This window comes from Furipterus horrens, unplaced genomic scaffold (assembly GCF_987537825.1).
Source record: "Furipterus horrens unplaced genomic scaffold, mFurHor1.1.pri manual_scaffold_1, whole genome shotgun sequence".
In the NCBI taxonomy this organism is placed as follows: Eukaryota; Metazoa; Chordata; class Mammalia; order Chiroptera; family Furipteridae; genus Furipterus; species Furipterus horrens.
The window spans coordinates 60,237,257-60,309,345 of record NW_028327171.1 but is presented as its reverse complement, the minus strand read 5'-3'; the positions used below and the strand labels follow the sequence as shown (position 1 = coordinate 60,309,345).

The following is a 72,089-nucleotide window of genomic DNA, read 5'->3' as shown; positions in this document are numbered from 1 at the left end:
TTGGAGCTGTTTGGAGGAAACTGGGACTCAGGCTAAGCAACTTCCTCTAGGTTCCACACTCACTATGTTGTGGGCTCATTGTACTTCTGGACCATTTCCATGTACTACAAGTGTTACTTCTGTGAAGAAGGGCTTTTCCAGGCCTCATATCTTGGATTAGATGGAGTCCCTTTCCTGGTTTTATTTTATTTTTGGATGTCCACCTTTGCTTTCAGTGCCATCTTGTTTTATTTCCTCTGGTGGCAGCTGGGTCTTTGCAAGTGTCTTGCTGGTTGGGCTTGGGGATTCTGACAGACCAAACCAGAAGTTTTACATTTTCAAGCTCTAATAAAAGTAAATTAGAACTTACCAAAATTTATACTAGGAAGTTCATTCACAAAATTGATGGAAAATCTAAGTCTGAACATACAAGTCTTCTCATGTGTTTCACAATGTATTCTTTTGAGCCTGCATTGCCGATTAAATTTTTATAGGCAATTTTTATTCAAGCCAGAGCTAGAAGAATGAAGGGTTTATGAAAGGATCAAAGCATTTATTTCTTAATTTTCTTGAGCTGTAGTTTGAATCCCTTGATGTTGGTGAATCTGTTCATAGAAACATGTGTTTGTCAGAGAAAAAGAAATCACCCAGTATCCAGTCAGTGAAACACTCATTTTGTGTGTGTGTGTGTCTGTATCAGGGAAGGATAAATTATTATTTCCACAAACTCATATTTTTTGGGGGTTGCCTGTAGGATATTACTTAACAAGCTACCCTGAATTCATTTTGAAAATAATTTCCCCTGGATTCTTTAAAACTATTTTATAGTTTTTACTTCAATAAGTATAAACATTGAAGCTATCTTAAAATAGCTCTTTAAGATATTTGTTATAATAAATGAAAACCTTTCTGGCTTTCAGCTTCTGTTTTCATGAAGACCTTTTCTTAGTGATAGTCGTAGACAGGTCATGTTTGTCCCATTATGGGGTTACGTCTTTCCACCTTTATATTACATAGTAGGGGGGCTGCCCTCTAAAGTGTGTGTGGGTGTGCTCAGAGCTGGTTTAGGTTGACACAAATTAATTAGAATTGTAAATTATTACATAACTCTTCCATTCTTCACTGGGAGCTATAGTTAAAATGCTGTCACTGCCTAATTACCAGGCTCAATTCTGCCTTCTGAAAGAGGTGAGGCCATCAAGGATTCGATGCTTTCTTTCCTGAAACAAACAAAAACAGCTATGGAACTGTCAGGATATAACAGCAGCTCTTGAAGGCTAATCATTACCAGCTTTTGTCATATGGTTGTAATTGTTGCATGAATTCTGCTTCAATCAGGGAAAAAATATGCTTAAGTGCCAGTAAAAGTTTTTATGCTGCTATGAAATTTTGCAATTTATGGCTTTGTACAGATCTGCCTGTGTTACTAGGCAACACCGTATGTGTCATTCACTCAAATTATTCCTTAATCTGTGGCATTGCGACAAACTCTAAGTGAAAAAACCACCACCACCACCAATAAAACCATAATAAAATTTTATAACATTGGGTAAAATCTGACAACAAAAGTGAAATGGAAGTTGGGATGCTGAAAAAAGAAGCAGTATTTTTAAAAATATGCTGGATGGAAAACAGAAAGAATATTTAGAGCTTAACTGTATTCACCTCGGGAAAAAAATGTAGCTCCAAATGGATTTAATGATAATGTAGTTCTGTGATTGGCCATTAAGCGGGCCAGGTTTCTGGCACTTAAGCAATCATGTTTGAGATGCTGGTGTTAATTAAGAAGCACACTGCAGGATATTCAATGACCAGGGAAGTGTGGCATTGTTGCTTGCTTGCTGTGTACCCATATGCATTTGAGAGAAGATAAAACCCTGAAACAGATATAAAGTCCCCCTCTCTCCACCTTTAAATAGACAGCCCGCCTGAGATTGTGCACTGCTGCTCAGACCAAGTCTTAGAATCTACATGAAGTCTGAGCATTGTCATTTTAACAGGCCAAGAAATTGCAGCTTGTTTCTCAAAGTAATACCAAATTAAATGGCAAGGTCAAAGCCATAGACCTTTCAGAAATGTTTGAGGACTCAGAACAGTGTTAGAGAAATCCTAGAATCAGTGTGGGAGCAGTCGTAGTAACCTTGATTTGTGGTTTGGAAGTGCTTTCCAGTTTAAATGCTTTTAGTGTTTTGAATTTCTGTTATTGTTTTTCTCAAACAGCCTAAATGATATTTCATAAATAGTCACCATGCCAAAAGTAAAAAACTCCAGTTTTGAGCAGAAATGCCCCGAGGTTCATTTCAACACAGCCCTCACATATAGGACAGGCTTCCTAGGTGGAGCATGTGGCTCAAATACCTAAGACATGGGAGACTTGAGTGCAGACTCTGGCCGAACTCTGACCTTCTGTACTGGGTCTTCACCTTTAAGTTTGAGAAGCACTGCTCTAGAATCTGACACTTCTAAAGCAGGACAGAATTCCTCCCTACAACTGGCCCTTTGCTTTGCAGGCTGAGCATCTCAGGAGTTAGGAGTTGTGATACCTGGGGGCATGTGAAAGTTGTCTCTATGAACTAAGGAGGACCAATTGCTACTGAGCTGGGTTTGGCTTATTAGAACAGCTTCCACATGAACCTAGGCTTCTTCTTCCTAATTACCTGCAACCCTACCTCCCCTTCTCCTCTTTCCCAGATTCCCTGGGGAGTGACTTGTCCTTTCCTTTAATTGCCTTTCTTATTACCAGAATTGACCTATGCTATGATTTTAAGAGTCCTAAGAATTATCTTCTGCTCCAAAGTTCTCTCTTTCTGATATTGAAGTATTGAAATTCCACTTCTGAAATTCCTTTCTTGTGAGGCATTATCCTGTGTTAAAGCAGAAAGCCTCAGAGAGGGCTTAGTTTACCCTTCAGGGCCTCTGTGTCATCATCTGTAAAATGAGGGGGCTGCAGGAGATCATTATCCAATGACATTTTCTTTCCTAAAACTGGAAACCCATAAAACTATTAGAACCTTCCTGAAGGAACTGAAACTCATCTAGATAATGGCCAGGAGAAGAAAAATTTGGTAAGTAAGTGACTGGCCAAGAAGGTTATGAAAAGAGCATATGGTTCCAGGAAACAAAAAATACTCTTTACCTTCAGTAAAATTAATCACCTGCCACTTTTTTCTAAAAAAATGTGAAGTTACATTAACAACATCAATACTTTTTGTGCTTGCATGCAGTAGAGAACATAATTACTTAGAATGTGTACTTATAGGTATTAAAACACAATGATTTATATTTTAAAATAAAAATAATAGTCTTAAACTTTTCAAGTAGCCATAGAATATGAGAAGTTCTTAAAAACTAAGCCCAATGATATTTTAAATGGATATAAGAAGAAAAAATATTGAGAGGTGGTGCCACTCAAAAATCCATCAGATGAACCCCATGAGGGTGCCTTCATGAATGGATGTCCACAGAGATCATGGGGACCTTTCTATACCCACAGCAGTGGGGAGTAGGCAAGTAGGAACAGCAGGAAGTGACAGATACTAACAGAAAAACAGGAGAATTTATAGAGCATGACTCCTGAATATAAATCAAATTATGAGGCCCTCCTGCCCTGAGAAATTTTTCTGCTTTCTACCATTAGGACTCATACCGCAGTTTGAGAACTATTGGACTATCAGTAACAGGGTGAATATTTTTTTATGTTAGTAGTGTGTGTGCTGAAATTTTTCCAAAGAACTATCCTGACAATCTGCATGGGGAAGAAGATGAGTCCCTGTCTCAGGTACGGTTGATATTCAGCAGCAGGGAAGGTAATGGGATGAATGGCTAGGCTGTTTTGTAAGAGAAACTGAGTTTACTTCCCCTAGGGAAGTTGTGATAAAAGAGGAAGGGATGCAGAGAAGGAGGGAATGATGGATGAATGGGGTGTAACTGGGGATTGCCTGGAGTCTAGAGAAATGTCAGAGGAATGGAGAACTTTTTGAATCAAGGATATCCCTTAATGCCTATGAATGTGGGGTGTGTGTGTGTGTGTGTGTGTGTGTGTGTGTGTGATTGGAATTGTTTTGCACCCATATCACATGGAACGGGGATACTCTGTGACCTGTGTGGAATCATGAGATAATCTCTTACCAAACTGGGGAAAGCAGATGGATGGCTAGAATTAGACCATGGGAATGTGAACTTCATAAAATTTTGGAGGTCTTGGATCCTCTTGGGGAGTTTGAGTCAATCTCATTTAGGTTTCAATGGACCCAGAGGTCCCCAATGACAACACAAATGCATCATTGCTCTTATCAAGTACACCACTGGATGACACTCCTATCAGAGTACTGGACACTCTCACATTACCATCTTTGTTGAATTGCTGGTGTGATGCTCTTGGTGTTTATAGAAGAACACTATTGAAGCAACCAGAAAAGAATCAGACCTAAATGAAAAATAACGCTTAAAAATGATCCATCACAGAACTCTACATCTCCATCCACAATCCTACATGAGAAATTGCCGTAGGAATAGAGTGCCAGGCAGGCTGCTCCTTTTGGGATACTGATCTGCTGTTGCTTTGATAAAAAGAAGTGGATGTGTTGTGATGTGTCTTTTCGTTACAGCTGCAACAACTCAGCTGGCATCGTCAGTGGTTTTGGTTCTTCCTTTCTGCCAACCTTATTTTTAATTTTTATTATATTACCTTGCTTAATGTGTTCTTCATTGGAAGCTTCTCAAATCCTCCATGGAAATCTTTAGAATAAAAATAAAATACATCTTTGATTTTTTCAGTAAATTTTTTATAGTATTTAAAGACTTTACTTTTTTAGAGAAAGGGGAAGGGAGAGAGAAAGAGAGGGAGAGAAACATCAATGCATGGTTGCCTCTCACATGCCTCCCACTATGGATGTGGCCCGCAACCCAGGTATATGCCCTTGTTACAGAGTGGGGGTCTCCAAAAATCCCCAGAGCCTGCGCATTGGGGAATGGGGAAAAGGAAACAACTTTTAAGATGCCTTTGCATGACTATGGCTAGTAGCTAGTGTCTTAGTTATGCAAATGGCTTTGGTTCTTCCAAGGCCCCAAGAAAATGGGAGGGGTTTTGACCATGGAATGGTGCGGAAAGAACATACAGAGCCTGAACAAGGTTCTGTGAATAGTCAGAACTGGTTACCACACCCACTACATCACAGGATGCAGTCAGGGATTTAAAAATAGATGGTAACCATTTTAGAGAGGAGATCCATGTGGTTTGTGAGGAGGGCGGAAGAGAACTCCATGTGGCTTGGAAAGGAAAGAGAGAACTCCATGTTGCTTTGAAAGGGAGAATACCATGTGACTTTGAAAGGGCAAAGCACATGTTTTCCTGAACTGTTATATGGAGGCTGATGACATCGTACCCCATATCCTGAAGAAGACAGCTGATAGATAAGGGATGGGGAAATTCTGGGCATGTTTTTGGCTTCTAGCCTTTTGGGGAGCAAGGGAAATGCTGGGTCCCGTGGGAGAACAGGGCTCTGAGCTGAAGTGCTCACTGCCCTCCCCAGGTTGGAGTACTGTAAATAGAGACCTGTTTTCCTCAACACTTGTTGTTGGGTTTTACACCAAGGCGCCACATGAAAGAACCCCCTTTCGCTCTGTAACAGTTTTGGCGGCCCCAGATGGGACTAATGGATCCTGTAGCCAGGTTTGCTCTCCAACACCCTGACTGGGAATCAAACCAGCAACCCTTTGGTTCACAGGCCAGCGCTCAATCAATTGAGCCACACCAACCAAAGCTCAATAAAAATTTTTATTAGAATTGTATCAAATGCTAGAAATACTATACTGTGCTGATTGGAGCAGCCCACTGCACTGCCATGCCCACGCAGTCCATTCCTGCACTTAGTGTCTTCTCAGGATTAACTGCTCAGTGGGACCCACACCCTCACCTCATCTCCCATGGAAGCTGGGATGCAATCATTCAGCTTTATGTCATGCTATCAGCTTCTTTTTCCCCTAACATTTATGAGTGAATTTAAATATATAACTTTGCACGAGCTTAATAGATCTGCCTAATTGGTCCCAGAAATAACACTGCTCTTTTTCATACAATTTTTCCATGGAATAGATAATTTGAATGGAGTTCACATGCAGTGAAATTTGAGAAGGTGAATGGGAGCACAGAAAAAAGAGGGGAAGAAGAGGACTTAATGGCTCATAAAAGTCGGGAGAGCTGCACTTTCTTATTTCCTACTAGGAGTGGCCCTAACTTGCACTGCTTAAATGGCATCCTGTCCTTCCTTCCCAACATCAGGGTTCCTCAGTCTTGACACTAATGACATGTTAAACTAGATAACTTTTTTTCTGTGTGGAATGTCCTGTGCATTGTATAACGTGTAACAGCATTCTGGCCTCTACCCACAGGATGCCAGTAGTGTGCGCCTCCCCCAAGATATGACAACAAAAACTGTCTCCCGATATTGCCATTTATCCCCTGGGGGCAAAACTGTCCCCAGTTGAGAATCACTGATATACCTCTATGTCCAACTTTCTTCTTGAGATAAGCGTTATCACTACTTTCTGATCCACTTTGGCTGCTGGAACTTTCACATGTCATGGTCATTCTCTTAGTTTGTGACTGAACCACTTTGTTTTTCATGTTTCATGTGTGGTCACTCTTTTCTACCTGTTCTGAAGCCAGAAGCTAAAGGTGTGGCGGCGAGCCTGTTTTTCCTCTCCTGCTGCAACACTTCTTACCTTTCACTGTCTTGAGCAGCATCCTTTTTCTGGTGATTAGTAATGATGCTGCTGGAACTGTCCTCAGAACTCCTGGTCCTGATCTTACCACCTTTATCTTCCTGGTCTCCGGGTACATCCTTCATTTAAATTTACTGCCAAATCTTTTTTTAAGTGTATTTTATTGATTATGTTGTTACAGTAGTCCTAAAATTTTCCCCTTTGCTCCCCTCTGCCTAGTACCCCCCTTCCCTCCAACAATCCCACACCCCTTAGTTCATGTCCATTTGTCATGCATATAAGTTCTTTGACTTCACCCTTTCCTATGTTATTCTCAACTTCCCCCTATCTATTTTTCTACCAACCAATTATGCTTGTTAATCCCTGCATCATTTCCCCATTTCTCCCCCTGCCCCTCCCAGCTGATAACCCTCCAAATGATCCCTATACCTATGATTCTGTTCCTATTCTGGTTTGCTTAGTTGGGTTTTGTTTTTATTTTTTAGATTCAGTTGTTGATAGTTGTAAATTTGTTGTCATTTTAATGTTAATAATTTTGATCTTTTTCTTAAGTAAGTCCCATTGACATTTCATATAATAATAGCTTGGTGATGATGAGCTCCTTTAACTTTACCTTTTCTGAGAAGCACTTTATCTGCCCTTCCATTCTAAATGATAACTTTGCTAGATAGAGTAATCTTGGCTGTAGGCCCTTGCTTTTCATCACATTGAATACTTCTTGCAGTCCTTTCTTGCTTGCAAAGTTCCTTTTGAGAAATCAGCTGAGAGTCTTATAGGGACCCTTTTTAGGTTACTCTCTTCTTTTCTCTTGCTGCTTTAAAGATTGTTTCTTTTCTTGAACCTTTGGCATTTTAATTATGATGTGTCTTGTTGTGGTCCTTTTTGGGTCTAGCTAGACCCAATATAAGCTCATCTAAAATCAAATCATAATGAATGTAAAATTCAGTGCTATGCTGTGTGAGGCAAATTAATATTTTTTATTAAAGAGACCAACTTTCAAGGACAAAGACTTAAAATTCTATCTTGAAACTTAAAAGTATGAATTTAAGACAAATAAAATATTACTTGTGTTGATTTTGAATAAATAAACATAAATAACATATTGGAAGGAACCTATATGATTTATAGTTTGTGATTTTTTTGTGGGAGCAGGGACAACATAAGTAAGCAAGAGCACAGTTATGGAGTCAGAATTTTGGGTTCAAATCTGAGCTCTAGAATTTGCCAGTCAAGTTATGTTGGACCAATTATGTAAAATCTCTAAGCCTCTTTTTGTATCATTGGATAATAATAGAGCTGACAAGAATGGTCACTGTGAGGATTAAATAGTACAATTCATATAAGCAGAGAACTGTGTGGCTGTCCTACCGTAAGAATTTGATAAGTGGTCACTATAATGATTTGGTAAATACTGAAGTTTAGTGGATAACTTTGACAAGAAACCCGCCCTTGACTGGCATAAGAAAAAAGAGAAGTCTGGAGGATAGTGCTAGCTCCTGGCACTGAAAGTCAATTCTCAAACAGTATTACAAGGACTTGGTCCCTCTCCATTTCTTGGTCCAGCCTTTTGTTATGTTGGTTTCATATGTTAGTTTTATTCTTACTCTCCCTGTAAAAATGCCAGAAAATTCCTTCTTCTTCCTTTGAAGTAACCAAAGGGCTATAACTGCTTTCATATCCACTCAGGTTCTACATAAACATTTTGTCTGGTAATTCTTGGCAAAATCAGGGAATTTATTTTAATTGGGTCCATTTAGATTATGTGCCCATCCCACTTCAGTCAGAAGAATACAATGGACCAATTTGTGTAGGTCTTCTCACATCCCCTACTGGATGTGTTGAAAACAAGGGTAGAGCCCTTTCCCAAACTCTGCACTAACTGTGGGAAGGGTGGACACCCAAATGGAAATAAGGGAGCTATTTTGGGAAGAAGGTGGAACAGATAGGGGGACTCAAGAAATAGCTATAAAGGTGATCTCATTAATGACAGTTTTTTTTTTTGTTTGTTTGTTTGTTTGGCTCTGCCTCTATTGTCCACTTGCTACATAAATAAATGAGAATGTCAGTTACTTATTTATAAGGGCATCATATTATTTTCTTGGAGATTCTTCTTCCTTTTGTGTATGTGTTCCATGTCTCCAATGATTGATATTGAGGTTCAGCTTTAGAGAGTTGCCTTCTTGTCCTCTGGCTAATATACTTTGCTTTGCATCCACTGAGTACTACTTAGACACCTCCCTGTGACAGTAATAGCTATGAGAATGCACCGGTCAAAATGACTGGGAGTTCTTCCATCACGAAGAGCTGGCTGATTCACAGCACGTCTGCTCAGGGGTCTGCATATATGATGGTCTCTTTTCTGTGATGAACTCTATGAGGGCTACTTCCTGTTGGTTAACACCATCTATCCTGCTTTCTATCTGCCATTTTGGAGGCTTCAAACTTTGTGAAAATTATCATTTAGCAACCATGTGTGTGCCAATATGGCATAGCAGTTCATAAGGCTTGGAAAGGAAGTTCTGTGAGCTATATTCCTGTTTCTCATCTTGTTCAGTTTTTCAAAAGAAGCTCTAAAAGACAAATAAAGAATCAAGAAATGGGCTCAGGGGCATACATGGTTCCTCATAATTTTGAATTCACAGCTAAGTAATCATAATAGTAAACTGGCTTTTAATAGTTTCAAAATTAACATCATTTATTCATCAAATTTACATCTCTTGTGCACAAAGATAAATATTTTCTGATCATGCTGCTTGAAGGGCAAATCTCAGGGTGTTTAAATTTTTAAAGAGTTACAATATAAAGCTTCTTTGTGTATGAATTATTTAGAATTAAATATTAAGCTAAATTCTCTTGTTCTAAGCTATTGTCTTTAAAAAAAAGACACTAATCTAATTCTGGCTCTTTCTGATTTAGTTTTTGGACTTCAGTTACCTCATTTCTCAAGTTAAGTGAGTGAACTTGTTGAACAAAGGCCTTTTCCACTGGACTTGGGCAGGGTAGGGTGCTATGTTATCACACTCTGTGAAATCTAGACAGCATCCAGGTCATGGAGAGAGGGGAGAGTTTAGGTAGCTGCAGGCCATACATTTGAGCTCTTAGGTGGTGTGCTTATTTCTTCTCTTTACTTACTATTTCATGGTCCAAATCATATTTATTATAATTTCTTGGGCAAGAGAAGAGTGTTTTTACCAGTGTGCTACCTCAGGGGAAAATCTCAAGTTTACAATAACTAACATTAGTAGGTACTGAGGTTCCTACTCTTAGACCAATCCAACTACAGGTCCTTCTATATCATCATAACTCTTCTCCCCTAACACACGCACTGCTGGATGTCCTGGTTATCACCCTCTCACAACAACACACATGAAAGAGGCACAATGCACAGGACTTCTTACTAAGGTAGAGACCAAGATATTTTGGACCCTAGACTGGTATTGTTCCTGCTAGATGGCCGATGGGTGATGTCCTGGACACTTCAGAAGGGAAATTCTCATTGGTTAAGCAGGAAGGAATACATGCAGATCTCAGGTATAGATTATTATATTCTGTCCCTGGATTAGAGAGTGAGACATGGATGCTGGTTTCAACGTATGAGGTGGGCAGGGATACAGCTGGGCATCAGACATAAGTAAAATGAAGGGCACAAACATTGCTAGGGTTTTCTTGCCTTTCATGTAAATTTCACTCCCACTAGTACTTGTTTGAAAAATCCTTAGGGGAAGACTGATTGGTTCACTTCAAGCCAGGACCAATTAAATGGCCTGGCGATAAGATTACAAAGGGAAATTCTTGTCCTTTCCCTGGGTTAGATAGGAAATTCTGATGATAAGGGACACTTCACAGACAGTTCAAGTGTTCATGACACAAATATTTGTAATTACAGGTGTTATATTTTAACAGATTCAATCAAAATTTTCAATTTGGGAAATCTGACTCTCATCATTAGTTCCATTATTTCACCTCTTCCATTTCCTTATTTCCTTTACATTTATTATTTCTTAGCATTATTTATTTTATTTTAGATTACAGTTTGGATTCAACACTATTTTGTATCAGTTTCAGGTGTACAGCACAGTGGTGAATTTATTCTTCAGTCTCATCAAAGCCTCCAGTATGGTATTACAAAGGACCTCTTTTCTCCCAACATGCATCTGAAATATATAAATATCATGCAGTTGAGTCTTGCCCCATATCATCCTATCTACTATTAATATAGCTTGCTTCTCTTTCTGACTAATATTTAGGTTCCCTCTTCTTCTGGTTGGTCTGGGTTCAGTGGCTCCAACACGGCCCCAGGACCCTAACATCTACATGAAGTTCTTTTGTGAGGTTTGCACCTTAGCTATGGAGGCAATACATGCCTGCTGCCTACTTCAAAATCTCTGTATTTCATCTGCTTCTCATTTACTTTCTTCTCTACCCTCAGGAATCTCACCTTTTGTGCAAGTATCTAAAATTCCCCAGGACTTGTTTTCTTCACTTACCACTTTCGGTACCTGTCTGAGTATACTTTCTCCTCTCTGGTTCCCCAACTTGGCATGTGTTGTTGGGAAAAAAAAAAGCCCCAGTATACAGACTTACAAAACAGAGTCTGTGGTATCAAACCTCTGTGAGCCTTTCCACAACTTAGCAATAAAGATAGTTCTCACTTGGCTTTCTTTCATACTGCCCACTGTAGCTGATAAAAATGATTAACATGTATGTTATAAGCTATATGTTACACAACTCTAGTTTCCTAGCGCAGAGTAGGTAAATAATACAAAATTCATAGAATACATGAATAAGTGAATTATTGACTAAAAAGATGAATCTTTCATGGGGAAAACAAGAATTGGAATAAAAATTGGAATATATGTATTGCCCTTGAGTTCTGTTGGATACCTAGATCTTTATGGTAAATATTCATTTCTTCATAAATTTTAAAAATCTTCCAAAAAATGAGGAGCCCACCTGACTTCTAAATATTTTCATGAAGAATAAAATCATGGCATCCCATCCTATAATTTTGCTTAAGTAGAGTCTCAACTTCAATATTCATCTTGAAAAAGCAAGATTAATCATTGAAGTTATGAATATCTGTTTCACAAAGTGGGATTGGGAAAAATCATATAATTTGATGAAATAAAAATGAAAACGAGGCTTGGGACATGTTATTCACATCAGATAGAAGATATCTAAATACAATTATTTGCCAGAAATCCTATAACTATAACTTATCAAATAGTTCAGTAAGTTTATAGAACTTGTAATCACTTGGATTAAGAAGACAATTGAATAATAAAAAAACTGTCATAAAGCTGACTTGGAGGGATTTCAAATAGGATAAGTTTACACTATAACTTGGGATGACCTAGAATTTATATTTTAGAGGCAATCCTTTGTGAAAATTGTAAAGGACCTTTAGAGTTAGTGGCTGGCATTATGTTAGTGAAATTAAAAAAATATTTAAAAGGAAAGTTAATATGAGGCATGTGTAACCACTTTTAATCACAAAATCACTCTGTCCTTGGGAATGTGAATGTGATAGGTTGTTTTGTTCAGGTTCTTCCTAGCCTACCAGGGCTTCTCTGAATGGTCCCATTACTCACATCTCCCATGTACTTTATACACCATTTCCATCCTTTGGTCACTGGTTACTGAGCCTGCTAAACACTTCAGCCTTGTGTGAACTCCAGGAACAGCAACAGCCTGGAGGGAGAACAATGAGGCAATTGCCCACAGGGAGCAGAGATGCCACTGCACTTTCTTCAGGGAAGTTTTCTCCCTGCTTGTGGCACCTGGATCTTTACAGTAAAATTTCCTTTTCTGCTGAAGTCTAGTAAATATTCCATGGTGCTGAGACTGAGGTGAGATATGTTCATGCATAGTTGCAGGTATTGTAAATTGTTTCAAGCTTCCTGGAAAATATTTGGCAATATGTACAGTAGTCCCTCTCTATATCGCAGTTCACTTATCGTGGCCTCACTGTATCACAGGATTTTTAAAAATATTATATTTAATTATTTATCTTGGATTTTTTGCTACATCGCAGGATTTTGCAGTATATGTATATGTATGTTGTTAAAGTTACATAGGTTTAAGAGTGTAGAATATGTTTAAGAACATAAGCAGGGATTATAAAAGTGTGGAAAAGGTTAATAAGGGAGTGGGAAAGGTTAATAAGGGACTGGGAACAGTTTATAAGTGTGTGAGAATGGTTTATAAAGCCTTAAAATATATGTAAATACTAAAATAAATGTAAGGTTCCTACTTCGCAGATTTTCACCTGTCGCGGGGTGGGGGGTCTAGAACGTAATACCCGCGATAAGTGAGGGAATACTGTATTAAGAATATGAAAAAGCTTGTATCTGTGCACTCAGTTGTACCACTTCTAGGAGCGTATGCATTATATGTAATTTATCAGATTCATGCACTTGAATGTTCATCACAGTGCAATTTATGATACTAAAAAGATCAGAAAAAAAGCTAAATGATCTAATTTGGGGATTAGCTAACTATATGAGGATATGTCATTATTTTGTAATGTTACGCAATTATGTAAATGTTTTAGAAAAACATTTAATGGTGCAGCAATCTACTATGTTGTGACATTAAGTGGAAAATCTGTATACAAAGTACTATACACATTATGGCTCCAATACCATGATTTATATATGTATCTATGTATATATGAATGTGAAGAAAGTAAAAGAAAATGCACCTAAGTCTTAAAAAGGTGATTTTTGAGTGAAAGACCTACATATACCTTATTTTTACGTCTTTCTACATCTTATAATTTTTTTGTAGTGATCATCTATGTAATTAGAAAATTCTTATTAAAATGAGTAAAATAATGTATTATTTTAGTGTTATAAAGAATGAGTTTTTTGTTGCATGGAAAAACTTTGGAAAATTCAAAATGAGGTATTTATTCCATATTGTGCATGGGAATAAAATGTAGTCTATTATTTTAATGGCGGGATATAACATCTAAAACTAATAGTAGCAAACCATCAGTTCTATCAAAATTTAAATGGAAATACGTTCATACTTATTCACAGTTGCCTTGTTTTAAAAATAAATTAGCATCTCTTTTAAGTAATAAAGATGAAATACATTGCAATAAAATTATTTTATTTTAATGTAAATATAACTTTACTAGAGTTTAATCAGTAACAATTTAGATATATAGATATACACATACATATATATGTAGAATATATACTTTTCATTTTATTTTTAGAATATATACTTTTTTAAAACAGTAAGGTATACTTTACGGTATATAATCTTTTTTTTAACCACAAAATATATATACTTCTCAGATATGAAACGAAACTAATGATTAGGAAGACACTATGACCTGGGACCAGAGTTAACATCTTTACAAGTAGTTTAACTTTTATAATGTGACTTTAGTAACATCATTATACAAATAAGCCATTGAGCTGGCATGTTTTGGCAGTGTGAATCAAAGAGACACTGGTTGAATTTCACAGGATTCTGAAACGTGACAATCACTGCTTAGCAAGTCTTTGTATGAAAGTGAGGTGTAGTAGTAGGTACAAATGGACCATAGTTGCTAATGGCTAAATAGGCACAAAAGCTTTACTGCCCTTTAGAAACTGGGGAGGGAAGTCTTGAGCTCTGATCTGTTGCTTCTCTAAAGGTTGTACATATTCTAAATACTTTTTGGTGGAAAGCATAAATAACAGAACAAGAGTAGACTGGGGAGATAGCATTTCTGGCAGTAAAATTTTCCCAAATCAACAGCCATCCGGTCCCTGACACTGTTCTCTGAGCAGCCATCATTTATCTAATGCAAAATGTGGCCAAATGCTGATTTGCTTTGTTTTGTTGCAATGGAAAAGCTTTTGTTCAGAGCTTTAGAAAAGTCAGTTCAGTCCACATAATTCACTTTCTTCTTAAATTTCTGAAAAGTAGCTGATGCTTATTTGGTAGGGAAGGACCATAGAGGAATGTGTCTCTTGCTCCTTTTCCCACAAGATTACATCACAGACAGGTTTTAACTGTGCTACTCAACCTCAACACATGGGGCAGGCTTCTTGGTGGATGAGTTTCCATTATCTGAGGGGCGGTAAGAAAGTGTGCTCATCTTTGTTGATAAACTTGAGTGCGATTTGGTCTTTGGGGGGATGTACTTCAGAAGCTGGAGAAAATACTTTTTAAATTTTTTCCCAAGAAAGCCATAAAAGAGAGGATTAAGGCAATTGTTAAAATAAGCTATGCAAATAGTGATGGGCATGGCGGTGTCGACAATATCTGCAATTTTACAGTCATGTATGATTCCCAGCTGAATTAGAACATCCAGGAAAGTGAATATTTGATGGGGAATCCAGGAAAAGAAAAAGAAAAGCACAATTGCCATAATTATCTTGAAAATATCATCATTTCTTGGTTTGTTTTTCTGAAATTCATAAGCCTTCTTTAGGGTCTTCCAAATAAGAGTATAACTTGTAAGAATGATCAGAAAAGGAAACAAGAAGCCCAGTATATTTTTGGTTAAGCCCAGCCCTATGGGAAGGGTTGAATTTTGGAATTCGTAATGGAAAGCACAAACTGTGATATTGGTGTTCTCAATGAAAAATACGTTTCGGTGGATTATAGTTGGCAAACTGGCCAAGCCAGCCAGTAGCCAAATAATGATGCAGGTGACTTTGGCCACAAGCATTGTGCGCCGGAGGCGGGATTTCATTGGGTGAACGATAGCCAGGTAGCGATCAATGCTTAGACACGTGAGTAGAAACACACTGGCATAGAGGTTGAAACTGACACTGGCTGAAGCGATCTTACACAGGTAATTGCCAAAAGGCCAGCGGTACTCCATAGCAGTATAGACGGCCCATAGTGGCAAAGTCAGTAAAAAGCATAAGTCAGCCAGTGCTAAATTCAAAAGAAAAACACTGGCCACAGTCTTCAGTTTCATGTAAAAGTAAATGACAATCACCACCAAGCTGTTTCCAAATATTCCTACCACAAAGATTATGCTGTATAAGGTAGGGATCATGACAAATATGTAATTGTGCCTTCCAGCTTTGGGGCAGTCATCTTGGATTCTTTTAATTCCATCTTCAGTAGTAGAGTTGAGGCTCATTTTGACCTCCTGGGTTAATTAATCTCAGACACTAATGCCAAATGCACCTGGAGAAAATAAAAATGGAAAGGAAGAAATTAACTTTCAGTTATAAATGAAGAGTTTTACTTCTCAGTCATAAGTACAATAACTCAATTCCAGTTTTAGAAAAAAGAATGAGATCATATTTTCTGGAGGAAAACTGAACTAATAATGTATAGATTATACCTTTAAATTAATTTTTAGAGCATATTGCTTTCCTGGGAAGTGAAAATATCCCCCAGATAAATAAAAGTAGGGTCTTATGTGAATAAAATTATGTAGGTCTTTTGTGTTTTTTCTCTAGAAGTAAATTCTAGCTTCCAAATTGATTAAAAACACTATTAAATTAAATTAGTTACTCAGAAAGATTTTTCCTGAGGTAAGTAAGGCCAATTAATTTATCTTTAATCTCAGAAGTATGACACATTGGTATCTTATTTTTTAAGTCATTTCTTTCATCTCACAATCTTTACTTAGGTATACAAATTATTAGCATCCTCCCTTAAGTGGTCAGAAGAGCTGTCTCTAGGTTACTGAGGGATTGATCATCATGGGACTTGATTTAGGAGGAGATAAGAGTGAGGGCTCAAGGCTTTGCAGAACAGCATTCTTTCCATGATTTTTCAGGCCACTGCTGGTAATAACCACATTCGTTGACTTCCAACTCAGTCTAGCAAGAGGGTCTCAATCTCCTAACTTTTGTGCCTGCCAGTCATTTCTGGAGTTAACTTTAAGATTAACCATCTGTATACCAAGAATGTCAAATGACTAGATTAAATCAGGATTATCAACATATCTTTAGTGGGGGTTTGAGATAACAGCAGTTCGTTAGGATTTTGGGAAGAATCAGATGTTTACAAAAGAGCTCCATAAAGACTTCTGCAAGTATTTGCTCCAATATTTTACATAATCAACAATTAAGCTATTTGTTTATGTGATTTAGAAAATCAACATATTCTGCCCTAAATTAGAGTCCATCAGAAAACCCTTGGGAAGGAGGCTGAAAATGCTGTGAGGGTCCCGTCACAGGAGGTGGCACAGGAACACTCGGTGGTGAAGGTCAGCTTTAGGCACGGGCAAGGTCAGCTAGGCAGAGCAGCAGTGCTGAGTAAAGACTTATTGCTACACCAGAACCAGGTGCCTGGGTAAGCATGGCTGTGCATTCTCCTTGTAGCAGAGTGTCTGCTCAAGACAAGACACAGGAACAAAACACTACTTGTCTGCCCAGGAAAGCTGTGTAGCAGTGTGTGGCATTCAGGAGAGCCACACGGGTACCTAAGGCAGTGTCCATCTGGTGCAAAGTGCTGCTGTGAAAAAGATGAGGTTGAAGTAGCCAAATTTTAAGAGGTAACACTGGGAAGAAAGAGGCTACTGTGACTTCCGTATGTAGGCAGTTATTCTCCTGTGCAAGCTTTGGTTCCCTGTCCTCATTAACTTCTCCTTTTGTACTTAGCCTTACATAATCTAAATCTCCTTCTTCTCTTTTCATTCTTGGGAGCATTAACAATCACAAACAAGCAAATGTCACATCCTCTGTGGAGCCTTCCTAACTTTTCTGGGCAATTAGCTGTTCCATTTTCTAAGTGGCTTTAGTATTTTGGATGTAGGTTTTGACATTATATTATAATGGTGTGTTGACACATCTGCCTTTTCCACTGTTTGTCAGCTTCTCGAGGGTAGGGCCTGTTTACTAATGTAGGCTGGCACATTCCAGGAGGCACATGATAAATGTCTGATGCAGAAGATAGTGAGTGGACAAATGGATGAAGAGCATATAAACTAAAAGCTAATGGTATAGACTGTTGAGACTAATTTCCATGGGGCTAATAAAATCAATTTACATTATGCTTCCAAAACCAAATCAAAACACACACACACACACACACACACACACACATACCCTTAGCACTTCTAGAAATCTGTAGTTTATCAAAACGAAAGATAAAAAGAAGGAATAATTTAATAGAAACTAGGGCCAGGCTCTCAGGGAGGTATGACCTATTTCTTCCTCACTGAGAAGGATTTTTCTACACTTTGCTAATTTTTCAGTTCATTTTATTATAATTACTAAAATTACGCTAAATTAGAAGTATAAGTTCATTTAGGTAAGCAAATATTATCTATTAAAATTAAATGCTACATTAAAGGTTTATGTGCTAGCAATCATTTATACCTTAATGTGGATTAATTTACTTAGTTGAGATCAGTTGGATTTTGCCTAGGAAAAAATTGGAAATGTCAAGGTTAAAGAAATCGCAAAGATTAAAAGCAGCCTGAGTGAACTCCATAACTGAAAACTAGGGCAGAGGTAAATATTTGTTTCAGCTTGGGCACAAGGGCACTAAAAGATAGGAATGAATAAACTTGATGCATAGGATCCCTTATGTGTCCTGAGCTTTGGTGCAGGGAGGAAATTCTCTTCTCTTTCTTCTTTCCTCTCTTGACCCTACTTTGAGGGCACACAGCTAAGGCTGGGTTCATTAATGCTATGTCTAGATTATGTGGAATTTCATTAACTAGTCTGGAACTGTAACCATCATTTATAAAAGAATTTCTATGGGAAAAGGTTTGTGTTTGAGAGGACCAATTTATAAACATAGTTTTGGACCCCAATTCCTTCACAACCTGATGTCAGCCTCTCCTTCAGTTCCTGTCAATCTAGACTGACTAATATTCAACATGTGAAATGTTGTTCTGAACAGCTAGGGAGCATCCCTGAAAATTTTAGTGAGGTATTTATTATTTTAGTGAGTTTATCACTTGAGAAACTCTGGACATAGCACTGACTGTACTAATTAGAAGAGAAGTTTACATAAATTTTTATATATGTAACGACCAAGACTTCTTATCTAGTAAGGGAACAAGTTTTCTCATACTTGAGGGTAGCAAGAAGAGGGAGAAGAATTTTGAGTGATGGGAACAGCAGGAAAAATTGCAGAAAAGCAAAAATGCAAGTAGTGCATTCAGTGGGCAGTTATCCATTCATCATTCCATATTCACTGAACACCTACTATGCGCTGGGGTCAGGGATGTAAATTGAATAAAGTCATACTTCTTCTACTTCATTTGAGCTAGCTGAAGGCACAGGAACCTTAAAGGGGGAATCATCTCCAGTGTGTTGAACACTTTATAAGAGGCCTGTGGGATGTTGTGTTTACCACTGACCCAGCCTGGTGTCAGGGTGTGGGGGAGCTATCAGGAATGCTTCCTAGAGAAGATGGCACTTGGACTTTGGAGAATGCGTGGCAAACAGAGTGGTTAGAACTTAAAGGCAGCCAGCCGGCCAGCCAAGGTGGAGTAGAGATTGTGTCATCACTTGACCTTTTCCTTCTTACAAATGCCGGCAGCATCCTCTATGGGAAACTGCTCTTGTAAATTTACGGATATTGCACAGTCCTCTGGGAAGGGCTTTGGGGTCTGATGTGCACTGGCTGGAGGGTGATGTAGGCCTGGCTGGTGCGTAAGAAACAAGAATTAATGCTCTCTGGCCCGCACTGGTTTTTTGTTGTGGTGGTTTGTTTGTTTGTTTTTGCATAAGCATTTGTAATGATTGCTCACTTTTCTTCCTTCCTGTTTTTCTCTTTGGCCCCTTTCACCCATTTCTCCCACTGATTGGCTTCCCAACCTGAGGGTTCTCAGGAAAGAGGGAAAGTGGAACTCATGATCGGCAGCCACCTTAGTGGGTTCTTTTCTCTTTGAAGCTGAAAGTTGGGTTTTGGTGAGTTGAAGGAGAGGGAGATGCGTTTTATGAGGAACCAAATTTGTGAGAGCTAGAAAGCAGCTATGCTTCAGTTTCATCCTGTTTCCTCTCCCAGAATGGGATGGGCAGGTGGGATACTGATAAAGAACACGGGAGGATCCACTTCTCCCTCTTCCTCGGTCTCACCATAGGTTCTGCCCAGACAGGCTGCATGGCTCACATGAATTCTACAGCACCATTCTCTCTTGGAGGAGACAAGATGGGATTTCAAGTCAAAGTACTTGTAGTGGAATCTTCCTTCGCCACTTACAAATCTGGGTGGCTCTGGGTAAGGCACCCCATTTCTCTGTACATGAACCTTGTTTTCCTCATCTGTAAGAAATAGCAACAATGATTTGATTGCACATGATTGTTTTAGGAATTAAATGAGATAATACAAAAGCACTGAGCGTATCTTTCAAATGTTGTTAAATATATATGTTTTATTGGAATTGTTGCTATTATTTTTTGAATGCAAGGCAAATGTTGACTCAGCCATGGGTCAAAACAGCAGGAGAAAGTTTAAAAAAGGGAGTTTTTATTGATAAGCTCTTTCTCTTGCCATTAAAAAGCTAAAAATACCAAGCTGTTGTTCTTTCAAAGTATGAGTAAAAAATAATCATAAGCAGCTGAATAAATCTGCCATGAGTTAGGTGGGAACTTTCAGTCTGCTGCAAACACAAGGTTGGCTCATGGTGGCCACAGCACTTTAATCTGTTGCTTGTTCTCATTGGATTTACCTTGTATTCCTTGACAGTTTCTCTGGCTCTTAAAAACAAGCATAGGGAAAAAGATTTTTTTTAATTCTAAGAATATTTCCTTAAGACTTTTGATTAGAATATCAATACCTTCTTAAACTTTTAGGCAAGCCAAAACCACTCTAATTAAATTGTTCATTACAAGCTCCTTTTAAAAATTAGTTTGCAATCCAAAGGAAAAAACAAAAAACAAAAACAAATCCATAGTTCCCATGATAAGAGAGAACTAAAAGAACAAGTAATTATATTTTAGAATACTCATCAATCAAAATATCTTCCTCAAATTCAAAAAGAGAAGGCCAGTGTTTGTAAGTCATTTGCTTATAGAGCTGGATAGCTCCATAAACCATCCTGTTCAAAAGCCATTCTCTTTGTTGCTCTTGTTTTATAATTCGGACTTAAGAAAGTGACTGCTTCTGCTCCTGCGTGTTTCCCCCAGAAATGAGTGAGGCACTCCATAGGGAAGGACTGTTAGCCACCATCCATATGTGAATTAATTGAATCATAGAAGTTAGCACTAAAATTTTTAAGATTTCTACTTTTTTCCCCCTAAGTCTACTTGGTTTTATTTCTTAACCTTCTACTCTTAGAGTGTCTATTTCTACCTTTATCTCCTTAAACATTTTGAATGTATGGTAAGAGCCCTATCCAATTGCTTTACTATTTGTGGTTTCTTTAGGTACAGATTCTTTTTGTTTCTTGGTATTTGCCTTCATCTCAGGTTTTGTAGTCTGACTGTGAGGTCATATATGGTGGAAATTAACTTCCTTAGGAGACCTGACTTTCTGGATGGTTGTGAGCTGTGAAATTTCTGCTTAGGCATGAAAAAGGTTTTAATGCCAATTCTCCGCCTAGCTTCCAACCTCATACTTTGTCTGCAGATACTACAGATGAGGCCCTCCACCCATTCTTACATTTAGGTTGATATACAAAAGTTTTCTACTCTTCGGTCACAATAGGCAGTAATTTTCCAGTTCTTGGCTTTAACCAGAAAACCTGATCTCAATTGCTTTCAGTATGAGTCTAGTTGTCTTGACTTCCATCCTCATAAAGTCATTAGAAGTTTACCTCAGCTGTGTGTTTGGTGTTGGTTCTTCTCTGGGCCATGTGACTCCATTTAGAGCCATGATGTGATATTTCATGTGTTTTGGGAAAGAAGGGGAATGTCCAAGACTGCTTAGTCCATTGTCTTCATCTTGACTGGGTGTTGCCCTGCATATTATTTGGAGATGGCAGTTAAGCTGCTTGGACCCAATATGCTTTGAATTATAGTCTTGCCTGTCTTCACGTTCCCCTGCCCTCATTATGCTCTTTGATGAAGCATACAAGCCTTTCTGGGTGGCACCCTCCTCAGTGTTGGCAGTCATGAAGAACAGAGCATGGCAGAGAGCCTGCCTCTTGGGGCAAGTGACCAGAACTGCTTTCAAGTCAGGTGCACAGGAGAGAGCCATGGTCTTGGTTGGTAATCCTCACCTAACTTTTCTATGTTAAAATACTTTCCTTGGAGATGACTTTATTTTTTTTTCAATTTTGAAATTCCTGTATAAATATTTCTGTTAATTTATACAAAACATTTCATGAAAATTATTAATGCAATCGTCGGCAGCCATCCGTCTCGAGAGACGATGGTGTAGCTTCTTAAGAGTCTATCTGCACCGCCGAGAATGGTTGTGTCCGACTCGGGAGTGACACGGTATCTGTCTCCTCCCGTGTTGAATCGACATCTTGCGATGACGCTGGAGTGTCCTCTCCAGTGAAGCTGAAGCTACAGAGCCTGGGCAGGGTAATATGGAGGGTCTGCTGTTGCCCATGCAGCAGACCCCCTCTCTCTTCCCAGCTGAAGGATCCAAGGGAAAGACGGAGTCAATACAGCTTGGTTTCAGGTGCGCCGCAGGAGTTGCCGGTGTTGACTACAACGTCAAACCGCCTTAGGGACTCCGGCTCCGGATTTTCTGTCGGGGTTTACTCCCTTAGCCTTTCCCCTGAAGAGGTATGCCGCAAGGCAGCGGAGGTGTTTTGGAATCAGAGTTTTCCTTCTCTGATGTGCCCTGACTGGAAGATCGAACCAGCGACACTTAGCTTGCAGGCCGACGCTCAATCCACTGAGCCAAACCAGCCAGGCTAATTAACTATTTAAGATTCAATCTCCTCAGACTTAACAAATGGCTGTGTGATATGTCTAAGAGGTAAATAGTGGTTTCTGGCCCTGTTCCCAAATCAATGTCATCCACTGTGGCCTGCCCTCACAAGAAATGAAAACAATACATGCTGCTTTCTTATTTCTGCACATAACCAATTGTAACCAACTGTGGTGATGGTGGTTAAGTGTTCAGTCATCTTCAACTACTCCTCCCCTCTACTTCATCTCAACTAGCCCTAGATTCTACAGAACTCAGGCTTATGAAAGGATATTCATATGTTCCTTCCAAGTTACAGTATTAATTTTAAGGGAAGTAAAATGTTAATCCCAAATTTTAGGTTTTTGGTAATTATTCAGCACCCTAATATCTAATAATGTAACATTAAACTAAATCTATCTCCACTCGAGAAACTCCTACTTATCATACATTATAGTTTACACAACAGTTAACCTTTATCCCTATGATATTTCCTCTTATACCTTTATATCCTAAATGCTTGGCTATTTTTGTTGTATGGTTTTTTTTTTTAATTTTAGAATGAAAAGAAAAACAGGTAGGGATAAAAAATATGTGATTAAGTCTAATCACGTCCTTAAAAATCTTCCTCTGATACGGTGTTAGTAGAAAATGTTCTTGTTATGTTAAATCTAGAGGGCCATGGAAGGCTTTCTAGTGAGCCTAGAGAGTAGGGCTCCAGAGACTAGGAGAAAAGGACATTAAAATCTAACTTGGAAGAAAGCTTGTATATAAATGAATCCCTGTCCTCTTATACCCCCAAATTCTTCAAACTTATGGACTCATAGAATTTCCCTGAGGGAATCACAAGCACATTTCAAAGGATCAGCATCTCGGCCAGCAAGGGGCAAGCAACACCGTTTTTAATAATCTGGCTTTTGGGGACTCTTCACAAGCTTTTTAACAAATGGAAAAGGTAGCACCTGGATAGGCACCTTGGTCAACCTGATCCAACTTCTGAAGCCACTCCAGTTTACTTCTTTAAGAACAAATCAGCAGCAGAAACTGCTTATCTCATTTCAATTTCCATTTTAAGGGTATGAGGAAAATTACTGGGCAGAAAAGGAAGCCCTAGCTGATTTATACCCTTAGAAAATTATAATTATATTATAGAATTTATATGCCTTATGAGTTTTATCTTAGACATTATTGGTCACATGACAATTTATTTCAGATTAAAGTTTTTAACATTATACAAATCACATAATAAATTTTAAATGAAGCTGGAAGGATTAAATATTCAATATATTGTATATGTTTCCCAAGATTGCCCAATTTCCTGATTGCAGTAGGTCTTGAATGATCATCTACTAATTAGTCCTGAATGTGTGTAAGGGGACTAGTTCTAATTTTGGTTTTATCACTCATTACCTATGTGACCCTGGACCAGTCACTTAGCTTCTCTAGACTTCTGTATCCACAAGGAGCAGGTATACGATTAAAGAAATCTGAAATACTGAAATTCTATAATCTTTCTTTTATAGGCATACATCATTTGAAGACAAAGGCAATAATGGTTTGACAAGTAGAAATGACCTTATCATCATTAAATTAGCCAATTATCTGTTTATTTTCAATATAAGTATTAATGCCACAATGATTTAATAACATTCCATAATTAAATTCAAGAACTCTTTTTATTACAAACAAAATGAAAAGAATTTTACTTTTGAATGAATATAAATAAAAAACTTCACGTAATTATATTTTAGTGACAGAGTCATTCCCCATCCCCCCTCCGACCCACCATTTTAAAAATTAATTATCTACTCAAAGGAATGTTTCCCTGGAACAGCTTTTGGATAGCTGCTTGTGACCCTTGGTTAATGAGGTCAAGGTTATAGGTTTTGACCCTATCTAGACTAGCTGGTTTCACTCCATTTATGGCCAAAGACTTTGAGCCTCTTAGGCATCCCCTGTGTTATTCCTTGGCAATACTAAGTGAAAGAGTAAAGACAGATTGACTCATGGCTGTAAATCAAAACTAAATGCATACACTGCAGTTAGACAATCAAGATAACATCATCTTCCAAAATAAGTGGCACAATGTGTTATTAAGATAACTCATACAAAATGAAACTATTCTCAGAGTCTTTGTGGGGAAAATCCAGCTTTTTAAAGTTCAATATTAGTTAAGGTAGTTCAGTTGCCCAGATAAAAACATAGACATAAAAGTAGAGAATTGTAAAAGAACTTTACAGTAATATTCTGTAGAAAAATATTTTGAAGTATTATATGAAGTCAATGTTTTGAAAAGTTAAATGGAGTTTTGTTCTAAGAAAATGAATTCTATCAATGTAATTTTATTTGATTTATTCATAGTCACATTTTCTCAGTTTTGTATGTGTTATATTTCTTTACTTTTTATATTTTACATTAAAATGCTGTAAAAACAGACACAGCAGGTTACTCTGATAGAGAATGCACTGGACTAGAGTTATGTTGAAATGTCTGCTCTGTCACCGGTGACATAATAATATGCAGGAGACTTAATCTCTTCCTTTGTTATCCTTTATATATTAAAAAAAAAAAAAAACCAAACATTTAAAGTGAGAATACCAACACCTGTTCTCACCTCTGTTTCCTAGATTGTTTAAGGTTAAAAAGTGAGGTCTTTGAAAAACATAAAAGCACTTTGAAAATATAACCTTTCTAAAACGCAGGGGTAAGGAAAATGAATTGAATGAAAGAAAACTCAGAACTTCCAAAGACTAATAAAATTTTTTCACTCAAAAACTCAGAATTAAAAAAAACAATTGTGTTATAACTGACACACATTACATTAGTTTCAGGTGTACAACATAATGATCTGATATTTGTATACACTGTGAAATGACCACCGCAATAAGTTGGGTTGACCCCCATCACCATACACAGATGTTTTTCTTATGATGAAAACTAATTTACTTTATTTTATTTTATTTTTTGATGTTTTTATCTTTTTAAAAATTTATTTATTGTTTTTCTATTACAGTTGTCCCACTTTCTCCCCCATTGACGAAAACTTTTAAGATCTACTTTCTTAGCAATATTCAAACATGAAATACAGTATTATTAACTACAGTCACCATGTTATACATTACATGGCCATGACTTATTTATTTAATAACTGGAAGTTTGTACCTTTTGACTCACCCATTTTGCCTGTTACCCCACTTTCCACCTCCCCTCTAGTGACCACTAATCTGTTCTCTATAGTTATAAATAGCAGACATATTTTCATTATTATAATCTGATGCTTTTATTTCAGAATTATATTGAGGCACTTGATTAAAACTAAAAGAAAGGTAAAATTTTAGATATTGTATAGCTTCTACATTTAATATTTATGACAGAAAATGTTTGGGTACAAAGTGGGGCACTCAGGCTAAATCTGGCAACAGATATTTCCTTTGACCCAAAATGCACTTACAGCATTTGGAATTTTAATCCTCTATAGTTTGCTAATCCCCACTACTATGTTTTCTGATGCTTTAAGTCAGTGCTGTTCAAAAGAAATATAAAGTAAGCCACATATGTAATTTAAATTTCCCTAGTAGCAACATTACAAGTTAAAAAGAAACAGGTGAAGTGTTTCAATAATATATTTTATTTAACCTTATATTTCAACATATAGTCAATATAAAAATTATTGATAGTTTTCCACTTTCTTATAACAAGTCTTCAAATTCCAGAGTATAATTTATGTTTCCAGCACATCTCAGTTGGAACTAGCCACACTTCAAGTGCCCCATCACCACTTGGGGCCACTAACTGGACAGTGCAGCATGAGGTGCCTCTCTCCCTTAAGTCCCCTGCACAGCCTTTTTAGCAATGGTTCTGAAAATGTCCCTGAACGAAAGTATTACTATCACCTGGGACTGCCTTAGGAATGCAAGTCTCAGGCCCCACCCCAGACCTACTGAATCAGAAACTCTGCGGGTGGAGCCCAGGAATCTGGGTTTTAATAAGCTGTCCAGGTGCCCTGTTGGCACCTCAATTTGTAACTCTGGTTTATATGCTGATAATCACCATAACGGGTAAAACTAAACCCAACAAACAACAAAAGTGCTCTCAGCTAAAATTTTAATTTGGCTCTTCTGAGACTTCAGAACCTGAAATACCACAAACTTCTAAGCGCAACTTAAGAAGTAATCATTAAATTGTATACAGTATTTCTTTTAAGCATTCAGTACTGCTGTGGTTAAGGGCAGCCCAACAGGATGTCATCTTATAAAATACCCCTTGCACCTACCCATAGAGGTTTGAAATTTCTTGAGAGTGGGGTTGGCAATACCCACCTCCATACATCCATTGAAGTTAAGATCCACCTGGGGGCAGAAGACACACTGACTCAAGTGAGAGCCAGAGTAAAAGGAGTGGAAGAGCATGGATATGGGAACCAGAATATATGGACCAGGTAAAGACATACCTCAGAGATATTGCAGGTTTGGTTCCAGACCACCACAATAAAGCTAGTATCACACTAAAACAAGTCATCCTTTTGCTGGTGGAGGATCTTGCCTTCAGTTTGTAAAAAAAATGCAACACCTGTGACATGCAATAAAACAAGGTGTGTGTGCCCATACATGATTTACCTCTTATGAAGTATGAGATCTTCAGCTTTTTTGCTTAACCTGTGACTCATTTTCTTCATCTGGAAATGATGATAATGATAATGAAGTTCATGAAAATGGTGAAGTAAAAAATAAAAATCCATTCTGGCTCACAACATTGTTTGGAACATCAAATGATGTCATGTATGTGAAGGTGCTATGAGATCCAACAGCTTTGATATTTTGTTAGTGTTACTAAATCCACACTGTGGTGTAAATGACTAATTTTCCAGCTGCAAGCAGATCGAGGTAAGAAGGACTGGAAAAGTGCTGAAAGTGGAAGAAGCTAAAGCACCAGAAAGGAGTGGAGAGGCTCAGAGAGGGGGGCTGACAGGCACTGCTGATAAGCTACTTGGATTGAACAGTTTTGCCAGCTCTAATAATTTTCTTGAATGCCTATATAATTAAATTACAGTGATACTACACCAGTGATTGAATAAAAAGTTTAGACCATTCTATCTCCTACTATTTTAGCCCTCTATTTTCTGTGTGGGGCTACTTGTGTTTTCTAATTAAACAGCCTGTGGTAAAAGGCATGGATGCTGGGCCAGTAAAAGGTAAACAACACTTTTCCAGCTGAAAAATACGATGAGGTACCTACCGGTGACTGCTGCTTCCTGTGAAAACTTCATTAGCAATAAACGAGTTACCAGATGCCACACATCAGATTTGAAATTAAAATATATTCCCAGCATTAGTGTGCAGTCAGAGCAGGAGGGAAAACTGTACCCTTTCTAAGGGAGCTGCACAAGATAATGCGCCATTTCTGCCTTTGATAGTTGTTATAAAATACAACGCGCCACTTCATTAGGAAGGTGAAAATAGAGCCTTTCCTCATAGAAGGGCTATGTAGTGGAGTGGCATACTACTCACAGAGCAGCAACTTTGTAATAACAAGGAGAATATTTTTGAACATTCGGTGCCACACCAAGACCACCGTCTCCTCTTGTTTTTAACTTTGCTATAGCAATTTCTCCTTTTCACATCTTCACTTTCAGAAAGCGATTTCTTCTTTTATTACCTACAACAAGACTGTTCAACTCAGCAACTGTCAACATCGACTCCACTCTTCCTGAACTTGCTGTAACAACCTTGTTAGTGCTTAGCTTCCTCGTGAGATGTTAACACTCTCCTTGCGCCACTCTAGCTAGCTGAGCTGACTGTCCTTGTCCTTAGCCACAAGCCTCCACCCCGAGCAATGGTGGTTAGGAAGGGCACCCCAGAGTAGGAAATGGGACAGCACCACTTCACTTTAGCCAGCAGAAATTTCAGGTGATAAACTGGGGTGATAGAAACATGTAACATCCTTTAGCTTTTATGAACAAATATTTTTGGCTGAAGAAGCCTCATGTTCCTTTGCAATTTCAAAATCTCCACAGTTACTCAGTTCCAGCTGGAAAGCATGACTGTTTGAAACTTTATTTTTTTCTGCCAATTTTCATTTGTTCTTAGGTGAAGTTTGTAAATAAAATTAAGAGGGTGAAAGTGAATTGTTACTGCCAAGTCTCCTCTTGGAGAAATATTTGCATAGGATCTCTTTACACACAGAAATCGCCCAAAGCACTTAAAAAGCATATTTCTGGATTATTAATAATTCATCAGATGCAGGGGAGCTACTGTCCTTAGCCTCAAATGATTAGTTACGTTAATGTGGAAAATGTCAATTTAAAATTTTCAGCTTTGTAACTTCAGCACAGGGTGACAAACAAGTGTTTAAATAAACTTATTTAATGTACAATTGTTTTATACACTTTTGTATTTGCTGGTATCTGATTCACGAGGACTTAAAATAGTGAGTTAATATCAACGTCAGTAACACTTATGATTTATTGAATGCTTACTATGTGCCAAGTATTATGATAATTGCTTTTATTTCTGTAAGAGCTGTTATGAATGGACTGTGTGTTCTCCCTCAACTCATAGGTTGAAGCCTCAATCCTCAATGAGACTGTATTTAGCTATAATAGGGCCTTTAAAGTGGTAATTAAGGTTGAATGAGTTCCTAAGGTTGGAGCCCTAGCCCAATGTGATTGGTGTCCGCATAAGAGGAAGACACCATGACTGTGTTTTCACAGAGGAAAAGCCACGTGAGCACAGTGAGAAGGGGGCCGTCTGCAAAGTGAGGAAATGAGGTTTCACAGACATCGACCCTGCCAGTATCCTTAATATTGAATGTCTACCTTCCAGACCTATGAGGAAATAAACTTCTGTTGTTTCAGTCACCCAATGTCTGGTCTTTTGCTATGGCAGCCAAAGCAGACTAAAACAAGGCCTCTGAGGGGGAGGCACCATTATTTCTTCAGATGAGGAAACAGGCTTAGAGAGCAGGTCCTAACATTTTTGACATTCTGAAGTTTCAAGGCTTAGATTTTGTGTTCTTTTATAAGGTTATTTTTTCAGACTGTAGTTCAGTGCTTCTTAATTGGGGGTAATTTTGCCCTCAGGGACTCCTGGCAATGTTGGGGGACGTTTTTGTTTCTCCCAACAGGTGGGACTGGGGGCAGTTACTAGCATCTAGTGGGCAGATACCAGGGATACTGCTAATCATCTTACAGAGCACAGGACAGGACCCCACAACAAAGAATTATCTAGCCTAGGATGTCAGTAGTGCTGCTACTGAGAAACCTTGATCTAATTTCTTTTCTTTTTCTTTTTTTTTCAATGTTTGATAATCTGCAGTTCTTATCTTTTAGGGAATAAGTTAATTGTGTACTGTATTTTATTGATGACATTTATTTCATGCATTATATTCGTATCTTCCCTGGTGAAACTGTAGACCCCTCAAAAGATAAAATCCTGTCAGGTAACCTTCAAATACCTGAGGTCATGTTGAATATTTAGAAGGAGTTCTGAAACTGTGAGTTAACTAAGTATCTGTTGTTTCAGAACGCCCTAGAAATTACCCTCTCTAACCATTTTCCAGAGCTCCAGTACTCTACACAAGTACACTGGAAAGGAGAGTTTGAGCTTACAAGGTCTTTAAGGGATTTGATGGCAGTTATAGTGGTCCCAAGGTCGCCTCTGGAGGGAGGAAGCCACCATGTCTGAAGCCAAACCCTGCCCTCTGGTGGCATCACCTCCATCAACTCTGCCTCCTGGGAATCTGACTGAGCCCCAGAGGGAGTTGATCTGCAGTCAGGCTCTGAACTGACTGCAGTATTTGAATGTAATTTCACTTTGCATTTTTTGCATTTACATTAGGCCTTTTACCCCTCTATAGATCAACACATTAAACGTAGACTGTCATTAAGGCTCTTGTTAGAATTAAGCCAAGTAGAGAAATATAGAAACAGCATAAACATTCCTAGTTACAAATGATAATTTCTGCAAGTTTGGCAAACAGAGTTTCAGTTACTTAGTTTGAGTCTGTGTTACTTGCCTCCTGTACCTAACTGCTTTACTGATCCGTTAAGACATTAAATAGTGGTTTTGTAGCTAAAGAAAAACATATCTGGAAAAGGTGGCTCTAAAGGAGTAATAGAATTCTATGACCCAAATTTGAATTGTTTATTGGTTCCTGTGGTATTTTCCCTACAACTTTTTTTATAGACTAGTTCTAGAAGAAAAGCACTATTGTGTTTGAAATAGCAACCAAATTGGAGGAAATTATTCTTCCTCCTTTTCCTCATTAGAACTTTCTTCTCTTACTAGGAAAAGACCACTGTACTTCTTATCACAGAGTGCAGCCTATTCTGTATACTGATGCCAAATGGGTAACATTTTAGTGAGGCATTGAAATTATGATATGCGACTCCATGGGAGATAAACAAGGTCATTTAGAAGGTCTTTTCATTGAGGACATCTGAGCTTACAAAAGATGTAGGCAGCCTTTCCTGGATAATTGGGGTAAAGGAGAAATAAAGAAAAAAAGCCCGTCAAGTACAAAAATAAGCCATCATATCGAACCACTCAGAATTAAGAGTGAAAGATATGGTCAATGCTGATGTCAAGTCTTAATACGTAAAACCAAAAGCAACGAGTAAGAAAGTAATGTAATTGAAGAAGTCAAAGAGTAGAAATAAGTTGATTGCAGGACTTATCAGGGGAAAAATGACTTAGAACAAACACTGGTCTAAAACTTGGGGTGGAGGACTTAGGCTTTTTCTTTGTCTCTCTAGAAATTGAGATCTTAGGCAAATCATTAAACCTTTTTTGAACTCTGATCTGACAAATATGAATGAAACTCTGCAGCCTCTACCTTGCCCTTAGAAGCATGTTATAAGATTACATGTTTAAAATAATTTTCTTAAAAGATAGCATATTATACCTTTTCCATAGAAATAGACTAGATACAAAAAAAAAAGAACAAGTCTAATACATGGCTGAAGTGGAAAGCTAATCTATATATTCGTCGTCGGCAGCCGTCCGTCTCGAGAGACGATGGTGTAGCTTCTTAAGAGTCTATCTGCACCGCCGAGAATGGCTGTGCAGTCCGACTCGGGAGTGACACGGTATCTGTCTCCTCCCGTGTTGAATCGACATCTTGCGATGACGCTGGAGTGTCCTCTCCAGTGAAGCTGAAGCTACAGAGCCTGGGCAGGGTGATATGGAGGGTCTGCTGTTGCCCATGCAGCAGACCCTCCCTCCCTTCGCAGCTGAAGGGTCCAAGGGAAAGACGGAGTCAATACAGCTTGGCTTCAGGTGCGCCGCAGGAGTTGCCAGTGTTGACTACAACGTCAAACCACCTTAGGGACTCCGGCTCCGGATTTTCTGTCGGGGTTTACTCCCTTAGCCTTTCCCCTGAAGAGGTATGCCGCAAGACAGCGGAGGTTTTTTGGAGTCAGAGTTTTCCTTCTCTGATGTGCCCTGACTGGAAGATCGAACCAGCGACACTTAGCTCGCAGGCCGACGCTCAATCCACTGAGCCAAACCAGCCAAGGGCCAAATCTATATATTAAGAAATATATATTTAGCACTTAGAATATTAAATGGGAACATTAATTTAATCAGTGTTAGCAGAGTCTACGTATTGGCAGGTAGGCAAGCACTATAGGAAACTAACCATAAGCTTTGAAGTCACAAAGATAGTTAAGATCCTGGCTCCATCTCTGACTAATCTTGTAACTGGCTAATTTATTTACCCTCTTTGAGCATTAGTCTCCTTACCTTAAAATGGGTTAAAACTTATTGTACACTGTTTAACATGAGGGTTAAATAAAACAAGGGGAAAAAAGATTGACATATATTAAACACTCAATAAATCTAATATCTAGTATTACTGTTATCTGTTATTACTGCCATTATATATATTCTCTCAATATTTTCATATATCCCATACAAATACTAAGTTAATTACACCATAATTTCACTTTATTTATGTGTCACATGGCCAAGAAACAGATTGGGATGATGTTAAGAGCCCTGTCAGTATGGTGCTATAATATGTTATTAATCCCATTAAAGCAATGCAAAAAGGATCCATGAAAGATGCATTTTTAAGAAGTAAAAGCATGAACTTCTAAAGCATAGATGATTTGAAGATTAAGTTGGGAGAGGAAAAAAATAATCACACGATAGGGTTTTGGTTAGTGAATCACTCTTTAACTAATTAAATGGCAAAAATTTCCTTCAAAATGCAGGATTCAGAGAAAATTTTTTGCCAACAGCTCCCCTTGTATTCATATAAGTCTCTTCCTTGAATTATCTGAGTTAACATGTGTTAATTATTGTTTTTTAATATGATTTCATAAGATTCACTTTGTAATAAGTATACGACGCTGTATTGTTTTGGGTAATAACATTTTTGGTATTACTTTATTACCATAAAAATAATAGAAAAGCAAATTAGGCTAAATATTTTTGTACTCAGAATAGAGAAGGAAGATTTGTTAAGTTCATTAGAACTTTGTAAGAATAAGATAATATGCTAATAACTTTGAATATCACGAAGTTAAGGGGTTCCAATTCACAGAAAATGTGTTTATAAATCAATCTATTTCAGTAGTCATAGTATACATGTCAATGATCATCTTAAAGCTATTCTCTAGGTAATTTACATGATTTCTTTTTGTTACACCAACGAATCATAATATTCTCTTTATATATAAAGTCATTCTGCAACTATGGACTTTCAGTTTAGGTTTGGAGAATAGCTTTATCTTAATATGGATCACAAAAGCACAGGAATTTCTGCCATAGAAGGAAATACATGTGTCAAATTTACTGCTTTTCTTCAGCAAAATATGGGAATATATATGTATGCCCTTTGCCCCTGTAAACATACTACTGTACTGCAAATAGTGTTTTGGTTGTCTGGTTATCCCTGCAAAGTCTATTTTAACCTATAATATAGTTGAACTATTATTCCATACAGTATTTTGCTTTTATTGAAACAACTTAGGTCAGAGATTCATAACATCTTATTGCTGGAATGGTCCCTAGAAATTACATGCTCCAGGGTTCATATACACAAATACGTACAGCGGCTGGGATTCACAGGGATGGGTGAAGCAGGCATAGTGGTGGATGGAGGGCCCATCCCCTTTTTCAGAGGAAGTGGGGGTGGGGAGAGGTACTCCTCAGCTACAGTCAATTGTGGCAGTTGTGATCAGAGGGATATATAGGCTGATTTCAAATTTTATGTGAAATATCTTATTTTAAAATGCTTTCAACCAATACATGTGAAAAAGAAAAAAGCAACACTGTTGAACTAAACGGAACTCTTTCACAGATCAAATCTGGTCCAAGGGCTGCCAATTTACAATTTAAGATTGTAGGCCAACCACCTATTTTCACAACTGAGAAAACAGTCTAAGCTGCGGCAAGAGGCTGCAGACCCACATTGCAGTGTTTTCATACTATACCAAATACTTGAAGTACATCTCATTTAGACATCCCCTCCTTCCACTTCAACAACAATCCCCCACAGAGGAGCTGGAAGTAGAGGGGAAAAAGAGGTGCGTTGGGATGAGGTTACTATCCACACAGGCTCTCACACAGCTGGGCTGCCCCCTGGGTGTGCAAAAGGCTGAGAACTCTCAGAATGGCAGCCTGATGTCAACTCTTCACTTTATTGTTCCTGCCAGTAACTTAGTCTTCTCTTTCATTTTCTATATTGTTAAAGACATGAGTGTGTCTTTTAGAACTGTTGTTGCATTTCACTAAAGTGATATCTCTACATGGGTGAATACAGCACAGAATCTGCAATATTTAGGGATTCTGGCATATTATTTTAACATTTATTCAAAAATATTATCTAGTACCCCAAAGGTTTTCTAAAATGAAAAGGACTGATGCTATTTCTCAGAACTGTGCTGACCCAGTGGTTCTGGCTAATAATGAGGTGAAATTTTAAAATAAGTTTAATAATTGCTAGAAGATACTTATTTTTGAAAGCTTCACTATCAAAGTGTTTTTACAGTGAATTGTGATGCTCTAAGCATGAAATTACCTATACATTTGTGTCACAAGCCTATATTTGTGTTTTTATACTAATATATTTCCAAAATTCATTCACTGAAGGCTTAGGAACACACAAAAGAAATAGATAAAAAGAATATATCTGCCCACTGATTAGGAGAATACATTGACTGAGAGAGTTTCACAGGATTAATTCTGGATGAATATAGAATGTTCCTGATGAACATTTGGCTAGCATATATTTACATGTCTTGGCATTCTAGCCCTAATAAAACTTCCTGGACAAGTAAGTAGACTTTTCTTTGCTGGAAAAGTAGTTTAATTCTCATGAGTATATTTTGAATTCTGTAAAAAAAACAAACCAAACAAACATATAAAAAGATGTACATTTTGGTTAACTGTTTGGTTAGCTGGAAGAACATAGTTCATGATTTTATACATAGTACCTTGGATGGGAAGGGTGGGGAGCTGCAAAAGAGTAATTTCCATTTTGATTTTATATAAAGAGATGAAATTTTATGCATTTTCAAATTACAGTAGTTTCCCCTTATCTGCAGTTTCATTTTCTGTGGTTTCAGTTACCCATTGTCGACTGTGGTCTGAAAATGTTAAACTTCTTCAACCACTGACCTCGTTGGCTCCTGACATTTAACCATGGACATCATCATGGCTTGATGATCCAGGATCACCTGAAGCAGATGAGCCTCCTGACATACTATCACGTCAATAGTAGCCTAATGCTAAGCCACAATGCCTGTGTCATTCTCCTCACTTCAGCTCAACACGCAGGTGTTTTGTCATCTTATATCATCACATGAAGAAGAGTACCACCACATGGTACAAGACATTCTGAAAGAAGGACACCACATTCACAGAAATGCTATAATTGTTCTATTTTATTATTGTTGTTAATATGTTACTGTGCCTACTTTATAAATGCAACTCCATCATAGGATTTATGTATAGAAAAAAAAACATATAGAATTTGGTACTATCCACAATTTCAGGCATCCACTAAGGGTGCTGGAATGTGTCTTCTGTGGATAAAGGGGACTACTGTATAGAGTTCTCATGGTGAGACAGAAAACAAAGATGGCCAATGGTGATCTAATAATGTTAACTTTCTTGTAACTCAGAAAGAGCCATGTTGAGGCTAGCAGCTCCTTTACTAAGTTGCCTTTTTGCTAGAAAGAAGGAATGAATGTCAGTCCATGGAAGGTGTGGAATCTGCTCCATGAGCCAGAGACATGAGAAATTCTGTGGTCTTCAGCTGGTAACCACCTCCCACCCTCTTAAAGCATTCACCTAGGACTTTTAGTGTTAAGCAGATATTAAGTATTAGGCTGCTGGGATCAAACTCGGGATCCAGGGAAGAATATTGTTGAAGGAACATGGTCTGAAGTCCTGATGTGAGTTTTCATCTTAGGCATTGTAGTTTTCATCTCTAAAAATGCAATTTCAGTCTTTTTTATGTCTTCCATGTCTCTACTTAACATGTTCAAACTTTTCTCTAGCTTCTTGAACATATGGAATACAGTTTTAATTATCATTAATGTCCTTGTGTATTAATTCTATCATCTGTGTCATTACTGGGTCTGTTTCTATTGATTTTTTTTCTCTTTATGGATGATCCTTTCCTGGCATTTTATATGCCTGATAATTTTTGACTGGATGCTAAACACTGTGAATTTTGTCTTGCTTGGTATTAGATGTTTTTGTATTCCTATAGAAATTTTCCAGCTTTATTCTGGGAAGCAGTTACCTGCAAACAGTCAATCCCTTTAGACCTGGCTTTTAGGCATTGTTAGATGGGACCAGAGCAGCAATTAGTCTAGGGCTGATATTTTCCCATTCCTGAGACAAAACCCTTCAAAGTATGCTATTTGATGCTCATGAATGATGAGGTTTTTACACTCCAGCTGGTGGGAACAGGAACTATTTTCTGGCTCTGGATGACCTCTGGAGATTGTTCCTTCTGATCCCTTTCAGTGATTACTCACACACATGTACTGAAACACAAGGGGTCCTCTGGCAGATCTCTGGTCTCTTTCTTTGTAAAGCTCTTTACCCTCCAGTACTCTGCCCTGTGGATTCTAGTTCCTTGCCTCTCTGGACTCCCACGTCCATCTTCTCAATCCAGGGAAATGCTGAGGCTCCTTCTGGGTTCTCCTTCTCTACACTATGCTGGAAACTCCTAGGCAATGAGCTGGGCAAGCACAGGGCTCACTTCCTTTGTTTCCCATCCCTCAGAGGTCACTGCCATTTGCTCTCTGATGTCCACTGTCTTGAAAACCATTTTTTCAGATTTCCCTGTCATCTGTCTATCTCTGTCTATTTATCTATCTATCGGTCTATCAATCTCCATTTTTTTACTTGTTATTTTAGGTGAGAAGGTAATCCTTGTCACTCTGTTCTGGCTGGCTGGAAGCAGAAATCTCGGGTTTGATTTTTGACTCTATATCTTGTGTGCTATTTGATTTTGGAAGAATTAGCCTCATTCTCTTCTTTGCCCATTTATAAAATGGAGATAATAATACGATTAATCAGGGAAATCATATAGGGGAGAGAATGTCATAGTCCATGAGATTAAGCAAAGGAGTGGGATGAACCTCCCTCCCTAGCAGGAATCATCTGAGCCCTTTTCTCTTGCCCAAACAGGAATACTTGTCCTAGTTGTTGCCCTTATCCCAACTAATGACCTTGCCCTTTACATTGTGAACTGGCTGGTAAGAGGACTAGAGACTGAAAGGCAGCTTGTCTCCTTCCAGAACGTGGGGCACAAACCAAATTTACCTGAAACATTTTGCCAAAGCTATGCTACCATACAATTGTGGTATGATCAACATAGTCTATGTGATTTGCAGTTAAAAAAATCAAACTTTTTCTTATTTACACCTTCTTTAAAATAGATAATTATTTTCACTACACTTCTGTGAAGCAGACTGCATAGAACTACTAATTAAGAATATCTGCCCAAGAACAACCTACACAAACAAACTAAATAGGACAAACAGCAGAATACCAGTCAATAGGGGGGAGGGGGAGGGAGAGAAGGGGGATAAGTAAGGGAAGGGTTTAGTCAAGGAACGTGTGTATAAATGACTCATGGACATGGACAACGGGGAGGGATATCATTGTGGGAGAAGGTGCGGGCTGGGTGGGGGAGAGCAATGGGGGGAAAATGGGACAACTGTAATTGAAAAACCAAAAAATAAAGGAAAAATAAAATAAAATAACAACAACAACAAAAGAATATCTGCCCACCATTATAAATATATGGAACTCATAAGCTTATAATCAGTATATTAACATTTCAAAATAGTTATTTTTTTAAGGGAAAGATACATTTTTTTCTGGCATATTAAAATTACAACTTACTAAAGTAGTAACCAGAGTGAGGAAATAATGAAATTGTATGGCTTTTGGAGGGAATGTGCAAAAAGGAAAAAGGACTCAGGGACATGGACAGCAGTGTGGGGATTCTGGGGGTAGGGGTATAAGGAGGCTAAATGGTAATGGGAAAAAAATACAATAAAGATTAAATTTTAAAAAATTGTATGGTCTTTTTATTGAATGTTTATTTAGGCCAAACCAGTATGAGGCAGCTAGATTAATTACTTTTATACTCTTAAGTACTGTACATAGCTAATTATTTCATCTAAGTTGTATCTGAGCCAAACCTGTGAATTACTGTTCATGCAGGGCATGATGATAATTTATGCACTCCCTTCTTCCCACAGCTTCTTAATATATTATTTTTGATTTGAAACTAGACATTAAAAGTGTGTAAGAGGCTTTTAAAGGCTACCCTGTGACATCAGTTCTAAAATTATGTATTTATTTCAAAATTAAAGTTGACAACATGCTATGATAGGAAGTTATTTAGATGATGGAATTATAATAGATTTTGTCTGAAAGATATATTTTCCCATGCTTTACTCTAATCTGTTGACTCTTATGGTTTCAGCCTGTGCTTTTTATTCTGCCTGATTTTACAATGTAGATGTTATTGTGGGCCCTTAGTAAGTTTTCAACATGTATAAAACCATACCTTACCCACTCTCCCACTATAGCTAACCAGACATTTAATTGTGATTACAAGTGCCCATGACCTCAAGTGCTTGGAGAGGTGCTCACAATCATGATGAACTAACTCACCAAACTAAGCAGATTACACTAAAAAAAAAAAAAAAAAAGAACAATTTTGCATAACCTGAATAACAGGTTCCCAGAGATATTTGTACACAGTCAGGTGAAAGAGAACTTCAAAAGTTTTATAAATTCAAAAATTAAATTTTAATAGATGCCATTAAAATAAAAACAAAAAAGATAAAGAGATCAGTAAAAACCAAAAGTGTAATTAACAAAATAAACAGATGTCAGAGTCTCCTTGCTACTCCCCAGGTGGTCCTTCATGAGCAGCATCAGTGCCACCTGGGAGCTTCCTGCAATGCAATCTCAGGCCCCGCCCCACACCTACTGAATCATAATCTGCATTTCAACAAGATTCTCCAGGTGATGTGTGTATCCATTCACGTTTGGGAAGCACTAGTCTAGAGGGACGTTTAGTAATCATTTCAGCTTGTTCATGGACATAAGAGTTTATCCTTCAAGTAGCCTGGAGAGCCACCCCAATCACTGAGGCCCCTCCAGGGAAAGAAGGGTCCCAGTGAGGCAAAACTGTGTACCAGGAAAATTAAATCTGTTTCACATAACACAAATATTTGTCAGCCCCATTCCTATAATAAATGAATTGGATGTTAATCTTTAAGAGGAAACTCAATACAGATGCAGATTTCTTGCTGTGACTTTGGTTGGAAGGTCGTTGCTTATTTCAAAAGAATCAAGGAGCATTAAAAAGGATGGGAAGGAGTCCACCTTCCCTTGAGCCACATTCTTTTTGTTTTTTGTATAAAATGTGTGAATTTTACAATGTGAATAATTTTTACTAACCGTTTTTTCTCCTTAAAATGCAGGCACTTTTCTCACAATTTCCTTTCCTTGCAGAGGCTTTCAAACTGTTCAACCACTAGAGGTCTGTATTACCTATTTAAAAACATCATACCCAACAGGCTGAGAGTTTCAGCTCTCAGTATCAACACCTATTCTATGTTTTAAGATTGAAAATCTTTTAAAGACACAGCACCACAGAATAAAAATCACAACACTTTAGGAAATGGAGGAGAAAAACTAACTGTGGAAGAAAAGGGGCCACATATTAACCTGACAAGCTCAGGGGAGGCCTGCCAGGCAGCCTTACAAACTCAGACTGAAAGTAACCACACAAGACGGTCTGAAATGAACACTTATTAACTAAAAGCATTTCCTAGTGGGTAGTCCGGTCCTAGGCCCCTATCTTTTCCTAACAAAGGTAAATCTTTACCTTAACTGAGCCTGTCAGTTGCCTTTTTGTATCTAAGATAACCCACCTTTGGAATGTCAAAATATTTCCTTTATCCAGACCCCTCAGGGCACAATTTCCCACCAAAGCAGAGACCACTCCAGAGCCCCTCATTGTTATCTTGTTCTTCCCTTACCATCTCTATGTGCTATAAATGTTCATTGTTAACTGCAGTGGACCCACCAATGTAAAAGAAGGATGTGTCTCTCCATTTTACTTTTTATCCAGTCCCAGAGATTTCCTGGCTTTGCTCCCACCTCTCTAATCTATCACCGATTGATTTCATGGAACTCCCTACGTCCCCTCCTTTGATTGTTATGTATAAAATTAGGTGCTAAACTGCCATTCTTTGGAGCATTTCTCAGTCTATTGATATTTTGCTTCCCAGCAGTTGTCATCAGTTTGGCTCAAATAAACTTAGAGAATTTGAATATTTCTTATATTGACAAATAGAAACCCTTCCATTTTGAAGGGGACTGAGTCTCCACTATTATTGCTAGACACCTGAGCAAACCTCCATACTCTGAAACTCATAAATCAACATCCGGTCACAATCAGAGGAACAAAATTATTTTCTGCAAAACAGTTTTCACCAATGTATTTTAAGACCTCTATATTTTAACTTTAAATATTAAAACATTTATTTTCCCATTGCAACAAAAATGTTAAAGTAATTTAATTCTCAGTTTAGTTCATTTAAAACACCAATTGTACAATCTTTATGAGTGTTTTAAAATAAGATTTTCTTTTATTGGTCATCCAAGATTAGGTTAAAAATTAATGTTCTCTCAGGCTTACTTTACAAGGTTCTGCTATTTTATAAACTAATGCCTGAGCCTGGACTTGCCTGGTTAAAGCTGTAATAGAAATGATGATCGCTGGTGGTATCTACAGTTTCTTGGGCCTCCCAAGTTTTCACTGTGTTGCAGGTTCGCCCTGGCATCTTCACTGGAGTAGCCCATTTGGGTCGGCTCTCCGCCAGCACCACTGCAGGCTCGGAGCCCTCCAGAAATGTACACATGAGGTGTCCCGTTTACTGGACATCTGATTAATAACGATGAAACCATTCTTTCTGTAGCCTTATAGAGCAGGACTCCTAAACCATAGCACACTCATAAATTCACATATTTAATGGGTGAAAATATTACAGACATAAAAGCTATAATTTACTGAGTATTGCACCAGGGGTTTGGGATTCTGATGTTAGATTTTCATAGATTCTAATTATGCCTGCATTTGGAGTTAAGTGGCTTCATTTGTTGCCAGGCAAGGTGTAAGCTAAGAGGCTCCCTCCTTTTAAAAGGCATGATTGCATAATGTTTCTGGCCTGTAACGCCTCCAGAAACATAAGCAGGTCTAGTGTGGCTTCTCTCTCAGTCTGTCATTTTATTAAAACACAAGGATTTGCAAGTGTTATTTAGCAGATCAACTGGGTTCATTTCAAAGGCTAATTAATATTTAACAGAGAAGAAAATAACCCATCCCTATCCTTTTGAAAAGTGTTTTTGATGTGTTCACAGGCAAATTACCTAATGTTTTATATAGATCTCAAATCTAGGATTCCAGATAATTTTAGTAATGTCTTACCCTGCTTGTCTACATAATCGAAACGAGCAATTCTAAAGCAGAAGGAAACTAATTCCCAGTGTAATAATGTATAATACTGACCACATTATTTAGTTTTCATTTCCTGTTGCATTTCTGCATATGGCTGGTGGCATATGAATTAATAATTTTCTCACTGAAGTGTGACAGAAAAATATTTACTTTACCCAATCTTGAACATACATTTCAGAGCTCCTGATCTTCTATTATTAAAAGTATAGCTTATACTTGCATCCAATATCAGCATAAACCTATAATTAAATATTAAATTATATATATATGTATATGTTAATAATAGTGATAGCAAAGCATTTAATGAAGAACAGCAACAGGAATATCCCAGGCCCTGAAGAATCTGATGGGTTTTATCTGGGAGAGAAATGGCCACAACTAGGGTTTTGGAGTCAGTCCCAAATTCTAGTTTTGGACCTGGCATTGGTTAGCAATGTGGCCCCTTAGAAATGAAGCCAACTAGAGAACGTAGCCTGTAGGGTTTTTTGTTCATTTGTTTTTGTTTTTATGGTGGGTGAAGTGACTGATCCAGTGCCTGGCCTAGGAAATGTCCGCTTAGTAATGTTAGCTATGATTTTGTCTGATCCTTTGTGTCTATACTTATAAAATAACAATATAATACAATGGCAATAATCAGAGTTGCCTGTAAGTGTTGTTGTGAGAAGTAAGTAAGGTTATGTGTATGAAACAGTTCCTGGCACTGGTTGCTTCCCAGACTTGTCTCCCAAAGTTTTCACCCATAAAACTAGACTGATGGGTGGGAGAGTTTCCATTCCTGGATTTGAGATTTTTTTGTTTATTTCTTATTGAGTGAGAAGATTTGCCATTTACTTCTTTCTGATTTGTCATTTATTTCTTTCTGATCTGGATGATGACTTGAATGACTCTACTAGATTAAGAAGATAAAATATTGCATTGAAATAAGAGTCAACTAGAGAGAAATTATTTTCAGTGCAGTTAAAAAACTGAAGATTCTGTTCAACCTCAGGAAAAGGAAAAAAATAACATGACAGGGTTTAAGACGCTATTTCTAACCCTTTCATTTACCCTAGAAATTGTTTTCCCTGTACAGTATCTCTTTTCAGGAGAGATTTTTGTGGGAGAGGGATTTGAAGGAAGCTTTGACTAGCTTTTTACTAGGAACAGAATACTAATTCAATTTCAGTCATTATTTTAACTAACTTGTGTTTCCAATACTACAGAGATTTAGAATTAGAATTGCTGTATTTTGCAACGAACACTGCAGAGAACAAAGACCAGCTACTGACATATAACTAAAAAGGTTTTGTTCAGAGGAGAAGGACTATCCTTGGCAGCTTGGCCTTTATGTAGCAATTTCCAAGGACACCCTGGAGTTACAAGAGGTACATGCTTCCTGGAATTAGAGGCACTTGCCTGGGCAGAAGTCCACCTCAATTCAAACTAACTTTCATGTTTCTGTGTGAGAAAAGGAAATCCTCTCATTTAATGATATCTACTGCATATTCTAGCTCCTTGCAAGGCTGGTTTAATGGGATGTCAGTGATATGAGAGTTACTGGGAAATAAATTCCTGTCTAGTTATAAATAAATAACTGTACCATTAACTAGCCCTTTGACCTGGAGTTACACCAGAAGTTCTTTGGGAGTCATGTTTCAGTGTTTGTTTTTTTAAAAATTGATTTGAGAGAGAGAGAGAGGAAGGGTGGGGGGAGAGAGAGATGAGAGAGAGAGAGAGAGAGAGAGAGAGAGAGAGAATTGAGAAACATCAATCAGTTGCCTCCTGTACGTGTCCTGACCAGGGATCGAACCCATAGCTTAAGTATGTGCCCTGAGCAGGGATCAAACCTGCAAACTTTTGGTGTATGGGACGACGCTCCAACTAAGTGAGCCACCCAGCCAGAGCTCATGTTTCAGTTTAAAAGTCAGCTACACACTGGCAGTTAAGGACTGAAGCCCACTCTTTCTGTCAACTCAGCTCAACCCTGTTTCTAGGAGCCTCCTTATAGCACCACCTCTTTGGAAACCAAACCAGCATTTCCACTAAAACTCTCCACATGTGCCAATGTACAGAAATGTTTACTGTAGCATTGTTTACCAGCCACTGAGTATTGTTTTTCCAGAATAAAGAAAGTTGCATTTTCCCTCCTCATTCTGTTCATGATCACTTCTCATTGTTACTTTCAGGGCAGTGTCTCATGGAGGCCTGTAAAGCAGTTACAGGGATAAGCATGACGTCACAGATGGTTGTCTTTGCCTTGGCCCCATCTGCTAGAAATAGTAACTACGGACTTTGCCTAAGCTGGTAGGAGAGAAGCTTAGAAAATCAAATTATCAGGAGAGAATCTATTAGTCTTAATTTTCTTGTTTCCAACCTGCAAATACAAATTGTTAAATATGCCTGTTACCTAATCCTCATTAGGAAATCTTGAAGAATACCAGGACAGGAAAAAACAAAAAAGCACAGAGATTATGAGAAAACACCAACACTAAAACATAACACAGAATCAGGATTGTTCCTTCTCATTCAGACTATCTTATATGTTTAGAGTTGGTTGAGTTTGAAATTTTCCATTAAATAATTTTATTCCTAGTTTTATGTGGATGAATGCCATATATACAATCCCAAATATATCTTTTTGTTTAGAATTCTCTTTTTTTGGATATCATGACAAAATAATTTAAATGGAATAATGAGTATATGAAATCACTTTACATTCAGTGGTATCCCTAGTACTTATAAAGTTCATTGATGTATTTGTCTAAGAATAAGAATTATTAAAAATAATCTAATGCCAAGGTCATGCACCCCTAACTCTTTATTACTTGACGAGTTTTATTTTAAGGCCCGGAGACATGGGATTCCAAGTCAGTGATAGGCAACGTGTTTGTGAAATATACCAAAGGCACTAAACAAATCAGTTGGGTGTTCAGAAGGAACCGACATCAAATAAAGGTTTCTATGGTTAGAGTTTGAGTTATAGCCACAGAACTGACCACTGGGGATTGAATCATAGACCTGACTTTAAAATTCCTAGTTTTGGAAATGTTTCACTATAGTTCAAAGTATTTTAAGTTTTAAAAACATTTAGGTTTTAAAATTCTATTTGTTTCCCCTCTTCCAGCATCCATTCTAATGTCTCTAGTTCCTACCAGTTCTTTCATCCCCTTCAATACCAGATCACTCTTATCCCTTCTTTTTTGTTTTTAACTTCTTTGTGATTTCTAAGAATACTGGCCTATTTGCTGTGCCTTGAATATACTGACACAGTACTGCCTCATGACCTTTGCATTTGTTCTACTCTCTGCCTAGAGCAATCTTTCCCCAGGGTCCATTGAGTGCCCTCCTTCCTGCTAAGGAGGTTTTCTCTAAACACCTATTTAAAACTGCCCTTTTCCTGTCACTCACTGCTCCTGCATTCTATTCCCGTCCTCCACGCCACCCAATATACTGTATTGTATAGTCTACTTGCTTGTTTCTCTGTCCATGTGCCCTAGAACATAAGTTCTGAGACATGGTTTTTTGTCTGCTTTGCTCATGCTTTGTCCTTGTGCTGAACACAGTGACTGACACATAGGTGTCCAACAAAAATACTTACTGGGTTACAACAGAATCTGTTGCAAACTGCAGCTCTAGCCAGGAATAACTTGTATTTAATATAATTCTCATTCAGGATTCTTCCTCTCATGACCTTTCTTTGATATTCCTATTTTAGAGTAAAAGAGACTTTTGGATTATCCCCCACCCTTTCAATAACAAACTTTTAGGTTATGAAAGTTGCAAAATGAAATGTCATCAGGATTTGGGCAGGTAAATAAATGTGTGAAACACCCAGTATAAGGCATTAGGGAATGGTGGGGTCTGTGATAAATAGGAAGTTCATTTACAACCCTACTTAAAGGCATTCAGATGAAAAACAAAATTTAAATCACAGGTCTTTGTGAGGAAAACCTACGTACCTCTGGTTTCAAAGGCCGACTTTAGCTGTCAGTTTGTGGCCAATAGGGTCAGAAAGACAGTTGCTAAGTCACAATGGTTTTTCTAACTTCTTTTCAACCATATACTCAGGCTTGGGAATATGTGCATGGCTCCGCATTAGGACAGAAATACTCAGCTGATCAAATCTAATTACATTTGCTTTCCAACTAAATTGTATATCACTCTCCCCTCTTGTGAGAGACATGGCCCCTCTTGGGTCTTCAGCATATGATTATTGCAAACCTAATTAATTTGCAACATTTCATTAATAAAGTTAACTAAAACTAATTATACATATTGAATAAAAGTTTCCTGTGAAATAAATTATTCTATTTAGCTTAAGGGTTCTTAATTGTTAGAATGAATTGCTGAGGAGGATTGCAGAATTACTTTCTCTTGGGATGTTTATATATATAATATAATATATATACATATATAAATCTAGCCAATATGGATTGATGGATGATGACACGAGAGAAACGAAAAAAAATTTTTTTAAATTAAATACAAAAGTTGAAGATATCAAAACATCTTTCTAAGAAGATAAAAATCACAAAATTGGTTACATAGATCACTTTATTTTAAGATGTCAAATTAGGTCTGTTAAATTTGTCATATCTTAAGAAAGCTAAAATAAAATTTTAAATTTATTGACATTTATTGTTTTATTCATAGTATAACTTTTCTTTTACTTAATTGGTGCATATTCCATTTCTCATTCTTTAATTCAGATGGTATATTTTGTCTAATTTATTCATCAAATTAAATCCAAATTCTAGCAGAAATACAGGAAGAGCTACTACTACTTCAGTTGCCCCAAACCAAAATGATGCAGGGTGGCCTAAAACTTCCCACAGGGCCATTTCCAATGTTCCTTTTTTGTTCATTTGGGTATATATAAACATGCTCTATGTAAAATAATGACTAGCATTCACTAATGGTTCAGAGTGGAATAAAAGATAGTTAGTCCATTAATGTAACATATATCACAGGAGAAGCTATGGTAATCAATGACTCTAATTTGCCTTGTTAAGAAAGACACTCAGTTGTTTTATCTCTCTGCTCTGTATAATGACTCCACTAGCAGAATCGCTTTTCTTCCTTTTTGACCTGGGAGCATCACTGAAGAGCCAAGGTCCAATCTCTGGGTCAAGAGAGAGTCTTTAGTTACTGCCTGATTTTATCTGCAGCAGCTGTTTGCTTTCTGTGGTGGCCTGTGCTGTGTGCACAAGTATCTCAGCTTCGCCTGGCTGAGAGGAGAAGGAAGGCTGCTCCTGACTGGATGTTGGACTTGTGGTATGACATTGTTCCTGTATCCCAGGGCCCTTGGGATGAGTCTAGAATTTGTTTAAATTCTGGAAAGGTGCCAAAGACCTAGTTCTAGATAACTGGTTACCTTCTGCCAGGTAGGCACTGTATTATTACATTTGTAAGACGTCCTATACTTTTCTGGAATTTAAAAAAATTACTCTTAAATGTCTAAATCTTCTTAAACATTTTAAAGAGAATGAATGACTAGTTGAAGGGAGAGGATGACACTTTTGGTATTAGACAAAAGTTCTTTCTGCCAACAAAACAGAGCCTTTTTGTTTAAAGCCTAATTCTCTGAGCTCTTTTAATTGTTAAAAATATTAACAGTAATATAATTTAAATTAGTCTCCTACATAGATATGTGCTAAGCATATCTACCTATCTTATTCAAACCTAGTAACAATGTTTATGTAGAATAATAAGTTATTTGGAGTACACTTTATAAAAAATATATAATTTTGTTTATTGAAAAAACATTCCACAAATTGCTAATGTTTATTTTGTCTTTTTTTCATTAGTAAGACTCTAAGATTCGTACCTGACAATAACAAATTGGGTTCAAACTTATATTATTTATGATTTCATTGAAAAATGATACTATTCAACGTGTAAATGCAATATTGGCCAAATATTTATATACCTTTCTCACAGACGGTTATATAGCTATTTCAATTTCTCGATGCTTCAATGACTCAAAGAAAAATTTTTTTTAAATTTTTTGCCTTGTGCAATATCCACCTATTAGTCCAGGAGCCAAATGTAATTGAACTAGTAGGTATGAGTGATTGGGAAGTAATCAAGACTGATGTTTTAATAATGGGATCATATTCGTGGAAAATGGTAATGGAGAACTTTAAGAATATACTATTAAAGGGGGTGATTATATAAATTAATATTAAAAACAAACTACTGTTAGTTGTGATACACATACTCTGTAAATAAAAATGAAAACTTCTAATATCTTGTACATTTCCATAAAAAAAGAAGAAATAAGTGGTCTAAGATTTATTCTGCTTAGCACTCCAAGTGCCTAAAAAACATTAATCAGCTTTAGCCACTACCACTGTGTCACATCTACAATTGTAGAAAAATATTTTATAGAAAATTAATAGTAGGAAAAAAAATTGGCCTTTGAAAATGCTCCCACATCTTTTTTAGTGCTTCTTACTCAGAGATGTCAAAGACAAAGGTTAAAAAAAAGCCAATAGCCATATATTAGCTCAATATAACTGTGTATACCTCTCTTCACAAGTTTTAAGAAAACAAAATCCTATGACTTTAGAAAAGTATATAAAATATTTTTTATCTTTAAAAATAAGATTTATTGAAGTATAATCTATATACAGTAAATTCACCCTTTTAAGGTGTACATTTTTATGAGTTCTGATAAATGCATCCAATTGTGTAATGACAACTACAGTCAATATACAGTGTATTTTCAACACCCCTGCAAAATTCCCTTGCACCCTTGTCCCCCCCTCCCAACCCCAGCACTTGGAAGTCATTGATTGATTTCTGTCCCAATAGCTTTGCCTTTTCCAGACTGTCATATAAATGGAATCACGTAGCATGTAGCATATTTTGTCTGCTTTTTTCACTTGGTGTAATCCTGGTTTGCTTCTTTTCATTGCTGAGTGACATTTTATTGTATGGATGAAGCACAGTTTCTTTTTTTCATTTCCCTGTCGGTGGATGTTCAAATTGTTCCTAGTTTTTGGTAATTATGAAAGAAGGTGTTATAAACATCCACATTCAGGCCTTTGTGTGAACATGTATTTTCATGTTTCCTAGGTAAATACTTGAAAGTAGAGAAGGTGGCTTAATAAGCAAAGTTTACAAGAAATTGCCAAACTTGTTTCCCCAATTGGCTCTACTTAAGAAGCTAGAACTATACGAAAGTGTATGCAGGTGAAGAAACCTAATTCTCATTAAGCACAGATTTATTTTTATTTTATATCCAATTGTAATAGGTTTAGTTAGCAGATTTTTTTAAGCCCACAATGAACTAGAAACAGTAAGCTAGAAGGCCTTAGGGGTAGTTGTTAGCAACTGGAAGCAGCCAAAAATGATATTCACTAATATGGCTATACTTACTTATTTAAAAACAAACAAACAAACAAACAAAACGGCAGGAACCTACAGGTCTGAAATTTTTTGATATGATAAATTCTATCTGCCAAGTTCCCCAACATGTCTGTATATTAGAATTACTTGGGAATATTTTAAAAGTTTCAGAGCCCAAGCTACCCCCCCAAATGAATAAATCACAAATCTGGGGGACAGCACAGACATCAGAATTTTTTTAAAACTCCTTGGATCATGGCAGTGTGTAGACAAGTTTGGAACCACACCCTAGAAGCATACAAGGATGAAATCAAAGGAGCGTGGACTTGGAGCCAGGGGACTGCCTGCATGGCTCTGGGTAAGCCCCAGCTGTCCTGGCTTCAGGGCTGTCTTCTCTATAATCAGAGGTTCCAGGTGGGTGAACTCCAAGATGCTTCTGCATTAAAATTAGATGGTTCTAGGTATCATTAGATTGGTAACGGTTATGCTTAGGAGACTCCATTTCCCAAGGAATGCTGGCTCTAAACTGAATGGTTTCCTTCAGGGACTTCTTGAAAATAATTTTGTTCACATGACATTTTTGTTCTGTATATTTAGATATATTTGTTTTCTCTTAAATGGTATTGATGTATGTTTCTAAAAACAATTCAGGCATATGATGCAGTTTTTTGATTACTGAGGGTAACTTCTTTTAATAAACCTTATTTAAATAAAACCCAAAAACTTCTAGTACTTCTCAAAAAGAATTCTTTGTATAGCAGTTGTGAAACTTCTCAGCTAATTTTAGAGCTGGTCTAAGGAGCTAAGGCATCTAGGTTATATTTTTTTAAATGTTACTCCGTTTGCCAAGTGTGTAGGAACTTGGGACACTTAGAGGGAATTCAAAGCTGAGCAGGTCCCACACAGGTCAGAGTTTTCGTGTGCTCATTTTAGTGCACCAGTGTATGTCAGTGCCGTTGTTACTGATTGGATTGTGAGAAAATTCGATATTGAAGACCCTTAGGTGTCATTTCATGAAATACTTAATTTCATGTATTTGCATATGCAAATAAACAAGAAAAAAGAAAAGGGGGCCTATGTAAACTATACACCAGATAACCTACCACTGAGAAAACTGGAATTTAAAAATGATTTTAAATTTTCAAATAAGTTTAAGACAGCATACAACCTTCTTACTAACAGAAGTCTGCTGCTTTATTAATAAATTTGCTTATAGTATTATACAATAGAACTTTCATGATGATAGAAATGCTCTATATCTGTTCTGCCCACTGTGTAGCCACTAACTACATGTGTCTATTGAGCACTTGAAATGTAGCTAATATTAGGTTGGCCAAAAAGTCCATTTAGTTTTTTCTGTAAAATAAAAGATATATTTTAAAATTTTTCACCAATAACTTTATTGATTTGGATATTCTGAGTATGTCAGCTATGTCTCGCTATTGGCTTCTAGTGGGTAGAGGGCAAGAGTGCTGCTAAACATCTTCCAATGCATAAGACAGCAAAGAGTCATTTGGCCAAAATGTCAATAGTACCAAGGAACTTCGCAAACCACTTTTTACATGTTCAATCAGTCACAACACCTTCCCCATACACTGTACAAATATTCTTTGGTGTTTCAGTTGCATTTTTATCTTTCTTGAAATAATAAAGTATAATCTTGCATATTTTCTCCCATCTTTAATATTAAAATGAATGGACAAAAATTCACCAATTTTAATAAGTTTTTAAAAAATACATGCTGATATGACAGCTGTGACAATACAATCTAAGAAAACTGTTTTGAATGAAGTTAAAGACAACTAAGTACTATTAGAGCCATTGGGTGGAAAAAACTAAATGTGCTTTTTAGCCAACCCAATACATCTGAGGAACTGAATTTTTAATTTCATTTAATTATAATTAATTCATCTTTAAATTAAAATAGCTATATATGACAAATGGCAACCACATTGGACAGTGCCAGTATATAGACTTTAAGCCACTGAATATAATATGGTCTTTATTCTTTTAAATGTCCTAATCAGGTTTTTCCCATATTCATAAGTAGATTTCAACCTGAATTCTTTTGCTCCTATAAAACAAGGTTTGAAATGCTGTTTACATGCTGTTTACACATTACTGGTTTAAATCAATAAAAGATCAGAGTTCTGTAGTTAGTTAAAGGGACATTACAAAGTTCAAAAGGTCCTCCTGAATACACTTTTTGTATTTCAATATAATGCCCAGGGATTAGAATGGGGTCTTGGAGATGATCTAACAGGAAACTGAAGGCAAAGTTGCTTGTTAGTGGCAGAATTGGTATAGTATCAATTTTTTAACAAACAAAAAATAACATAGCCCTGACTAGTGCGGCTCAGTTGGTTGGGCATCAGCCTGTAAAGCGAAGGGTCATGGGTTTAATTCCTGGTCAGGGCACATGCTTGGGTTGTGGGTTTGGTCCAGGTCGGGGTGCATACAAGAGGCAACCAATGAATGTTTCTCTTTCATAAGGATGTTTCTCTTCCTCTCTTTCTCCCTCCCTTTCCCTCTTTCTATAAACAAACAGACCAATTTAAAAAATCTTTAAAAAACTTAGAATTAACCATGTTTTGCTTCTTCATCAGAAACTTAAAAGTTTGAAAAAGTTTAAAATTTTGCATGATGTTTTCTTCAGTGTTTTTCTATTTGTACACAAAATGTCATATTTTGGAAGTTTTGCTACAAATGTGTGAATGTTAGAAGCTGAGGGCTTCCAAAATGTAGAAGGGTAGATGGTCCATTTCCAGCATGAAGCCCCATGTTACTGTCCTGCTTCTTTCACTGCAAGGCTGATGTGTTATTATGGACTAAAAGCACCTTGTTTGGTCTCCTAGGAAGTAAAATAAAGCTTCCTGTCTTAGTGTCTTCCTAAGTAGGCCATAAATTTTAAGCACTTTTTCCAGAGTTCATTTTTTTGCTAAAAACGCAGGTAGTTCAGCTTCCTAGACTTAACTACACATCAAAAAAAAAAAAGAAAAAAGAAAAGAAAAAGAAAAAGAAAAAGAAAGAAACCTCTAAAGATTTACAGTACTAGAACTCTGTGGAATGTGACTATTTTCATCTCCAATATTAAAGCAGTACTAAATAGTTTCCTAATGCCACGCAGAGTACCGTCCAGCAAGTGTTTTCTACTTGCAAATTGAACAAATAATAAAGTCACCTTAACATTTGTCTACTCACCCACCAGTTATCTTCTACTCTGATAAAATGAAATCACATATATTCAGAAGGGGGAAGCTACTCTTTTCATTCTCCCTGGAGGGATTAGGGAGTGTGTCCCCTGTTATTTTGGGCTGAGGTTTTTTTTTTTTTTAAATCCTTACCCAAGGATATGTTCATTGATTTTTAGGGAGAATAAGAGAAGAGGAGAGGGTCAGGAAGAGAGAGAGAGAAAGGGGACGGAGGAAGGGAGAAAGAGAGAGAGAGAGAGAGAGAGAGACAGACAGACAGACAGACAGACATCGATCAGTTGCCTCCCGTAAGCGCCTGGACCAGGAATTGAACCAGCAATTTAGGTATGTGTCCTGACCAGGAACTGAACCGCAACCTGCCCAGGCGAGCTGAGTTTTTATCTTGCAAGCTGGATAAATTCAGGGTTTTATTTTTATTTTTAAATATTTTTGTGAAGCCCATGTAACAGGAACTGGACCAACAAGGAGTCACAGCTGCCCTTTCAGGCTCTCAGTACAATGCCCCGGTGCGTGTCTCCTCGGACTCATGCCTACCACGGGGTTAGACTGCATGGGGATTAAAGGTGCCTCTATCTCCAGTTTCAAGAGTGCCATTTTTCCTATATCTTAATGGAGTAAAGGAGACGTTTGTAATAACGAGACTGAGCAATGTGGGTTTTCAGAAGGTGAGAAGGTCAAGTTTTAAGGTTTTTGAGCTTCCAGAATAAGTGCTGGGGCAAATCTCCCACCCCGTGGCTGTGAGAGAACACGTCGTTCTTCTCTGAGGGCTCCTGAAGCCCTGTACTGTGCGGCATGGACAGCATTGCTCAGAGCCGTCACCCACGCCACGGGGAGACCCTCGTCACAGGAACTGCAAATCTCTCACATGGTTTAACATCCACGTATATATGGATATCTTGGTAATTCTGACACCATTTACACATATATACAAGTTCTTAAGCTGTATATTGGAAGGGATGGGGTAAGACTGGAATTTCCTTTTTTCCTGCTCCCTCTCCTTCTGTCACTGGACAAGACCATGTGTGGCTTCTTGTGCTACCTCCACTCTTGACACATTACAAGAGACGCCTGATGGATACAGTGCTGTAGGTGTATTTACCTGAATGCAGAGCTTCTGGAGTGGTGTCAGTAACTTATTCAGATAAAAACCCAGCCATTTTAGACCAGTTTATGACGTATCAAATCTGGAAAGAAAAAGATTAGTGTGAGTCACTGAATATGGCCATCTTTTTTATTTTTTAATTTACAGATTAACATTACATCTTATGAATGTCTTTGAAGGGAATGAAACCATCTGGTCCCCATCAAGGACATATTTTTCCTTATATAGAGTTAGGCTGCAAAAAGGGCTATGTTATCAGGGGACCTAATCTTCCTCTGCTTCTCGACAACACCTTCCCCTATACCCAGTAGTTACACACTAGAGAATAAATAGAATATTTTTGGGAAAAATAGTGCAATTTTATTTTTAGGCAGTTATGTGGACATAACTACTAAATATAATAAATATAGTAGATGAGATTTTTTACTTATGAATCTAGTTAAACTTTGATAAATGATTATTTTAATATAAAGCTTATACAAGTGTTATTGAACCATGGCTTTAAAAATGTCATTTTAAAAGATCTTTGTAACTCAGAGAAGTAATAGCTGCATGGGATATAAATGTCAAGTTGCCGATGAGTATCATGTAAAAGTACATGTCCCCTAGCCCTCTCTAATTGTTTCTCTGGATCTACTTCCCAGAGCTACTTCCTGCTAATAGTTTCTTATATATCCTTTTAGGGCTTTAAAAAAAATGTATTTACATGCATATAAATATGTGTATCCATGTTTTTTCATTTTACATATCATACTAACACATTATTCTACTCTTTGCTTTATTACTTTTTAACTTAAGAATATGACTAGCAGAACTTTCTAAATCAGTATATGTAAATATACCTCATTTTGATGCATATACTCATTATTGCACAATTCATTTTAGTGATAAATGATAACTTACTTAACCAGCTCACTATTAATGGACCTTAATGTTCTTTTCTTTTTTTTCAGTTTCCCTTTTAGGCTGTTTTAAAAAATTACCTCCATGATCATATGTATACATATGCATTTTTGTACTTATTTAAATATACACTGTACTTATTTGAATAATTAGAGACAAATTGTTTGTACACTCTAAGTTTTTGAAAGATACTTACAAAATGCCTTCTGTATTTATGATACCAAAAATCTGGCTTTTATCAAATCTTAATTTTTTCCCCCCTTAGCATAAGTAAAAAAGCATGTATTTGCTTTGATTTGCATTTCTTTAGTTATGAAAGAGATTGAGCTTCTTTTCACTTTTGTATTTTATGTAGTTATTCTTCTACAAGTTTGCCCAGTCATAGCTTTTGCTCATTTTTAAAATTGTTTGTTCATTGTTTCTTATTTTAAAGAGCTCATGTTATGTTAAGGAAACTGGCATTTTACATGTAATGTGTGGCAAATTGCTTTTCCAAGTTCCTGTTTATCTTCTTCTTTGGTTTATGGTGTTTTTCTACAAAGCCATTAATTTTTCTTTTTTTATGCAGCCAACTTTATCAATGTTTTTATTATGGATTTGGGGTTATTTTATGTAAGATTTTTTAAAGCTGAATAAGTTCTTTTTTAAAAAAACACACATCAACGTTACTAAGGCATTGTTGTACGGGAGAATTTTGGCATTAAAAGGATCTATTTTTAGATCCCTATTTCTTGGTGGTTTTGTTGTTATAGCAAAAGAAGTTTCCCATAAGATGATTTATCCTACAAAATATGACTATGGTGTGAATTCTTTAAAACCTTGTATGTCTCTAGTGTATCTTTATGGGGTAAAAATTAGAGACAGGGTCAGATTTATCAGTATCATTCTTCAGAGAGTTAATAATAGTGGTTGTCTAAGATCTGAAATCTAGAGTGGGCGAGGAGGAGAGTAATAGAAATTCCAAGACAAACAGAAAGTAAGAAGTATAAAAGTAATAGAGGTTTTTATTGGAAATTTTAAAAGCATGTGAAAAAAAAAGAAAAGAAAAAAGTCACTTTTGATCTTAGCCTTGATCTTAACCCTCAAGAGTGTTTAAGATTTGTTAAATATTTTTCCTAGTTTTTGTTATCTGTTCTACAAATATGTAAGCATTTAAAAATATATCAGTGATTTTACTCACAAGTTGTGCCAATATATCTAAATTATTTTCATTATAACACCAATAACCCAACTAAGACCTTAATGGCACCTTGATAAGAATCTACCAAAAATATACACACACTGGATCATACTCAGGATTTATGTTTTAGACATTGCTTTATTCACTTATGATTACCTTTCTTTGTCATTAAATATTTTAAAATATATCGTATTAAATATAATCTTTATATAAGTATATTATGGCCATATAATGTTCTATCATATAGCTTAACATAACGGGAATTTAAAAGAATAGAGATAGATTTGTGTTTTTCTCAAAAAGTTATTCTGTTAACTCAGCAGAATAAACACCTGGATGCATTCAAGAAATCATTATTTAGTGATTGCATCAGATTATTTTTCATCCATGATAAAAGTGGCTGAAATTAATTGTTGAAGATTAAAAGCTGGAGACATCATGGTATAATGCATTTTATGTGAAGTGATATAATTTGATTTGAAAGAGATTATTAAAACTGGGCTAATGGAACATTCTTGTTCTAGTGGTATAACATGTAAATTTAAAATCTTGTAAAATGCGGACTTCCGGCCAAGATGGAGGCTTAGACGGACACGCTAGGTCTCCCTCTACAACTATAGTGGAATACAACTACTTCAAAACAAAGGATAACTAGAAATTCCAGAAAATAAAGCTACACGGAAGCCCAACATATGAAGTTATAAACCAGCGGTGCCATTTGGGCAGGTAAGAGTTAAAGAAGGCAAAGCTGCTTGCGGAGCGGCGGGGCGGGGCGGCGAAAAATCCTGGAGGCACTCAAGCCCCTGGCAGTGCGCGACCCCGGCGCCGGGGAGAGCGGCCGCCGCATCGCCTTGAACAGTGAGGCCCAGGGGGGCGGGAGGACGGATCCCGGTCTCCTAGCTGAATAACTGTGTGAATCCATCTTGGACCCCCGCCCCCAAAGAAAGCACCACAGGGCTGCGAAATAGGTCGCGCGCCTGCCGGTCGCTGATTTGTGACGCGTACGCAGGCACTGCCCCCTGCTCCCGACAGCCAGCCCAGGAAAACAAAACGCATCTGTCAAAATGAGGCAGGCAACTTTAGAAATACCGGTAACACAACTCACCAGACAGCAGATAGAGAACCTGACAGATGAACAGATAAGAAACCTGTCAGAGGCTCAGTTCTGGGCCATTGTTATCAGGTGGCTTACAGAATTCACAAAAGAGCAGGAAAAAGATATGAAAGAAGCGAAAAACTTTCATAACGAAAGGAACAAAACCACATATGAGACAGATGGTGAGGAATCCAGAGTCCATTTCAACAAACTGGAATATGGAGAAGAAACTAGCAGTCAACCAATGCAGCGAGAGGAAATGGGAAGCAACAATGAGAGGATCAGAAACCTCTGGGACAGCTATAAAAGGCCCAACATAAGAATCATTGGTTTGCCAGAGAATGAGGAAGATGAACTAGAACTTGAAAAATTGAGTGAAAATATAATAAAGGAGAACTTCCCAGACTTGGGGAAGGGAATAGACTTGCAGGTCCAAGAAGCAAGGAGAGTTCCCAAGAGACTGGACCCAGCGAGAACCACTCCAAGACACATTATAATCAAAATGTCAAAAATTAAAGATAAAGAGAGAATCTTAAAAGCAGCAAGAGAGAAGAAAAGAATTATGTACAAAGGGGTCCCAATTAGACTATCAGCTGACTTCTCAAGGGAAACCCTACAGACAAGAAGGAACTGGCAAGAAATATTCAAAGTAATGAAAATCCAAAACCTACAACCACGAATACTCTATCCAGCGAAATTGTCATTCAGAATAGAAGGACAGAGAAAGTGTTTCCAGGACAAAATAAAACTGAAAGAGTTCATTAGATCCAAACCACTGTTATATGAGAAGTTAAAGGGACTGGTTTAAAAAACAGAAGCTAGGGAGATGAAACAAAGGCAAACGAAACAGGCAACGAGAGTGGAAAAGGAACTGTGGGTAAGGGAAATATAGTGGGGGGAGGTCAACAGGGAGGGGGAGTGGGGAGAGGGAGGGAGATGATATAGGAATTGGAGATCATGGTAGGAGGGAATGGAATAGATGGAGAGAGGTTGGGAGGAACTGTAAGCACAACTAATGGACATAATCTAAAAGGGGGGGACAACTGGAGGGAGGGGGCCACCGGGTGGAGGGGAGCAGAGGGAAGGGAAAGTGGCACAAATGTAATATTTTAATCAATAAAACACATTAAATCTTAAAAAAAAAAAAAAAAAAAAATCTTGTAAAATGCATTCGAATTGGATTACAGGTAGAATTTGAGTCAAAAAGTGAAGAAAGTATATGTGATGATAAACTTGTAAATATTTGAAGTTTAGTAGAATTGCTGTGAGATTTTTTTTCAATTTATTTAGGAAAAAAGCTGCTGCATATCATATTCAGCTACAGTCACAAATATTTGGGCTTAGTGAAACTAGCAGGATTCTAAAGTCATAAGAGGATTACTAGCATTTTATAATTTATTAGTAGTAAGAAACACTACCTGATGCGTTCGGATGCTCCTGGGCACTACTTTCCCTTGACTTTGACAACCAGTACCTTAAAGTTAGGTGATTTACTTTTACTGCCGCCTGTATATCTAAAGATCTAGATCCAAGAAGCTAGTGTAATTCTGTCTCCTGATGATTTGTCCCTTTATTACTGAGAAAATTGTGTCTGCTCAGTCCCAATGACACGTTTCACCTCTCAAATATGATCACAAGGAACCCAGAGTCACCTCAGCCTTTTGAGCAATATTAGTGAGCACCTGTCAAAACAACAGACATTGGGTCAGATCCGGCTGACAGCTGTCAGAGAATCTATGTGCTCTGGGAGAAAGCGTTCAGAGACCAAAACATTTGTATAATCATTGGCTTAAAATAAATTACTACTTACTTGCAGGTGACTGGTTAGTAACCATATTCAACTACAGTTTTGTAAATAATTGATTATATATAAATGTTTATTTTAAAAGCCAAAAGTATGATATATAATTTGAGTTGGAATGAACAGTTTATGCATGTAAGGAATGACTTGTTCAATTCAAAAGAGAACTTTTTTTATACCATCAGAACACCAAAAGGTAAAAACAGTAAACTTTAGTTAAGGTATGGGAAAAACTAGAGATATAAAAGCTTAAGGTTTAAATAATGGGCTGGCATAGTTTTAGTATTTATTTCTCAACTAAAGAAGGAATTTCTCGAATTCTTCATTATTGTACTTAAATATAAGATGACAGGCAAATGTTATAACTAAAATGGAACAGATCTTCTTTTTTCCATGAGGGAAATAGAACCTGATTTCAAATTATAACTTTAAATAAATTCTTGAATAATTCGTTGGCCTCAAGAAGCAGGCAGCCTAGTGTAGAGCAGACAGTGAGGTGGCGGCTAAGAGTACAGGAATCAGAATTCCTGTGATTAAAACTTTACCAGTTACTGCATTTGGGTAAGCTACTTACCTCCTTATTACTCAGCATCCTAATCTACAAAGTGAGGATAAAGCAGTGAATATCTAATAGAGATGTTGTGAGGATTAAATAAAACCTGTTTAAAGGCTGAACATTGTGTTTGACTCATTATATGTGCTATTGGCTTTATTTAAAATATTTATTTAAAGGCCAAGAAAATAACCTCTGGGTAATCATTCTGAACAAGGCATAGGTTGTTGTGCTTCTCTAACTTTAATGTACATTTGAATCACCTGGGAATCTTGTTAAAATGCAGATTCTTATTCAGTAGGTTCAGGTGGGGACTGAGATTCTGTATCTTTAACAAGCCCCTAGGTGATGTCCATGATGCTGATCTGTGGACCTTGATACCTGAGCTAATTGTGGATGGTTGCTCTGAATTTCTGATCCAGTGGGGGAAAGGACAGAAAGAAAAGTGCAGACAACATGTATTAGATTTAAAACACTCCCCAGGTGATTATAATATGCTTGCCTTACTTGTTCCCTAACATCTTAAAAACTACCAACTTGGTATGTCAACCTTTTACTCATTTTCATTTCTCTTTTTCTCAGTCTTTACTTGAGCCTTCCCATTATAGCATTAGACTAAAAAATGGTATTAATACTTAGCTCCCCAATTAGTAGACTAAAGCATCAATTTTAAATCATTGTACTATACCAGAATAATATACTTTAATGAGATTAGAAAAATGGTTTATAGTATTTCTCTTCTAAAATATAGGAGTATGAAAATGTATTTAACATTTTAGCTGTAGCAGAAAACAATGAAACTACAAAGAGGCAAGTTACTTGTGGAATATTTAGTAACAGAATACAAGGAGGCATAGGATGTGGTCCATGCTATTGAAGGAATTATATTATGTAATCCCACGAGGAGTGAAAAGCTGTTGTGGTTATTGTGGAAGTGGCCGGAATCAAACAATGTGACTACATTAGACATTCTACCTGGTCTGAGAGTTGTTTTTAAATGGCTTCCCACCCCAGTGGCACTGAGATTATTAGAGAAACCCTATCTAAATATGTACTTAGCTTGACCAACATTTTCCTAGGACAAAGATCATTTTCTATTTTGCTGTGTCCTCAGGGCTTAATACCACTTAGATTCACAGTATTCCCTCTATAAATATCTTAAACTATTGTTGATGCTATAGTTGATATATTTCATAGATCTAAGTCCTCATTTTCCAAGAGGAGTTTGATGAATATAAAATGGGAAATATCTAAAGAAAACTTAGAGAGCAAATTAGCAATCATAAACTCTCTTGAAGAGTGTATACTATATGTGTAATTCTCTAATATTCTTACTCTAAAGTTAACCATTCAAAGTACTTAAATCCATTGACCTAAATAAGATTTTAACATCATTTACTGAAGAATAAAGCAGCTTACATATATATAAAATGAACAAGGAATCACATAAAAGTTGACTCAAACTGAATGGTTATCAATTCTATGATTTGAAATTTTAAGTACATTTAGAGTTGGGACTTGAAGTATGAAGGCACAATGAGATTATGGAGGAAAAAAAAAAGCATACCCATTTCTTACACATTTTCCAAACTTATAAATGTTAGAAAATTAAACGTGAGACTAGCAACACAATTTAAAGTATTCTTGGGTATAGCAAGGAAACTAATAAGAACTAGCCAATTCTAGGTATTTGTTTCTACTTAAGACATTTATATGATGCATCTATTTTAGAAACCAAACAAACAAAAGACAAAAGAAATCTTCTAAATTGAGCTATTAGAATAATGTAAAATAAAGCAAACATACATTATTTATAGTATATAGCGAATTCTTTGTCAGTGAAATATCTTGAAAGACTATTCTGGTTTTCATACTTGAGGGAATTTTTCCCCTGTGGCCATCTACTATAAAGAGAATCAAAATCAAATAGCAAAACTTTAATGTGAATACAACCCAAGGTAAAAGCAAGATTCACTTGTCATTTCCATGACTATTCTAAACATATACTTTGTTTTCTATTTTCAATTGTCAAATTCGTCATTAAAATAATCACTAACTAATGGTACATCTGGCAAATTTATAGCTCTTTATATATATTTTTACTGTGATTGAAACATTATATTTTAGAGCTTTAATAAGATAACAGTACTCACTTGCCTGATCAGTTCAACATTAACTTAATTCCCTTTAGATACTACTTGATTTAAGATGGCTTTATATATTCAGTCATTGAAAAGTTGATATTTGGTAGAAAAAATTCATGTCATGAGTAAAATAGAAAGTATAAAGTGAATGCAAAATTTAGACTGGAAATGAAATAAAATTTACTTTTGCTTATGGGAATTTTAGCAGACTTTTAATAGACACCTACGTGAAACGAAATACAAACCACGTAATCCTATGGCTTTAGGTAATTTTGAAAGAGAAATCTATTTGAAGAAAAATAATAAGCATTTTCCAAAGGCGAAAGTTTAAAAGTTGATATTTGTGTGCAGAATAAGGGAGAAAATCATTCCTAACCCGGCCTTGGACATTTTGTCATATTTTGTTGCTCTGGCTCTGTATTTCTTTATTGCCACAGTGTGTCTTCAAGACAGCATTTTAATCTTCATAGCACTTGGGTTTGCTTTAAAGTTCTAAATAAAATTCTTAATTTGCTAACCTACTTGGGAAACTTCTGACATTCCTTAGTCATGACTGAGTGGGAAAAGAACTAGGTACACTAATGAGCATAAGGAGAAAGGCTGGGAGCCTGCATTGGGCAGCCCAAACACGTTAAGTGTGATGGGACTCAATCTTGGTCCCTATAACAAATTTGAAAGCAAAATACAGCAACTCTCAGGCAGCTGCCTGAAAAAGACACCATGACAGCACAGACAAAACTGTAGTAGGAGACATGTATCATGCATTTAAACTATGAGTTTTAAATGGTATTTTACCTTGCCTTTGGGTAAGCGGCAAATTAAATTTTCTTTCATTATTTTCCCTCTAGCACAAGGCAAATAATCAGTCATAGTAATAACAACAACAGTTTAAACAGCAAAAAAAAAAAAAAAAAAAAAAAAAAAATCATAAACACACATACAATTCTTACCTCAAACTAGAAAAACACCCCAAATAAGAAAATAAGTCACAGTTCTGTCCTTTTTGAACACTGAACTGGGCAGTTCAAGAGTGACAGGAAAGATTTAAGCCCAGAGCTCTTGAGATGTGGAGCACTGCTGAAGCAACAATGACTTAGAGACACTTTCTAAATCTCAAAGATGAGTCTTCTTTGGCATCAGGGGAACCAGTGGAAGAAAAGCAGTTTTCTTCTGAGTTGGATGATGGAGCAGTTGATTCGTTTTAAGGTCAAAGAAGAGTCGAACCAGAAATCAAGGCCGTGTGACGGGCGCAAAGACCAATGATGTCAGGACAAAAAGGAAACGACAGAGTATACAGCAGACTTAACACTAATATTAACAAACCTTGAGCAAACGTTGAGACCTAGCAGCTTGGGGCCACTCCCTGATTTTCAGGTCACGTTATAGGAACTGCCAGCCATAAGTTGTGCGTTAGACACTTGGAGCCTGATGTGAAAAAGCTACTGATTTTCCAGAGCCAATAATTTACCAGGAGAGTTATTCTGACAGTTTGTAAAATGCCAAACATGGGCTGAAAGGGTAATTCTTTTAGACTTCTTTTCAAGCAATAATTAAGAAACAAAAGGAATAAAAAAATTCTATTACTAAAGAGAAGTTTATGGGCAGGGACTTGGGGTTCAGAGCTGTGAAATAACTTTCCAAATAGCACACAGCTAGTTATGTGGGAGTCTCTTCCCTGTTTCTTAGGCTTTCCTGCCCCTGCACTCTCTGCCAGGAACGGTGGTGGGATCCACCACACTCAAGGAGGGATTGTCCATGGAAGCCATTAGAACTAAGGAAACACTACAAGAGACAAGGGAAACAGGTGATTTCTTTTTTAGAGAAGGCTTATAAGGCGGTTATAGCTTATGCTAAGGGGAATAAATGCCTGGAGACCCAGGTTCCTCAAGTGGTAAGAACCACCAAGAGAAGCATGCTGGGGATGAGGCACCTTCAGGAGGAGATCTAAGTTGTTCTGCAGAATTATAAACATGAAACAGCAAGGTGCCAGATTTCTTGCCTCCTTTACTGTTCCTTTCTCCTTCTGGAATGACACTAGAAATAAATGCAGCCAAATCCCAAAAGTACTTCCATAAGGGAGAGCACCCAGACTTTCGCCAAGAGAGAGGGCTCTGAAGTGTGGTAGTGGGTCTTGATACATATGACGCCATCAGCAAACCAAGATTTGGTAAAGATGCCCCAGATGGATTCAATAGCCAAGTGTCTAATGCTGCCCAAAGACAATGGGGCAGGAGACACTTTGGGAAGACTGGCTGAGGTCTTCTGGAGAACTTAGCAGCTGGCACTGTGAAGAGACTGGGCTGGGGGGTTAAGAGAACTGGACAACGGGGTGCTAGACAGAGAGGTGGAGTGGAGGGAAGGAGCCAGAGAGAACTGCCTCTAAAATCCTGACTCAGTTACAAATATACACTGGCCAAAGCTGTGGAGATTAGGGTGTGGAGACGCCGAGGCTTCTCCCTTCCCCAATTTGGTGAATTAAGGGGCACCTGAAGGTGGGAAAGTTTGTCCCTGGAGGGAGCAGGGTCAGTGCCAAGGATTCACCAGTAAGATTTGCAGGAAGGGGGAGGGAAGATGAACAGGGTCAGGGCATCGCTTGGGAACCAGAAGGAGAGTACAGGGACCCTTGTAATTTCACCTTAGACGTAGCATAACTTTGATATAAATGAACGCCCAGCAGTCATACTGACTTCCGCTCAGGTCACGGTTAAAAGGCAGGAGTTGGCTAAAAGCCTCAGGAAGAAAGTTTACTTGGTTTCATCCCATTTTGCAGATTTCTTACTTCTTCTCGGAAGTGTTTGGTTAAAACGGGTTGAAATTTGGGGGTCAGGCGGTAAACAAGCTCAAACTGTACCCTCCCAACTCAGATGTGCCCCTCACCTGATATGGGGAAGGGCGGCCAGCTCTGGGTGGGCGCCGACCCGTACTATGCTTGCTCTCCGTGGTCCTTGAGCCTCCTAGCACAGCGCCCGCAATTAGGGCACTTTGATATGACACAGACCAACCCCGCCCCACCGCCCCCAAGCCTGTCCCGCAGTTGGCACCCACTCACCCGCGCCTGGGGAGCTGAGCGCACGTCGGGCTGCGCGCGGGCGGCGCTGGTGCGGGGCTTTCCCCTGGCACCTCGGCGTCCGGGCTACACTTGGGTCCGTCGGGCTGCTCCGCACCAATCGCAGCGGCGGTCTGGGTAAGCTGCTAGCCGGGTGCCCGCTCAAGCGCTCGGTCGCCGACGCTTGGGGCTCGAGCTGACAGACGCTGGAATCTTCCGGGATGAGACAGCTCCGAATTTATAGGGTGGGGCGTTGCTGCGCCTTGAGTTCCCGGGGGGAGGCTCAGTTTTGCATTCACTCCTCCTCCGCCCCGCCCCTGGGAGACCCTCTTGGCCCAACCCACTTCTCCAGAGGCTGAAGGAAGAGGTATGTCACTGTCATCCCCAGTGTCACCTATTATATTTGTGCCCACCTGGCCCAGAATCCGCATCCGGGAAAGGTTGAGAAGTGGAAGATGCACGAGAGATGGGGGTATAAGAGCAGCTGTTCACGCCGAGATTAATATTATTCTAGTAAAACAACAAAAAACAACAACACACAAACAAACAACAAACAAACAACAAAAAAACTTGGAAAACTTCTCAGACTGCATTAGGGAACCTCTTTCTTTTTCCTGTAACTCAAACTTTGGCATTACCGTTGTGGACCACAGATCCAGCCCAAAGATTAAGAATTACAGAGTGAAAGGGTGGGATTTTTTTCTCCTATTGACCATGCTATAAGAATTGAGTTTTTTAAAAATATAAAAGTAGAAAAGTTAAGAAACAAAGTATGACCAAATATTTAAGGAAGAATTAATAAAAATTCTCCATAAACGTTTTTTTCAGTTTTGTCTTGAAATTTAATTAGAGATAATTAATCTATTACAGTAGAGAATTTGGATAAAGTAAAAATAGTTGTTCAAACTTTTTATTTGCTCTGATCTAGCAGCTTTCATTTCTCTTAAAATTCCCAAAATAGTCTTTCTCAAATCCCGTATCTTGACTGACCAGATTAAAAATAAAGACTCATGGAACTTAGTCTACTTTTTAAGAAGCTCAATCACACTTACAGGAAATTTATTTAGTGCACAATTCTTTTCTCATTTCTTCTCACATAAATGATATGGCTTTACTGGTATGGCTGACATTCTATTTCTTCACCTCACTTCTCTCAAATCAGAGGATCTGTCATCACAAGTAAGAACCCAACACACAAGATGGAAAGTAGGAGCAGGAGTAAGTGGCCCCTACTCAATATTCAAATGTCCCCTTCACTAGCTCCTGGGTTCTTTCCACCTCCCAACCACCCTACACATAGGAAATCTGACTTACCATAGAAAATTGCAACCCTCTTACATTCAGAGTATTTGTGAAACTTAATTGTGTAGCCGAAAGCAGGTCTGGCTGCCTGCCGCTACGAAAGCCAGTACTTGAGAGGCAGGTGCTGTTATAAAGGGAAATGGTTTATTTGCAGCTGCCCACCATCTGGAAAATGGGGACTTAGGTCACAAAGCCCATCTTTCTGGGGAGTTGGTGGACTCATGCCACAGAGCCCATCTCCTGGGAAAATAGGGGACTCATGTCTCAAAGTCAATCTCCACCTCTCAGTGTAGGCAGGGGTTTTTATAAGGAAGGAGAGGGGAGGAGAACGAAGAGGTCAAGAGGTGGGGGTTGCAAAGTTCTCTACTCGCAGAGGAGCACAGTCCATTCTGATAAGGTAAGTGATGGTCCCATGTGCATCACCCTGGTTTAGTCATGCTGGCTTCACATCATCTCAGCTTCAGGTCATCCTGGCTCCACAGTTGAAGATCAGCAAATCTCCAGGAGCTGGGACGCCTGAAGGTCAGAGTCTATATCTTTTGAAGTTAGTTCCTAGGCTTCTTATACAAACATGCTGTTCATCTACAAGATACATATTAGTCAGAGTTAGCACTTAGAGAAACAATGTCAAAAAAATGGTGGGGTGAGTTATAATTTCCCATCATTATAATTTTCCACTGTTACAACTGCACAAGTTTTGGTGAAAATTAATGTGGAAATGCCCAAATTATTATATGGCTTTACATAAAACAATCTAGCTGATATGTTTAAATATAGTTTTAATTTTTGTAGAAAATGGAAGCCACTGATCAACAGGTTCTCAAAAAGGCTTCTTGCACAGGAATTTTGGAGTCTCCTGCTCCTACTCTATCAAAAATGCAGTGCAATATCACAGAAGGAACACTAGACTGTGAATGAGAGGAATGAGGTTCTGACCTCAGTGTTTTCAGACTTCAGTTTCCTCATCTGTTACAGGCTACCTATAAGTACCCATTGTGACCTTCCTCATTTTTACCTCAAGTTCTTCCTATCTGCTTCTGATTTTTTGTTTAATCACTGCACTAACCAAAGACACAATTTATACTTGAAGGTGCCTGATGAGTTTCTGATTCTACTTTCAGACAGAGGAAGGACAGAAATGCAGTGATGTCAGGGCGAGCAACTTAAGAGGCTTATGGCCCATCTTCCCCCATCCTGGCAGTGACCTCTATGGAGGAAGGGACCACTACTGGATCTGAGGGCTATGAATCAGACCTGCCATAGTTATGCAAAAGCAGTGAGGCCCAGAGCCCCCCAAATTACTGTATATTACTGTGCAGTTAGTCCCTGGCTGGTTTGGCTCAGTGGATTGAGTGTCGGCCTGCGAGCTAAGTGTCGCTGGTTCGATCTTCCAGTCAGGGTACATCAGAGAAGGAAAACTCTGACTCCAAAAAACCTCCGCTGCTTTGCGGCATACCTCTTCAGGGGAAAGGCTAAGGGAGTAAACCCTGACAGAAAATCCGGAGCCGGAGTCCTTAAGGTGGTTTGACGTTGTAGTCAACACCGGCAACTCCTGCGGCGCACCTGAAGCCAAGCTGTATTGACTCCGTCTTTCCCTTGGACCCTTCAGCTGCGAAGAGAGGGGGGGTCTGCTGCATGGGCAACAGCAGACCCTCCATATCACCCCGCCCAGGCTCTGTAGCTTCAGCTTCACTGGAGAGGACACTCCAGCGTCATCGCAAGATGTCGATTCAACACGGGAGGAGACAGATACCGTGTCACTCCTGAGTCAGACTGCACAGCCATTCTCGGCGGTGCAGATAGACTCTTAAAAAGCTACACCATTGTCTCTCGAGACGGACGGCTGCCGACGACGACTGTGCAGTTGTTAGTTTAAGGCTTTAATATTTTTTCTTTCAATTTTTATTAATTCAGCAAACACTAAGCTCCTACTATGTGCATAAGAGAGCTCAGTGAATGTTAAATGAAAGGAAAATACTCTGAAACTCAGATGTCACCCCAGCACTACAAAAAATATATATAAATCTTCGTGTTCTCCCCTTCTCCATTCTTGGCCCGACCTCTGCTCACATACCAGGCCCTACATGCTGTCCTGAACAAGTCTTTAAGCACAGCATTACATGGTCTGTGCCTAATGCAAATGTCCGTTTCACTAAGAGGTAGAGTCTTTGGCTTTATGTGAGACCAGGTCACAATGATGATGCCTGCTATGGAGAAGACAAGACCTCCAAGTCCAGTGATGCCAAATTTGGACTTATAGATCCCCAGCTGGGCCAAGGATTCAGGATATCAGAGGTTCTTCACTGTGTTCAGAAGCAAAGGAGGATTCTTACTCAGAGACTGGAATGAATAGGAGAAACAACTGGAGCCATTCTGTTTCCTTATCAGAAACGCTGTAACCTAGAGGATCCTGGGAGGGAGAATTCTCTCTCTTTTCTCAATCCTGTGTGACTCGTTCCATTTGCAGGGAGATTTCACACAAATCCCCTCATCCCTTGACCAGGCTCAGTGGGAGAGAATAGTAGTAATGGCATGTGGCCCATATTTGACTTTTCTCTTTGTTAATGCCGGAGGCAGTCCCTATGCTCCTTACCCAGAGGACGGTGTGACAGATGAAATAAACCACATGGTTCAGGTTGACAAATGTCAGGCATAAACGGAGCACCAGGACCATGGCATGAATGTTCTACTGAGGAGCCTGTACAGCGTATAACAAATTACCTAGTCTGAATCATTTACAGCCAGTGCTCACACTAGACTCCAGTGTCTAGAGCTTCATAACCATTTTATCTTTGTCACCTTTAGGCTTTAGCAAATCCCTAAGCAACATGCATGTATACTGAGTGGCTCTGAAGAGCCAGTCATGGCCCTGGGTCAGTCTGGTTGGTGAACCAGGTGAAGGCCTCCATGGCACCCAGCCCATGGCCTAATCTCGCACCTGCTTGGTTAGGGGCACCAATGAGTTCCTGCTTGAGGGTGAGCCTCTGGCCACTGGAGGGGATAGGTCTCAGCCCACAGGGAGGATGCACGTCCATAAACTCTTTCTTAAAATAAAAGAGAAAGTATCATTTCTAAGTCATGTTGTCAGTCCAATGTTACCCTCAGGAGAAAATCAAACCACATGCAAATATTTCTTATGAATATATATAAAAGTCCTCAACAAAATGATAGAAAATCAATCCAGTTACATATAAAAAGGATTATATACCATCACCAGGTGATATTTTTCATAGGAATGCAAAATTTTTACCAAAAATCAATTGGTGTAATACACCATTTCAACAGAACCAAGGGCAAAAAACCACAGAATCATCTCAATAAATCAGAACAAATATTTGACAAAATCCCACACCCTTTCATAATAAAAGCTCTCAAGAAACTGTGAAGTCTATGAAAAACTTACTAACATCACACTTAATGTTGGAAGACATAGTTTCTGGATCTCTGATCAGGAACAAAGCAAACATGTCAGCTCTCCGCACCTCTATTCAACATTGTACTAGAGATTCTAGTCAAGGCAATCAGATAAGAAAAAGAAATTAAAGGCATCCAGGTTAGAGAAGAATTAAAAGTTTTTCTATTCGCAAATGACATGATATTGTATTTAGAAAATCCTAAGGAATTAATTTAAAAGCTCTTATAACTAATGAACCAGTTCAGCAAGGCTTTAGGATATAAAAGGTCAGCTCAAAAAATCAGTTGCATTTCTACATACCAGCAATGAACAGTCCAAAAATAAAGTTAAGAAAAAACTACACTAACCATAGTTCAAAAGAATAAAATACCTAGGAGTCAATTTAACAAAAAGTGTGTAAAACTTATATCTAAAAACCATAAAACATTATTCAAATAAATTAGACCAAATGAATGGAATGACATTCCATGTTCATGGATTGAAAGGCTTATTATTACTAGAACAACAATAATCTCCAAATGATCATACAGATTAAACACAATCCCCATCATAATCCCAACAAGCTGTTTTCAAAAAATTAACAAGGTAATTCTAAAACTCATATAGAAGTACAAGGGACCCAGAGTAGCAAAAACAATCCTGAAAAATAACAAAATTGGAGAACTCACACTTCTGATTTCAAAATTTACTCCAAAGCTATAACAACAGAGACAGTGTGTTACTGTCATAAAGACAGATATACGCAAGATAAGTGGAATAGAATTGAGTCCAGAAATTAAACCAGCACATTATGATCAATTGATTTTTGACAAGACTACCACGATAATTCAATAGAAATGAGTAGTCTTTTTAACAAATAATACTGGCCTGGATATTCCCATGCAAAAGAATGAAGTTGTATCTCTTACAATACCATAAACAAAAATTAACTCAAAATAGATTATAGATGTTTTCTCCTGAAAAAAAAGGATCATAGACTTAAATGTAAGAGGTAAAATGATAAAACAATAGTAAACATGGAAGTAAACCTGTATAAGTCTGGGTTGTTTAAAAAAATTGTAATATATCTGAAATAGAACTTATCCATTGAGAGTAATGTAGAAGGATATTTAATATGGATAATGTTCATGATATGTAAATTAGTGAAAATCAGTTTATGGAACAATGTGTATACTCTTATTTAAAATATCTGAAACATAGACACAAATATGCACATACACATGCATGCACATAGAAAAATTAGATGTATAGTCACTGAAATGCATGCAGGGGTTATTTCTGAATTTAATAATTATGGGTATTTTAAAATTGTGTTTTCTTTTTATGCTTGTCTATATTATCCAAATTTTATATAACAGTTACAGCACTATAAAAAAAAATAGCAGAATGAACAAGAAGGCAGGGAAGTTAGCACAGGAACGTTTGAAGAACAAGGGATATCAGACGCACGATTTGTGGACAGTTTTTGCAGGCACTAAACTGAAGCCCAATGACTTCTACCCTGTGAGTGTGACTATGCTTGTACTGTTTTTGAAAATAAAACATAGTATGGTTTTATGGGAAGAGATGTTAACTAGGAGTTCAGAGACCTGGAGTCCATTTTCTGTTCTCTCAGGAGGCAACAGTGGAGCTTGGCCAAGCTATTATAGTTGACATCTGGATCTTTCCTTAAAATAAGGAAATATCCTCTTTCTTAGTTGTGTGAACTTGGGAAGGTTATTTAACCGCCTATGCTTAAGTTTACTCATCAGCAAAATGTGGGAACTAATAGCACCTAATTCAGTGTGAATGAGGATTGCATGTATTAATACATGTAAAGCAAATGGAGAGTGCCTGGTCTGTAGTTAATGCTCAATAAGTGTTAGCTTTTTAAATTAACCCTGATAATTCTAAATATTATGTTGTGCAAATATTCAGATACAGAGTCACTAGTCTAAGAAATCCTAAGGGATCTATCTTACTCAATATACTTAACCAAAATTAATATCCTGCTTTAAGCAGTTTTATAGGAATATAGAGAAAGAGATTACTATGACAACAAAACAGCACTGTTGAACATTCTTGACTGGGGCATATAGATAGCCTCATTAATTATAACCAAGTTTTACAGTGCTATGTATTATAATGAAGGTCTACATCTCAGGTAATTTATTTCCATTGTTTGTAAAGTGAACTGCCAGAAATGAGTATGTAGAGTGAGTAAAAACTGCTTTACCATTATTATTTTTATCTTTTACAAATGTAACCGCTTAAAAAAACAGAATTATAAACTTTGTAGATTATTAATCAGGCAAGGTTTCAATTATTTCTTGTCACCTTCATTTATAAAGGTGGAGAAGGAATGTTTGCCAGGTTTGTACCTCACCAGAGCATAAAGCTGTTATCCAATAAGTTGGTGAATATAATAAAATGTATAAAGGCTAGGAAGAATCTAAAAATTTAAATATATTATTCTAAGTCACATTTTGCTTTAACTGTGAGTTAAACATTTAAAAATTAAGTGTTCATGAAGAAAGAAGAGAAAACTAATTGGAATAAAGCTCTTAACTTTAGAGATGAAGTCAGATGTAGTAAATTGAAGATAGATCAATTTAATGTTGAATTAATTTAACTTTCTAACTTTCTTAACTATATTCACCAACAAAAATGTTGTTAAATGATAGGAAAGAATAAAAAAAAACCACACAATTAAATTACCAACAGGAGAGTTATAATGTGTGACTTTTAAATCTATGAACATGATCTCTAATAATCCTTGAATTATTGTTAATATATCATGCTCTGTACAGTGGAACTGACATACATAAGAATTATATCAATTTCTTAAATATTTAACTTTAAAGGAATAAAATTTTATATAATAAATGCTAAAAAATGAAGGTGCTGAGAAATGAAGTATATGGAAATACCAAGGTGAGTATTTAGGATGAAAAATTAATATATATTTTGACACATATAGAGAGCTTAACAGACCTTCAGGTTAAACATTCTAGAAAAATGCAAAGTTTTGCAAAATTTTGTTTGAATTTAACTGGCCGAAGAAAGATGAGATGAGGCTGTTGCAATTTTAGTTAAATTTCCATTATCTTCAGAATACAATCCAAATATTTTCTACCATATTTCTTATTTTGGTTCTGTTTTGGTGGATGACTCCTTCTTTACCATCAGAAAGTTCATTCACAATTCACACAACCATGCTGGCCCTCCTTTACCTACTATAGAGGTCATGGTATCAGGCTGTTGACTTGGCTTATGCTTCTCCGTGGCACCTGGCCACCTAGAGAATGCTCCTGCTGGCCCAGGGCACACTCCCACCTGCTGACTGAGCTGCATGATTCCTGGTCAAAGCAGGGGATTCTTCCCTAATCAGTGAAAACTTGTCTGATTTGAGCTCCTTTAGGCTGGAGAGAACTTGTAATGAATAAAGCTTCCTGTGGTCCATTTAGAATATTTAACTTGACCCTGTGGGCCAAATGCTTCCTTACATATATGGTAAAGAAATTATTTTTTCAAAAAGCAAAACTTGATGCAGCCTCTCAATTGCTAACAGCTATCATC

At 37.6% G+C, this 72,089-nt stretch overlaps 1 protein-coding gene and 1 pseudogene across 2 annotated transcripts; both read right to left on the bottom strand.

Annotated features, from left to right (window-relative positions):
• Positions 1-13,981: 13,981 nt before the first annotated feature.
• On the bottom strand, positions 13,982-64,029 carry AGTR1 (angiotensin II receptor type 1). Of its 2 annotated transcripts, none has more exons than XM_090285134.1 (3): positions 63,818-64,029; positions 53,089-53,173; positions 13,982-15,846 (listed from the first exon to the last, which is right to left on the bottom strand). In XM_090285134.1, exon 3 carries the CDS (start codon positions 15,797-15,799, stop codon positions 14,720-14,722), a length of 1,080 nt encoding a protein of 359 aa, XP_090141260.1. In that variant the 5' UTR covers positions 15,800-15,846; positions 53,089-53,173; positions 63,818-64,029; the 3' UTR covers positions 13,982-14,719. The 2 variants fall into 2 exon arrangements, with proteins under 2 accessions (XP_090141260.1, XP_090141288.1); XM_090285162.1 differs by lacking the exon at positions 63,818-64,029 and adding an exon at positions 61,759-62,035.
• LOC150021185 (peroxisomal membrane protein 11A-like) lies at positions 63,961-68,025 on the bottom strand (annotated as a pseudogene).
• Positions 68,026-72,089: the final 4,064 nt, after the last annotated feature.

Excerpts from the sequence above, each read along its gene's own strand:
- AGTR1 (XM_090285134.1), bottom strand. The coding sequence starts at position 15,799 with ATGAGCCTCAACTCTACTACTGAAGATGGAATTAAAAGAATCCAAGAT.